Source organism: Salvia splendens, chromosome 18 (genome assembly GCF_004379255.2).
Source record: "Salvia splendens isolate huo1 chromosome 18, SspV2, whole genome shotgun sequence".
NCBI classification, from domain to species: domain Eukaryota; kingdom Viridiplantae; phylum Streptophyta; class Magnoliopsida; order Lamiales; family Lamiaceae; genus Salvia; species Salvia splendens.
Genome location: NC_056049.1, coordinates 6,475,600 through 6,544,822, shown reverse-complemented (window position 1 = coordinate 6,544,822; position 69,223 = coordinate 6,475,600). Strand labels below are relative to the sequence as shown.

General features: G+C 38.4%; 8 protein-coding genes across 14 annotated transcripts in view; 4 read left to right on the top strand and 4 right to left on the bottom strand.

Annotated features, from left to right (window-relative positions):
- Positions 1-2,426, bottom strand: part of LOC121775786 — a 2,943-nt gene extending 517 nt beyond the window's left edge. The window contains exons 1-8 of one of the 6 annotated variants that reach the window (XM_042172834.1): positions 2,205-2,423; positions 2,071-2,099; positions 1,249-1,487; positions 1,010-1,081; positions 878-945; positions 643-793; positions 485-565; positions 316-405 (exon numbers count right to left, since the gene is read on the bottom strand). In XM_042172834.1, coding sequence (XP_042028768.1) covers positions 316-405; positions 485-565; positions 643-793; positions 878-945; positions 1,010-1,081; positions 1,249-1,479 — 693 coding nt within the window. In that variant the 5' untranslated portion in view covers positions 1,480-1,487; positions 2,071-2,099; positions 2,205-2,423. Of the gene's footprint in view, positions 1-315; positions 406-484; positions 566-642; positions 794-877; positions 946-1,009; positions 1,082-1,248; positions 1,497-1,965; positions 1,983-2,070; positions 2,100-2,204 lie in introns of those variants that run through there. The other 5 variants (XM_042172837.1, XM_042172833.1, XM_042172832.1 and 2 more) reach the window with 5 other exon arrangements.
- Positions 2,427-24,111: 21,685 nt separating this feature from the next.
- LOC121777391 (protein PIN-LIKES 2-like) lies at positions 24,112-26,614 on the bottom strand. Of its 2 annotated transcripts, none has more exons than XM_042174639.1 (2): positions 24,970-26,614; positions 24,112-24,520 (listed from the first exon to the last, which is right to left on the bottom strand). In XM_042174639.1, the coding sequence occupies exon 1, from the start codon at positions 26,327-26,329 to the stop codon at positions 24,971-24,973; it is 1,359 nt and encodes a 452-aa protein (XP_042030573.1). In that variant the 5' UTR covers positions 26,330-26,614; the 3' UTR covers positions 24,112-24,520; position 24,970. The 2 variants fall into 2 exon arrangements, with proteins under 2 accessions (XP_042030573.1, XP_042030572.1); XM_042174638.1 differs by having other exon boundaries at positions 24,112-24,515.
- Positions 26,615-33,885: 7,271 nt separating this feature from the next.
- On the bottom strand, positions 33,886-37,163 carry LOC121777651 (ATP-dependent Clp protease proteolytic subunit 3, chloroplastic-like). Its single transcript, XM_042174970.1, has 5 exons — positions 36,775-37,163; positions 36,330-36,444; positions 35,387-35,562; positions 34,446-34,541; positions 33,886-34,364 (listed from the first exon to the last, which is right to left on the bottom strand). Exons 1-5 carry the CDS (start codon positions 37,093-37,095, stop codon positions 34,125-34,127), a joined length of 948 nt encoding a protein of 315 aa, XP_042030904.1. The 5' UTR covers positions 37,096-37,163; the 3' UTR covers positions 33,886-34,124.
- Positions 37,164-37,583: 420 nt separating this feature from the next.
- Positions 37,584-41,917, top strand: LOC121777804 (methionyl-tRNA formyltransferase-like). Its single transcript, XM_042175159.1, has 11 exons — positions 37,584-37,773; positions 37,855-37,917; positions 38,264-38,398; positions 39,129-39,231; positions 39,803-39,873; positions 39,951-40,055; positions 40,167-40,200; positions 40,820-40,920; positions 41,051-41,110; positions 41,170-41,373; positions 41,600-41,917. Exons 1-11 carry the CDS (start codon positions 37,663-37,665, stop codon positions 41,687-41,689), a joined length of 1,077 nt encoding a protein of 358 aa, XP_042031093.1. The 5' UTR covers positions 37,584-37,662; the 3' UTR covers positions 41,690-41,917.
- Positions 41,918-42,125: 208 nt separating this feature from the next.
- Positions 42,126-43,765, top strand: LOC121777805 (heavy metal-associated isoprenylated plant protein 21-like). Its single transcript, XM_042175160.1, has 3 exons — positions 42,126-43,128; positions 43,223-43,298; positions 43,388-43,765. Exons 1-3 carry the CDS (start codon positions 43,057-43,059, stop codon positions 43,675-43,677), a joined length of 438 nt encoding a protein of 145 aa, XP_042031094.1. The 5' UTR covers positions 42,126-43,056; the 3' UTR covers positions 43,678-43,765.
- Positions 43,766-44,549: 784 nt separating this feature from the next.
- LOC121777006 lies at positions 44,550-45,580 on the top strand. Its single transcript, XM_042174141.1, has 3 exons — positions 44,550-44,713; positions 44,798-44,873; positions 45,007-45,580. The coding sequence occupies exons 1-3, from the start codon at positions 44,663-44,665 to the stop codon at positions 45,474-45,476; spliced, it is 597 nt and encodes a 198-aa protein (XP_042030075.1). The 5' UTR covers positions 44,550-44,662; the 3' UTR covers positions 45,477-45,580.
- A 536-nt stretch (positions 45,581-46,116) lies between these two features.
- LOC121777475 (pyridoxal kinase-like) lies at positions 46,117-52,856 on the bottom strand. Its single transcript, XM_042174749.1, has 13 exons — positions 52,664-52,856; positions 52,350-52,446; positions 51,872-51,965; positions 51,616-51,720; positions 51,335-51,418; positions 51,005-51,078; positions 49,414-49,478; positions 48,341-48,404; positions 47,997-48,062; positions 47,785-47,841; positions 47,033-47,077; positions 46,880-46,933; positions 46,117-46,477 (listed from the first exon to the last, which is right to left on the bottom strand). The coding sequence occupies exons 2-13, from the start codon at positions 52,428-52,430 to the stop codon at positions 46,337-46,339; spliced, it is 930 nt and encodes a 309-aa protein (XP_042030683.1). The 5' UTR covers positions 52,431-52,446; positions 52,664-52,856; the 3' UTR covers positions 46,117-46,336.
- An 11,024-nt stretch (positions 52,857-63,880) lies between these two features.
- On the top strand, positions 63,881-64,375 carry LOC121776644 (uncharacterized protein At1g66480-like). Its single transcript, XM_042173833.1, has one exon. It carries the CDS (start codon positions 63,881-63,883, stop codon positions 64,373-64,375), a length of 495 nt encoding a protein of 164 aa, XP_042029767.1.
- The last annotated feature ends 4,848 nt before the right edge of the window (positions 64,376-69,223 follow it).

The following is a 69,223-nucleotide window of genomic DNA, read 5'->3' as shown; positions in this document are numbered from 1 at the left end:
AACTTGATATTATTAAGTAAATAACATAAACTCATAAACCTTACATTTCGACTAATTTTATATTTGGTGAAATCACTCCTCTTCAAAGTACTATAAATCAATAATGTTTTTTACTAGCAAACTATTATCATTATGGTGCATCTCACAGGAGCAATACTAGTAAAATAAATTTTTAAAAAAAGTGTGAAACATAATTAATACTATTACATGTTTATTATTTGTGGTATATATATATTTTGGGAAATGTCCAAAGAAGCAGGATAAGCAATATCATTGGCCTTAATGTAGCAATGAGGCTAGAATCTGGGAATATACCTGTCGATTTCGTCTGCGTTGTACGGTTGATAATGCTTTTACCATAATGTAGATAGGCAAGAAAACTCCGATTGTACGCAACATCAACAACTGCAAGAGAACAACTATGATGTCTACTACTGCTCATACTTATTCTAAGACAAAAACATTAGGCTGGGAAGTTTCTTACCATCGCCACAGAAATCGAATATTCACCCGGACCATAGACGATGAATGGTAGGGTATGCCGTAGCACCACAAGCACAACAAACTGAGATCACACATATTAACAGTTATAGCATAGATGGTGGCGAATGACGAAAAATGAAGACTATGATAGGGAAATACAATGATGGCAATTATATGGCAGTAAAGCACGCTTCTTGAAGTGGGGACTGGGAATTCATCCCCATCTGAATCCAAGAAGTTGTCACTGGCGGAGTCCGTTGATATGAATTGAAGATTTTGTAGGTCTCTTCTCGATATCTCCCAATTTCCCCTGCGATAGTCGATCGATAAGAAAATAAGTCTAAACATAACATCAACAGCAAAGCAGTATCTAAAACGACGAATGAAGTGATACCTAAAGTTCATCGGGATCCCACCATAAGTAAAGAGAGGGGGTGGTACCGTATAACCTGGCTTGAAAACCTGATTCCTTGTGTTAAACATACATACAATGATAGACATCGATTTTTTTAATAAAGAAGCAAACCTGTTGGCAAATCTCACAGGTAGTATCCCCTTTCTCGTTGCACCATCGCTGCACGCACTTACGATGAGCATACTACGACGGATGGAATAACGAATATTAGCTTAAAGTAATACTAATATGTTCATTCTGGCAGCTCACTAAAATATACACGATGATGTCCTGTATTTCTAGTTTTTAGGCGCAAGCAGACTGCAAATTCAATACTACTACTATCATATACTGAAAGACACGAGGCAAACCTTCAAGCTCCCGCGACAGAAGCAGGGCGCCTCCATGTTTGACTCCTCGTCTTCATCGTGACAAATCCTGCACTCTCCCAACTTGCTTGTTCTGGCATCCATCTTGTGGAAAGAAAAGCTTGTTTTCACGGATACAGGAGCAGCCGGCGAGGCTTGCTGCAAATGGATTCTGCTTTCGAGGCTAGATTCGGGGATAAGCTGATCCACAAGCATCACAATATGATCCCCCATCCTTGAAACTACACAAGCTCCATATGATCATAAACAATTTAGAATCAGCCACATTGAAGAAAAATGGCCAAACAGAAAGATCAATCCAATCACTAAAAGAGGGAAATTGATGCAAACTAAAGGAACAATAAATGGATTAATTGGACCTAGGTAACATGGAACTGCAAAAAGAAACAATAATTGAGGAATCAATCTCCTAGTGCAAAGAAGAATACCACAAATAATTTTCAAATGAGGCTGAAAATGGGCAAGCAATGCAAATACCTCATGGCCCACAAATCACAAAGCTATAGACATAAACTGGGAAAGGCAGAGCTGTAAACCACACCAACAAGAACATAAAGGTGGAGCAAGAAAATACAAATGCAAAATAACCAATTAAGGAAATACAACTCCACTAATAGCATCAAAGTAATCATATGTAACCCAAGATAGATGCTTTAGCTTAGAATGCTTCAAATGTTAACAAATGCATAAAACTCAAACCATGCCCGGAAAATTCTATGCCTGGCCCTCTTCAAGAAACCACAGGAAATAAGCAATGAAATCGTCAAAACATATATACAACAAAAAGAGAGCATAAAAAGCAACCTTTTCTGCAATTCAATGAAAAGATTCCACTTCGAAAAGGTGCAATTTATGAGGAGATCAGAATGAGGGGATTAGTAAAAAAAAAGAAGACAAGAAAGGTGAAGAGATTGCCTAGGGGAGGGGTGAAGGAAAACCTTGAAGAGAAATTTAATTTATCATTCCTTGCTTCGGTTGTGGTGGTTGAGTGGCGTAAGAACTGTTGAAAAATGAAAATCCATGGCAGCAAGATTCAACCTTTGTTGCACATTTTAAGCTTTTCTCTTCTCCCACTTTCTCCACATCGAAAGTGGAGCGAAGAGAGAGAGGGGGGGGGGGTAGCGGCGACGCACGATTGCTTTTTCGCGGTCTATTTTCAGGTTTTGTCGTCAAGAATTTATGCCAATATATAAAAAATAAATTAAAGAGGATAATTCAAATTCAACTCGATAAACTAAAATAAAGTAGTAGGAGTAGTAATAAATTCTTAATGTTAGATTTAAGCTTTTTTGTGTGGGAAAACTGGAAACTGGATTTCGAGAGAACCTTGTTATCTGGAAAAGAGAGAAAAATAATAAATAAAGAGATAAATATTAATTTAGGTGGACTAAAATACTTTTTAGGTAAAAAAAAGGTGAAAACCTGATAAAAAAAATAATTGAAAAAACAAAAGTATGAGATTATGTGTTTGTAGATATCTGGTGATTTTCTTTAAAGAATGTTATAGTATGACCATTTTAAATAAATTATTTACCAAAAAATTAATAGAAACATACTAGTATTTGAAATTATAATTAATGACATCAATCTATCTAAGAGCATCCACAATAGAGGACGAGCCGGCGGATGAGCGACCGGCGAACCGCTCGTCCGTCGCGCTCGTCCACTATTGAGACCGGCGTCCCGCTCCCGGACGAGCCAAACGTACGACCTCTCGTCCGTCGCGGTGTCCGTCGTCTCGTCCGCTATTGTGGGCGCCCGACGAACGACCGCATGGACGAGAGCAATTTTTTATTTTTTTTTAAAAAAACTCTATATATACGGCTCGTTTTTGGTTCATTTTCATTTACACCACTTGTATTAATTAGTTTCTATCTCTCTACTCTCATTTCTATTCAAGATAAATGGAGCACCAGACTTGTACTCCACTGGAGTCTCAGTACACTTCTGTTGAGACTTTCTCACTGGAGGAGTTGGGTCTATCTCCGGTTATGGTGCCTCCCACTAAGAGTCCACCGGCTGCAGGCCGTCAGGGTGGTTCGAAGAAAGGCAAGGGTAGAGGCAGGGGTCGCGGCAAGGGCAAGGGGGTGGCGGATGAGTCCTCGCAGTCGAGGGCCGGGGCGGAGGAGGCAGGGGCTGAGGCGGATGACGACTACGAGGAGACACGGCGGACCGTGTGGAGTAAGGAGGAGTGTGTGGCCTTGTCAAAAGCCTGGATCAATGTCTGCGATGATCCCATTCGCTCGAGCAACCAGAGGATCGACAACATGTGGAAACGCATCTCCCAAGCCTACTGTTCGTTTAAGCCGGCGGATGGAAGGTATCACACGGCTGAAGAGTGCCGAAAGATATGGGACCGACTGAAGACCATTGTCTCCCGATTTGCCGGCCTATACGAGAACAACGGTCGCATGCTTACCAACGACCAGACCATGGAGGATGCGAAGCGGATGGCGATGACGTAGTTCCCCGAGCGCGGCAAGCACGACACGTTTAACCACTGGGACTCCTATGTGGTGCTGATGGAGTCGGCAAAGTTTCGGGCGGCTGTCAGTGCTGGCTGGCCGAAGCGCTAGAAGATCAACTCCAGCGGTGACTACAGCAGCAGCGCCGGCTCCACCGACCTCCCCGACGATGCCGAAGATATCCCGAGTCCTCCCTCGTTTAACCGCCGTCGTCGCCGCCCGATTGGGCAAAAGACGGCGATGCGGGCGTCTAGGGGAGGCTCCAGCAGCGGGTCCCAGGAGGTCCAATCGGCAGCCCCTGCAGCATTCCAGCCGACCCCCGAGTTCTCCCGTATTGCCCATATCCAACATCATACGAACATGATAGAAACCATCAAGGAGTGGAGAGTGACCGATGACCCCGTACACAAGGAGATGCTGCAGGGGGTCATCGACTTGATGAGGCGTGATGCTGGGCTCCCACCCATCAGCGATGGGGGAGCGTCTGGGGACTCCGACGCTGCCGCGACTGGCCTAGGGGACGACGAGGAGTGAGAGGGGGGCCGCGTGGGTCAAAGCTTGGGGATGGTTTTTTTATTCTCTTTGAACTATGTATTTTTTTTATTTCACTATGTATATTTTTTTTAATTATGTATGTTTTTTTTGTTTATATAAAATGTTCGCATTTTCTCCGTATTCGTGTCGAAATTTTAATTCTGTATTTAAATTTTGTATATAAAATGTGAAATTATGTTGTTGGGATGTCCTAGTGCTAGTCTACTATTGTACAGTAGGAAGTCCTATTGATGTGACAGTGGAGTGAGAAGTCCTTATGACATGACATAAGATGTTTTTGGGAAGTGCTAGTACTAGTCCGTGGGGAAGTCCTTGCTAGTGTGAATACTCTAAAGACTAAAATCAATCAATCATAAATTTTCTTATGAAGCCATCAAGTTATCTTTACAGTAAATCACAGGCTGTTCACAAACTCAAACCGCTAATTATTTATCTTACTACCGTATTTTAAAAATTGAAATAAATGTAAGTTTTTGAAACTTAAAACTAAAATAAATTACTAGGAGTACATAATTATATTAAAAATATACAGTATATATTTACCCATTGAGAGAGTGTACCCAAATTTATTTTATATAATTAAACTTGAGTTGGTCGTGAACTCGTTCTATTTAAAGTGAAGCGTGTCGACATTGAAAATCTCAAAATTGTATGTAAACGCATAGGATTTTATTAGAATATTTATAAAATTACACTTAATATATTTTGTGAAAAATAATTGAAATTAAGGCAGTTTTGTAACATTTATAATTTTGAATTATTTTAGAGAAGACAATTTGATTTTTATAGTGATGGATTTGGGGATGTGGTTAATAAACAATGAATTACCAACATTAATTTTATTTAGGTTGTCGCGTGTCATTATTTATATCCATTATATTGTTATTTCATATGATGGTTATAACTTATTTAAGATGTGATTCTTTAAATGATCATAATTATAAGTAATCATTTTTTATAAAAAAAATCTTATCATTAAAAGTCTCTAGCTTTTGAACAAATTATGTATGGACTAAATATTCACGTTTTTGCATGAAAGGTAGTAGAAATAGTATTAGTAGATTGTGGTGTTCATATTATTAATGGTATTTAATATATTAAAATAAATTATATTTATACTTGATTTAATTTTAAGAGACGACCTAGAGTAATAAACCTAGTTTATTTTTTTAGAATGAATGAAGTAATATTAACAAAGTATGTGACATTAATATTTTAAAAAATGGAGTAATTATTTAGTCTAAAAATGGATCCTGGCCCTATGTATGGACTACATTGATTGGTTCCTAGACCCTAGTTAAATAAATGTGGTTTAAATTAGACCAACCTTGTCATTACTCCTAAGAGTCATGTTTTGCTATTTTGCTTAATCCCATAATAAAAGTGTTATTTCATTTTTATCATAAATGATAATTAGATATCATATTTCACAATCTTATTCCTGTCATATTTTATTAGTATAAAATTAATATATATAAGTAAGGCTCATATTTCACTAACTTATTCAACCCACTTTTTTATAGGAGTATTTCTTAAACCTGTGTCATAATAAAATAAGACTTTTATTACGGGGCAGAAAGAATATACTGTAGTACTAGTATTTGAGATAGTTTATATTTTATAAATAATTTTTTTTAGATACACAAAAGATACGTTACTCTTCATTGTTATTTGAGGAGACCCTGCGATTTTGGAAGTGTAGAGGAGATTTAAGGTAACAAAAAGAACTGAATCAAGCTAGCATAATTTGGTCTTAGATTGTGCATATTAGGCAATATTAGTATGTCACCCCCTATATTATTACTAATGGAGTGAGTAATTGTGTCACTGCATACATTTTCTTGTACAAATGCGTATTTTTCTCCAAACGGTAGCTGATGCCAAAGTTTAATTGCAATTAGTGAATAATTAGATAGTAGCCAATGAAATTGTGACAAGCATCCACGGATCGGCGTGTCATATTGTCATACATGTTTGAGCAAAATTGGCCTTTCAACATGTGTACTTTTGCCTGAAAGATGCGACAAGTCGAGCACTAATAATGATGAAAAAAAAATTCTATCAATCTTGCGAAAAAATGTTTCATTTTGTAATTTTGTGTTTTTGTAATTTTCGTGGTTTAAAATCTTACTACTTTTTTTCATTAGATTCACATTCTGCTAAATCATTAAATCTATTACTTTAAAAATCTATATAAAAAGAATCATATGTTCCACTAATTCATTTCTCAATTTTTCTTTACAAAATCAAATAATTTTTAAAAATTAATGGTGGAAACTATCTTTATTTGATAGCACAAGATTTTATGGAGTACTCCCTCCATCCTTTATTACGTGTCTCACTTTGAATTGACAAGGTAAATGGAATGTATTGTAGGTCCTATCTATATATACACATTTCCGTTCCACAAGAATGTACATTTTCCTTTTTAGTCCGTCTCACAAGAATATGCATTTTCTAAATTTGGAAACTCTTTTCACTCTAATAAGGTGAAACATATTCCCCACTAACAATACTTTAATTATTTTGTCTTCTACTTCTATCTTATTTTACCAATTTTGAATTAAACCTCGTGCCCAACCAAAAGTGCATATTATTGCGAGATGGATGAAGTATTAGTTTTATAATAAAATATGAGAGAAATAAGTTAGTGAAATGTGAACTAAAATGGCCAAAATTAATAAAAATAAAGTTAGATAACTAATAAGGGACATTCCAAATAAAATATTGAGGCACGTAAGAAGGGAAAGAGAGAGCATTATTTTATATTTTAAGGGCATCCGTAGTGGTGTAGATGTCCCGGCGGACATTCCCGTAGACTTTCCAAAAACACCTCCTGCCACGTCATAAGGACTTCCCATTGCACTGCTACGTCATAAGGACATCCCACTGCACAGTGACAGACGCCCCGACGGACTTCCCATAATAATAAAAATTCACAAATTCACCAAATTAAACAATTTACAGAATTAAAATTTCGACACAAATACGGAGAAATTGCAACCACTTTATTTAAAAAAACATACATAATTATTATAAAAAAATTACATAGTTTAAAAAAACCGCCGTCTCACTCCTCGGATTCCCCGCCGCCAGTATCCTCGTCGTCCCCGCCGGTAGTCCCCTCGTCGCCACTCTCCGCCATGTCTCCCAACCCCAAATCGCACTGCATACTGTTGATGATATCATTCAGCGACGACCTGTAATGGCGATCGGTCGATGTCCGCCATTCAACCATTGCACGTAACATGGTTTCATGTTGCGCGACGCGGGCGAGTGAGGGGAGCTCGTGATCGTTTTGGGTAGGAGCTGCCGATTGGGCCTCGGCGGACCCGCTGGCGCTTCCACTCGCCATCCGCGCCGGGGACTTTTGCCCCACCGGGCGACGGCAGCGGGTCGACGATGAAGGTGTCGGGAACTCTGCCTCAGTGGGGGAAGTTCGTGGGAACCAGCACTGCTACTGTACTCCCCGGAGGCGCTGATCTTCGTCCGCTTCGACCAACCAGATTCAACACCCGCAGTAAACTTGGCCGAAGTTTGCACCACAAGATAGACATCCCAATATTTGAATTCCCCGAAGCCCGCCGCAACGTCTTTGAACTGATGGTGAGACAGAAGCTTCACATCCTCAGCAGACATGCCGCTGGTTGCCGAGCGGAGATTGTTTGTGTAAAAGCTGGCGAATCGGCTGAGCTGCCTCTTTAGCCACTCCCACTGTTTCCGGCATTGCTCTCCGTTGTGAGGCATCCCCCCTGGCGGTTTGAATTGGAGGTAGCTTTCGCTAATGCGCCACCACATCCTGTCGATATGCTGGTTAGCCCCGATATATGGATCCTCCACTATACTGATCCACGCCTTCGCAAGAGCGATGCACTCCTCTGTGCTCCAGACGGTTCTCTTTTTCCCCCTGGATCCTTCCCCCCTCAGCGGCCCCCGCCTCACCATCGTACCCCACCGCAGGCGAGGTAGTGCCCCGTCCCATGCCCTCCCTCTCCTTGTCCTCCCCCTCATCCCTGTCGCCGTTGGTGCGTCTGTGGGAGAATCCCGGATTGGAGATAGCCCCAACTCCTCCATCGAGAACGTCTCGATGCCAGTGAACTGAGTCTCGAGAGGAGTACTCGGGGGGTTGTCCGTCGACAGTAAATCCATATAGGGGCGATAGACATTGTCCACCGGTGATTGGGGGACCCCCTGCATACTCCCCTTCCCCCCCGCAGAGACAGGCGAGCCCTGCATCATCCCGGGCATGAGGCATCTGGGGCGGTATCATCCACGGCATTCCGGACATCATCCCCGGCATTGGGGTCATTCCAGCACTCACCCCGGGCATTTGGGGCATCATCCCATACCAAGGCAGATACATGTTGTAGTACCTGGGCATCATCCCCGCCGTCATTTGGGGTTGGGGCATCATCCCTGCCATTCCGGACATCGTGGCAGACATTGGGTACTTCCGTCAAATGGAAAGATCGGTCTCTGTGACTCGCTCGTGGCGAGGGAATCACTATCGTGGTGCTCCATTTATCTTTGAAAGAAAAGTATTTAGAGAGAGATATACTTGTTAATACAAGTGGGGCGAATGAAATGAAATTCAACGAGCCGTATTTATAGAATTTTCGAAAAATAAATAAAATAATCGGGACGTCCGTGGGGTCAACGCAATGGCGGACGTTACGGGAACGCCGCGGAACTCCGGTGTCCGCATCGGACGTCCGTATCCGCTTCACCTTTGCACAATGGCGGACGTCCCGCGCGGATATCCGGTACGCCGGTCAAACGTCCGCCGGGACGGGCGCCATTGCGGATGCTCTAAATATATTAAATAAGGACATTTGCGGATGCTCTAAATATATTAAAATCACCCTAATATCAGCCACAACCATCTGTCCTTTGCCAAGTCACCTTTTTTAATCTTAGCCACAAAAGCCAGTCCTAGCTTATTTAACAATTTTTCATGTTCTTTTGTTTTTATTTTTTATTTTTTATTTATATAATAAATAACACATACGTATTAAAATCACTGCAATGATAATATTTTTATTTAAATAAATTCCTATATTAAACTTCAATTATTACGTATATGATAAACTGAAAAAGAACGGATGTATTTAGAGATAGAATGAATATTAAAAATAAACAAATAAATAAAATAAAAAATATAAAAATCCAAAAATTTGATTTCACTCGAAAAAATTGCAGTGAGGGCAGAAAACAACTGCAACGTTAGGCTCCTGCCCCAGCTACGTCTGTTTATTTTCGGTGGCCACATAATTTCAAAGTTTGTAATAAGGCCCCAAAATGCGCTTTACGAGGCAGTTGAATTTGGGGTCTTATTGTTGATGCCCTTAGTAATAAGTTATCTTATTAATAAGTTTTCTTAGTTGAAAAAGTTAAAAAAGAGTGGGTCATATTTGTCGAGATAGATTAAGTATATTTTTTTATGAATATTGGAGCAATCAGGTCTTAAACCTTTCTTGTATGGTAATTGATCAGTTCTTAATGTAGGAATATTTATTCCTATATGTGACCTATGTAGATAATTGGTTTAATAGTAAAGATCAAGTTCAAACATATCAGTTGGATTCTAATATGAAAGACGATACTGTGATGGATCAGTTTCGATTAAAGAATTAGAATCGGGTGTATTGATAACCCTCTTCTCTTGTCTTGCATAGATGGTATAAATATGTGTACATTAAAGTGTATAGAAGATGGAAAGCTGTAGAATAAAGTCTGCATAAAATCTGATGGGTTTTACATGAAATGGTATAAGTGAACGGATGCAACCTTTCGTGAAAGGTTGCGTATAACTTATATAAACAAATCAGATTTTCAGATTTGAAGGTTACCAAAATCTCTACAGAATTCTATATACAAGAAAGGAATACAGAAAAGTCATATTGTTATCAAATTCTTCTCCATCAAAAGAATCCGAAAAGTATAGGCCAAAGAGACGATAATATCAACCGCAACTTTTAGGGGAAACATCAACTCGTGGAATACACAACCCTACATCAAATATAAGCTATGGATGGAGATTGGTAAATCATTTCTTTGATGATGTATATGTAGTGGTTGAATTAATACAAATCTAGTATCAAATTTCGGTATAGAAATCGGTAAAATGGCTTACACTTAAATCTTTCTTGTGTGGTAATCGATTTTTTGTGCTTATGTATAGGCGTTGAATCCTACAATTTTGTTTGTGTTATTAGAAACCGAAGAAATAGAGACTAATCAAAGATGAAAGTGTAATAAAACTGTCGGGTGATGAGATACGAACTAAACAACTAAACAATAATTGCGAGCCCAATAGCAGTGACGGCCCATCAGCCCAAAACCCAAGAAAGAGTATCAGTTCGGCACAACCAAAGAGTTCGGTCACAGCCTATAGCTCGGTAAAAGCCGACCAATCGAGCTCAACTCTCAGATCGGCAAAAGCTGATCGGCAAAGTTCAGCAGTTCGGTCTCAGTATTCGACCGAACAAGGAGATAGTGGACCCATGCAGGATCTCCACGACCTCCATTACACCCACGATCTATTTAGTGGTATTAAGCAGTTATCAACCCCCCTACCAGGGCTGCAAACCACGATCTTAGTTCGAATGTATAAATAGAACTTAGATCAGATAGACCAGGGTTAAGTTCTCTAGATCCTGAATCTCATATAGCAAATCAGTATTGTAATCTGTAAGCTAGATCAAGCAATACAAATTTGCCCTCTATTCTTCCCGTGGACGTAGATTTACCTCAGTAAATCGAACCACGTAATTTTCAGTGTTGTGATCTTCATTTATTACTTGCATTTATTCCCATCAAAAATTCGCTAAATCATCACTGGCGCCGTCTGTGGGAAAACAGAAAACCAAAACTGTGATAAAAGCGAGTTTTTGATTCTCTTCCACCAAAAAATGCGTACCAGATCACATAATACCCATACTTCCGTCCGTGATGAACGTGAGGAAGCTAGTCCAGCCCGTAGGTCTGGAAAACAGCCTCGGGAGAAATCTGCCTCCAGTTCTCACGGTGAAAGAACAAACCACTCAAAAAGTCATCGCACCGAGCCTCCCCAGCAGCTCGAGTTGAATGAGGCTGTCAAGTTGTTCTTGGCCGAGAAGCAGGATGAGTTCTTAACATTCCTGCAAAAGAGCCAGAAGCCGGAGAAGAAAACGGCGGATTCTCCCTCCCCCTCCAGACATGAAAGTCACTACCGCAGTAGTGTCGTATCTTCCAGGAGAAAGAATCCTCACCACCGATATGTTCCTTCTCCTCCTTGTTACCGAAATCACAGGAGAACTCCATCTCCACCATACCGTAGAGATGTCGGATTCGCTATGTATGGAGCGCTGAAGACTCCATTTTCGGATGATATCACCAGAACTCCGTTGCCACAGAATTACCGAACCCCGTCAGTGACTTATGACGGGTTGGTGGATCCTCATGATTTCCTGGGACGCTATCAGTATAATATGGCGAACCAAGGTCTCAATGAGGTTCATATGTGTAAGCTGTTTCCCGAGCTGCTCATCGGGAACGCAAGAAGGTGGTTTGATAGCCTCCCTCAAGGCAGCATTAGATCTTACAGAGATCTAATGGATGCTTTTCATAGGAGGTTCTTCCAGAAAGCTGAAACCCGAATCACTTCGGCTCAGTTGCTTTCTATACGTCAAGGTCGCGATGAAAAGATTAGCGACTTCATGACAAGATTCCACAAGGAATGCCTACAAGTAGATGATCTCAATGATCTACTTGTCATTTCGGCATTCCAAAATGGAATTCTGCCAGGAGCTCTCTACAGAAAGCTCGTTGAATGCAGTCCGCAAACAGCTCAAGAGATGTGGGACATTGCGGACCAGTTTTCTCGTGCTGATGAGGCAGACCGTCGAAAACGGTCTTTAGACAGCTCTTCCAGAGGAGACAAGAGGAAGCCCGATCATAGCGATCAGGGACATCCTCGCCGAACTCCTTTTGAAAGAATTCAAAGGGCACCGGTACAAGACAGATTGGGACCACGTCTCAATCCTGAGAAACCACCCGCTCAGTTCGTACCATTGAACAAGTCGAGAGCGGAAATTTTCGAACTGCATTCTGATATGTTCGGAAAACCAAAGCCGATGACGAAATCGGCCACGCGCCGAAGTCAGGATAAATATTGCTCCTTCCATCAAGACCACGGTCATGATACCGAGGAGTGCCGAAATTTGGCAGCAGATATTGATGTTCTTGTGAAAGCAGGGACGTTAAAAAAATACCAAAGCAAGCCGCCGAAAAAGAATAAGAAACAGAGAAGTGCGAACTGCGCTCCTCAGGATCCTAAAAGGCAACAGGATCCCGAAGACGATGACGAGCCGCAATATGATGGAGTGATCCAGACTATTGACGCTCTCCCAGCCGGGAAGACTAAATCGTCTCTAAAATCAGAGCGCAGAGGCTTCAATCGAGAGGAGCCAACACATAAAAGGCTGAAGAAGGAGGAAGTAATTACATTTTCAGATGCAGATCCCGTCCCGGCCATTTCTCCTCATCAAGACGCTATTGTCATTCAAGCTGGAGTGGCAAACAAACTGATCCACAGAGTGTTTGTGGATACAGGAGCGTCGGTTAGCATTCTTTTTAAAGAATGTTTTGATAAACTGGAAGTGGATCCAGCTCGGCTCAGTCCGGCCCCACTTCCTCTGAAAAGTTTCGCCCAGGAGGACACCCGCCCTGAAGGTATTATCAGCCTTCCGATTACGGTAGGAAGAGCGCCTACTAGCTCCAGTACGGTGATCGAGTTTTTTGTGGTAAAAGCTCGATCCCCGTATAACATTATACTGGGAAGAGACTGGCTCAACACAGTTCGGGCTATTTGCTCTACTTATCACCTCACAATCAAGATCCCCACTAAAGGAGGGATAGCAGTCATCCGAGGTGATCAAAAAAGAGCAAAAGAATGTTTGCAGATTGCGCTTAAAAGTGCCGAACAATCAGATCGGCACCATCAAGCATAGCAATCACAGCAGCCGGAGTCAGAGGCAGGCGAAATGAACGAAGTCACACCGGAGCCGAACTCGATGAAAGTTCAGTTATACGAAGATGATCCATCCAGAACGGTCAAGATCGGTTTCGCGGGAACACCTCTACTCCGGGAAAAGACCATCCAGCTCCTCAAAGAGTACAAAGATGTCTTTGCGTGGTCTCCGTTGGACATGACTGGAGTGTCTCCCGAGGTAATTACACATCGGTTAAATATTGATCCTTCAGTCCGGCCTATAAAACAGAAGCAAAGACTCTTTGCGGCAGAAAGAAATCAAGTCATCCATGACGAAGTCCGCCAATTACTGAAAGCGGATGTATTATTTGAAGTAAAATATCCTTCTTGGGTGGCCAATCCTGTGATGATCAAGAAAAAAGAAGGAGGATGGCGGATATGCATAGATTTTACGGATCTAAATAAGCACTGTCCTAAAGATTGCTACCCCCTTCCCAACATAGATAAAAAGTAGAAGCTCTGATAGGCTTCGAAATTTTCTGTTTTCTTGATTTGTATAAAGGATACCACCAAGTTTTAATGGATGAGAATGATGCTTCAAAAACGGCTTTCATTACTGACTTCGGTATTTTTGCTTATAAAAAGATGCCATTTGGTTTAAAGAATGCCGGAGCCACATATCAAAGGATGGTAGATAAGCTATTTCGGCACCTGATCGGAAAAGAGGTTGAAGTATATGTTGACGACATAGTTGTTAAAAGCAGAAGCACTTCGGAGTACGAAAACAATCTCAAATCCACTCTCGACGTGCTCAAAAAAGCCAACCTCAAACTCAATCCCCAAAAATGTACCTTTTTGGTAGATTCGGGAAAATTTCTGGGTTGTTGGGTTTCAAAGGAATGACTCAAGGCAAATCCCCTAAAGGTTCAAGTTGTTCAGAACATGGCAATGCCGAAGTCCATACATGATGTGCAAAGGCTAACTAGATGTCTAGCCGCACTGAATAGATTCCTTTCCCAAGCAGCCGAAAAGCAAATGCCGTTCTTCAATGTTTTGAAGAAGGCACCAAAGTTTGAGTGGGGAGCCGAACAGAAAAAGGCTTTTGACGAACTCAAAAGTTATTTAACCGAACTTCCTACTCTCTCTGCTCCAACAGATGCCGAAGTGATATTCTTATATTTAGCAGCATCAGATCAAACCATTAGCGCGGTGCTTGTACGAGAAGAAGGCCTAAAACAGCGTCCTATCTACTTTACAAGCCGAGCATTAAGAGGTCCCGAAACAAGGTATCAACCTCTGGAAAAAATTGCTCTGGCATTAGTAAATGCAGCAAGGAGACTGCGGCCATATTTCTATGCTCACAAAGTATGCGTCTTAACCGATCTTCCACTTCGGCAAGTTTTGACTAAGCCAGAAGCATCGGGCAGAATTGCCAAGTGGGCCATAGAGTTGGGAGAACATTCAATAGAATATCTACCTCGGAAAGCCATCAAGGGACAAGCCTTGGCAGATTTTCTTGTAGAGGCAAAGTTCGATCAGGCAATCCCTATTGTTGCCGAACAGAAAAATCCTACCAATGATGAACTAACACAGCCCCAGAAACCCGAAGTAGAGCCGCCGGACTGTTGGATTGGATTCGTAGATGGAGCTTCGAATAAGACAGGAAGTGGAGCTGGTATTCTACTTATCGCTCCCGACGGACACGAAGTAACTTATTCACTTCGGTTCTTATTCCCAACCACTAATAACGAAGCCGAATACGAAGCCCTTCTTGCCGGACTTCAGTTAGCGCAACGTCTACTTGTCAAATCTCTCAAAATTCATTGTGATTCACAAGTCATAGTGAATCACATGCTGTGTACAAGTGAAGCCCGTGGTGAAAGGATGAAAAAATACTTGGACAAAGCGCAAAGTATTAGCCGAAATTTCTCTTATTTTCGGATAATCCACATTCCCAGAGCGGGAAATAGCCGAGCAGATACTTTAAGTAAGTTGGCCTCATATCCGAGCTCAAAGGTGGAGGAATTACCGCACAGAAGCATTGATGAAGCTGAAGTACACTCAGTAACCAGTTCACCAAACTGGATGACGCCAATATTAAAGTATCTAGATCAAGGACAACTGCCCGAGGATAAGAGAGAAGCAAGGAAAATCACATGCCGAGCACGTCGGTATGAACTTCATGAAGGAGTCCTATATAGAAAGTCCTACCTTCAACCGTTATTGCGATGTGTAGGACCAGAAGAGACGGATTACATCCTTAGAGAAGTTCATGAAGGATCTTGCGGTAGCCACATCGGAGCTAGAGCATTAGCTAAAAAAGTTCTGAGATGGGGATATTATTGGCCAACTTTGGTACAAGAAGCAGTACAGCTAGTTAAGAAATGTACGAAATGCCAAATCCATGCAAATATCCCAAGGACGCCGCAGACTGATCTATGTGCTATGCAAAGCCCTTGGCCTTTTATGCAATGGGGCATAGACATAGTAGGACCACTACCACAAGCTCCCCGGCAAATGAAATTCTTGATCGTTGCCGTGGATTACTTCACAAAGTGGGTGGAGGCTGAACCATTAGCTACGATAACAAGCTCAAAGGCATTAGATTTTGTCTGGAAGAACATAGTTTGCCGATTTGGCATACCCCATATCCTCGTTTCAGATAATGGGACTCAGTTTACTGACAAAACATTCAAGAATTGGTGCCAAGAGTTGAATATTCAACAGCGGTTCACTTCAGTCTCTCACCCACAAGCAAACGGACAAACGGAAGTAACAAACCGTACTTTGGTGAAAGGATTAAAAACTCGGTTAGAACAAGCCAAAGGACAATGGGTAGAAAATCTTCCTCAAGTCCTATGGTCTTACCGAACTACACCAAAAACCTCCAACGGTGAAACTCCGTACAGTCTAGTGTACGGCACTGAAGCCGTAATTCCGGTTGAGATCGGCATACCCAGCCCCCGAACCCTTAATTTCTCAACAGAACTGAATGACGACGGACTGAGAGCCGAACTAGATCTTGCCGAAGAAAGAAGAGAATTGGCCTTCATAAAAGAAGCCAAGTACAAGGAGCAAGTAACCCGGTATTATAACCAAACGGTGAAAAAGCTGCAGTTTCAAGTGGGAGATCTCGTATTGAGAAACAATGAAGTAAGCCGAGCAGAAAAGCTGGGCAAACTTGAACCCACATGGGAAGGTCCGTATCGGGTGTCAGAAGTCCTGGGAAAAGGGTCTTATAAATTAACTCACATGTCAGGAGAACAAGTACCCCGAACATGGCATATTTCCAACCTCAAGAAGTTCTATTTGTAAGAGACAAGGTCCGGTCAGTCTTGTGTCTAGTTCGGTCCTAGGGTTATGTGCTTTCATATTTTTATTGTGTCTAGTTCGGTCCTAGGGTTATTGTTCGTTTTTTAAAAGTTTAAAATCTTTTTCATCCTTTTTATTTGTCTCTCTATGTGCGTTTTGTCTCTTACAAATGTTACTGAGGTATATTGTTCCTTAAAGGCTGATCCCCTTTTTTTAGATCATGTATTAAAGACAATTGTGAGTCCAAGCTTATAAGGAAGATACAAGATTCCACAATTCAGCTTAAGAAACAAGCAATTCGTCTGAAACGAACTGCAATAAGCCGAAAACCACTCCGGTTAACTAGGGAAAGTCCAATCCAAGCGATAAAACTCGCCAAATAAGGACACTAACTAAGTCCGGTCAAAGAAGAGTTTACTTCATAAGACCGAGGACGAGTACAATAAATGAAATAAAAAATCGCTGAACTGTAAATACGCAGTGATAGAAGCGAAATGAAAAAATTTCATTTACTAAGTCTTGTTGGGCATACAATTCCGCTGCCCTACGAGAATGCGTTACACCATTACAAAGGACTATTCTACTGTCTACGATTGCTAAAGTTGAGCCACCTATCCGAAAAATCCTCATGATGCTGAGTTCGGGCGTTCCGAGCAGTTGAAGAATAAGTAGGTGGACGAGATGCTCTGATCGACCTACCGCCTCTTCCCTGAGTCCGGGAAGTTCTAGCACCTCGGCGGCGAAGAGTCTCTTCACGAAGCATTCGCTGATCTTGCTCACTCATATTCACAACTCCTCTACGAACTTCAGGGCGTTCTTGTCTTGACGTTTCCGGTTGCTCCTGAGTCCGTTGCTGATTTGGAGTAGAATTTTGAGTAAGTGGATTAGAGGTTTGAGTTGGAGTGTGAGCATCTATTAGCGGGAAACGGCTAAGGAATCTCTCGATTGAGGGACGCCGGGAAAGAATGATGTCGTACAGAGAAGCCAAGCGCCGCAATGATTTCACAACTTGTTGGCAAGCCGAGCTCTCCAGCACATTGTTCTTCCGGAGTACATGAAGCTTCTCCCACTGTTCATCAACTTGATTCTGAACTTCAGATATAGTCATTCCCCCGCGCCCGCAGATGAAATCTTCATATGCAGTCCTCTCAGCGATGACAGTATTCAGCTCGGCCTCCAGATCTTTCTTTATGGACTCTAAGTCCTTATTGTTGGACTCCAGCTCCACTAAACGAGCCAAGAGTTCATCATACTTCATCTGGTCATCTATAGCTTTTTTCTCAGCTTCATTTAAAGCCAAAGAGTATAGCCGCTTCCAGTGAAGTACCTCCAGCTCCTTAGAGTTAAGAATACGAAGCAGCTATGTCAGTTCGGCATTTCAGTTTACCGAGCAGGCAGTAAACCACAATAGGAGTAAAAGAGATTAAGAAAAGCTATAAGGAAGACACGAGTGTAGAAAGAAGAATTTTTTTTCATTCACAAGAAAAAATTTACACAAGGAGGGCTTCAAGGCCATTTTACAAATAGAAAGAAGGAAACTAAACTAAGAGAAGGGAGACGAAATCATACTCCGCCAGTTTCGTCTCCGGCTTCCCTGTGGGTTTCAGCTTCTTTCTCCTTGTCGACCTCGGTCTCAGCCTCGGCCTCCCTCCTGCTCGGCGCCCCCATCGCCGATCTGCTGCACCTCTTGCTCGGCGTGCCCGTCGCCGGTCTGCTGATCCTTCTGCTCGGTCTCCTTGCCGGCCTCATTTTCCTGCTCACCCTCTTCTTTGAAAATTGAAGCGGGTGAAACAGGCCCCAAGGAGGCAAAGATGGCCTCCATGTTCTCGTCACGGTCAGCACGGCAATTACGGACTCGCTCAGCAGAAAGCAGGACCGATGAAGACGCAAGCTCCTCAAGGAGCGGCAGACTCTGGAGACGCGCTGCAATCTCTCGGCCATACAGCGGCAAGACGACTTCGGGTTCCTGCTCAACATTATCGGTCATCAATTTCAGCAGATCACCGATAAGGGCCGAAAATTGATTGCTCAAAAAGAGTTTCTCCGTGTAAACACGGAGAGCCTCCCCCTGAGCAACCACGGCAGCCGCCTCCCTCTGTTTCGACCGCTCTCTCTGGATGATGAGCTGGTCTTTGGCACGCTGGGCTTCATCCTGAGCCGAGATCATAGCGGCCCTTGCCCTCTCAAAGTCTGCCCGAGCCTGTTCGGCCTGGTGACGAGCAGCATTCAAATTCCTCTGCATCTCATCATAATCGTTGGACGCTTTAGAGAGTTCAACTGTGACGAGTTTGCAGAGCATATTGTTCCTCTGAAAATGGAAAAAGGAGAAAGTCAACAGAGGGGCCACAAAAAAAATATAGGAAAGAAGCAAAGCCAGAAAATCAAGAAGAAAATTCACCTCTACAAAGTCCTTTGGCCATAAAAAGGGCTCAGAGATATGTTCCGAAGTGGCCGTAACCACTCCTGATCCATAACCCCCCTGGACAATGTCTCTCTCTGGCGCTTTTGGGGGTTTCTGAGTCTTCGCCTTCCCCCTTGCCGAGGTCGATCCCGGCTTTTTTGGATCCGAAGACTGACTCGAAGAGGTCTTCTGCCTCTTCGGATTCTTCTCGGCATCAGACGCCGAGCTGGTGGTTTTCTGTTTCTCCGGCTCCTTTGATTCGGAGGATTTGCGACCAAGCTTGGTTAGCATGTTCACTGCCAAAAAGCAAGAAAACAAAGTTAGTTTTCGCCGCTAAAGCAGTAAAGCATAAAAAAGAAATCCTCACCCTCAGTCTCTTCGTCCGAAGACGAGGAGTCGAACACGAAGTCACCCTTGACGAGCTCAGATTCCAAATACTGTTTCCTAATCATGGGAATCTTATTGAGCCCGCCCTCGAGCTCGTCCAACGGTTCTACCCGAGGATGAGGAATTACGGACTTCGGCCCTCTCCAGGAAAAGTCCGGAGCCGCTGTCCTATTGTAAAAAAAGAAGCGATTTTGCCACATCGGCCATTTGGTTTTACAGAAGGCTCTAAAGGGCTGTAAAGGGATCAAGTAAAACCAGGATCCCTTTCTCTTAAACTGAAAGAAATTAAGGATTGCCCTCAGAGACAGATCCTTTTCTAGTCTACGCAGCTCGGCAGCAAAGGCCGATAAGTGCCTCCAAGAATTTGGAGTCACCTGACCTAAAGGAAGTTGGAAAAAATCAAGAAGCTCTACAAAGGCGGGGGGAAGAGGGAAACGAAGCCCGCATTCTAAGCAGGCTTCGTAAACGGTGGCATAACCCTCCGGCGGCGAGTTAGCCCTATGAGTGTCGTCGGGAATCACCACTAACCCCCCAGGAAGAAAATATTTTCTGTGTAAAGATATCACAGTATCCTTACTCAAAATGCTGTGAAAATATTCTACCGTCTTCTCCCCGGACTTTTTCCGGCCAGAAGATCCCTTACCCCCCTTCCTACCACTACCTGATTCAGAAACAGTTTCAGAAGAAGAAGACATGATTCTTACTCTTTGATGGTCGAAAGTCTCTGAAGAAATTCTTGAAGAAGCGGAAGAAAATTTTACGAAAAAGAGAGAGAATGCAGAAGAAATAATCGCAAAAGTGTTCCAATGATGAAGAAAGGAAATATTTTTCAAATTCGTCGCACCGTTTCAAATCCCACTTTTTCTGGATTCTCTGGCTGGATTTGCTGTCACATTTAATGCAGACACGTGCAGAGCACGTCCCCTGAAGTCAGCCTCCCCCTTACACTTATCCAAAATGCCGAAGTGATTCACTTCGCTTTTCGGGGGGGGGTGGTGATGGGATACGAACTAAACAACTAAACAATAATTGCGAGACCAATAGCAGTGACGGCCCATCAGCCCAAAACCCAAGAAAGAGTATCAGTTCGGCACAACCAAAGAGTTCGGTCACAGCCTATAGCTCGGTAAAAGCCGACCAATCGAGCTCAACTCTCAGATCGGCAAAAGCTGATCGGCAAAGTTCAGCAGTTCGGTCTCAGTATTCGACCGAACAAGGAGATAGTGGACCCATGCAGGATCTCCACGACCTCCATTACACCCACGATCTATTTAGTGGTATTAAGCAGTTATCAACCCCCCTACCAGGGCTGCAAACCACGATCTTAGTTCGAATGTATAAATAGAACTTAGATCAGATAGACCAGGGTTAAGTTCTCTAGATCCTGAATCTCATATAGCAAATCAGTATTGTAATCTGTAAGCTAGATCAAGCAATACAAATTTGCCCTCTATTCTTCCCGTGGACGTAGATTTACCTCAGTAAATCGAACCACGTAATTTTCAGTGTTGTGATCTTCATTTATTACTTGCATTTATTCCCATCAAAAATTCGCTAAATCATCATCGGGCATCCGAATTTAAGACGATGAAAGGAAGAATACGTATATTAGGTTTAGGTGTAGAAATTTTTGATAAAGCGAAATAATATGAATGGGTCGGGGCGACGAAAAATACGATTATCGGATTAATGATTTTTGAAAGCAAAGCTTGAAACTTCAAACATTAATTTATCGTTATTTTTTAAAATTCATTAACTTACAAAAGTTCCAATGCTACTTTGCATTTTTATTTCCATCTATGATCTTAGTCTTTTTCAATCATAGAGGCTGTCACCAATTCGTAATTACTACTATGACATGATCAATTCCGAATGATAACAGTACAATTAAATGCACATATATCTAAGGGCACCCACAGTGGGTGGACGATAGGCCGCCCGATGCCTCGGGTGCGCCATTCTCCATCTCACATTTCTCCATCTCTCACAAACCTCGTTTTGTCTATTTATTAAACCTCGTTTCTCATTCTATTTTTCATACGAACATTTCTCGCATGTCTCACATTTCTCCATCTCTCACAAACCAAAATGAACCACGACGACGAGCGAAGTTCCTCGGAGGGCGGTAGTCCGACCTTGACTCAAGCCTTAAATGCAGCCGTTCAAGACGCAATGGCAGAATGCTTAGCCGAAATGCAGCGCGAGGAGGCGGAGGTGGAGGCGGCGGAGCAGATCCCCATGCCTATTCGACGTCGGACGTTTGTCCTCCGCGAACATGCCGCAACTCACGAACGTCTAGTTGCAGACTATTTTGCCGAGCAACCACGGTGGGGCCCGACTGTTTTTCGCCGCCGGTTTAGAATGCCTCGTTACCTTTTTCTCAGCATTGTCCAGACGTTGGAGTCACGTGATGAATACTTCCAGTATCGGGAAGATGGCATCGGCAGAACCGGACTTACGCCGTTGCAGAAGTGCACAGTTGCACTCCGTCAGTTGGCCTACGACACCACGGCTGACATGTTTGACGAGTACCTCCACGTCGGAGAGACAACAGGCCGCGAGTGCCTGAAGAGATTTTGTAGGGGAGTTGTGAAGGCTTACAACGACACATATTTGCGAAAGCCAGCTGTTGTAGATTGCCAAGGCTTGATGAAGATGCACGAGACGACGTACGGCTTTCCTGGGATGCTAGGGAGCATCGACTGTATGCAGTGGGAGTGGAAGAATTGACCGACGTCGTGGAGAGGCCAATTTACTAGTGGATACAATGGCAGCCACCCGACGATGATCCTCGAAGCCGTCGCTGACCATCGGCTCTAGATCTGGCATGCGTACTTCGGTGTAGCCGGGTCGAACAACGACATCAACGTCCTCAACTCATCCACCCTCTTCACCGAGCAATGCAATGGCAACGGCCCGGCCATCGAGTTCACTGCCAATAGGCGCCAATACCACATGGGGTACTACTTGGCCGATGGCATATACCCAAGGTGGCCTGTTTTCCTGAAGGCTATCAGCTGCCCAATCGGTGAGAAGAGAGTTTTATATGCGCAAAAGCAGGAGGCGGCGCGGAAGGATGTGGAACGGGCATTTGGTGTGCTCCGATCACGGTGGGCAATAGTGAAAGGACCGGCGCTTCTCTGGTTCAAGGAAGTCCTCTCCGATGTCATGTATGCGTGCATTATCTTGCACAACATGATAGTCGAACATGAAGGTAGGAGCATCACCGATTGGACCGATGATGAAGGTGCATCTAGCTCCTCCAGCACGGCGACCGCGCCCCCGCTCGAGGATTACCGACGGGCTTCAATGAGGTTCTATCTAGACATGCCTCAATGCGCAACCAACAAGACCATGCTCAGCTCATTAATGACATGATTGAAGAAGTGTGAGCCCGTAACCGTCGTCGCTGAGTTTGCGTATTTTTTTTAATTCGTATTGTAATGTATTAATTTTATAAATGAAATGAAGGTTTTTCCCAATTTTTGTATTTATTTAAATATTCAAATAAAAGAAAATGCTTAGGGTGCCTCTTAGGGCGGCTTATAGAGCGCCCCACTGCAGGTGAAAGGGTAGGAAGATAAAATGCTGATATGGCGGTGCATAGAGCGGGCTTTAGGGCGCGCCTTAGGGCGCCCCATCGCGAATGCCCTAACTTAGCTTTTCATGCTGTGAATGATCATTTTTATTTGTGACGGGGCAATCAGAGAAGTGACACAATTTTGTAGTATAAGATTACGCTGAGTTATGATTTCAAAGAAGATTTCTCTTCTAAATTTATTTACTGCTACATCTGACCACGATTAATTAGCATAAATTGACTTGTCTCTGACTTAATAAAATGGGTTGACAAAGTTAACAAAATGGGAGGGAGATGAGATAGTGGAACGTGAACTTTATTACCAAAATTAATACTAATAAATGTCAATCTATCATGGATGGACGAAAAAGAAAAATTATGCTCAATTAATCGCTGATGAATGAAGCATTTTCTTTAGTAGTAGGTCTTTACATTAAATTTGGTTGACCTGCGCTAATATCTACATATGCTTCGACGAACTTCGTGGTTTTCCTCCACAAAGTCTGAGACATCTATATCGCGGCAATTGTCTATTCATCAAAAGTTAGATGAAGTCGATATACTGGGAAGACGACGAAGCAAGACATGAAGGGATATTCTGTCTGCTGAGAAGTCATTCCAAATTAGGGCATATTATTTGACTTGATTCAATATGATATACTCCTATATGGAAAAAAATGTTGGAATTGGCCGAGAAGATTGATAGTGGAATTTGGGAGGAAATGAAGAAATTATTAGAGATTTGAAAGATAAAACGAGAGGAAATTAAATGAAAAGATGATTAAAGGGGTAAATGAATTGGCAAAGAAGTAGTAGCATATTTATAGGAGACAGATGAAAATATAATAAAAATAATAAAGTAGCCATTGAATTCAATGATAAAAAGGTGAAAAACAAATTGTAGTCTTGGAATTGGAATTATAATTCAATTTCAAATCCTAATATTTGCGATACCAAACATTGGATTTGGAATTGAAGGCTTCAATTCAAATTCCGCAATACCCAATTCCATGATATCGAATGAAGCTAAAATCTAAAAGGAAACCTTTACTGCACCTTCAGTCTCACAATGTAGCAAGCTTTGAAACTCCAAACATATAGAAAGTGGTAACTTCAAACTTAACTACGAAACTGTGAAACGAGAGAAAGTAGGAACCAAAGAGAAAGACAACAGTTACTGGAACTGGCAAATCACACCAATCTTCTTTCATAAATTTCCTTATTTAGGCTGTATACACAATTTTGAACACTTAGTACTTAAATAGTAGTAAAACACAACAGCGAGCACCATATAAAAATAAATAATAAAATACCAAAAATTCCGTGTTTCCGTCATGGTGTGTGAATCAGTGAATGCGTTACCGACAAGGTTGAGGAAGCCCAACTGGGAACATGCGTAGAATTCTCATGCCAACTCACAACCTTCATTCTCGATAGCTCGCTAGCACTAAGTTGGCTAGGGGTTCATCAAAGATTCAGAGCCATGCTCAGTGGTATCGATAAATCAACTTCATTATGTGCAGTGCTCAGTCCATCAGAGCTAACCTCGAAACCATTAAGATAAAATGGGTTTTGCGTCTGCACTAAGAAGTTCATATCGTTAAAGACCCGGACAGCTTGGTACATAGCTACATAGTGCTGGGGCATTTAGTCTGAGTGATAGAGTTTATTTACAACAGATATGATTGAATATTTGAAGGATTAGATAACCAAACAAGCTCTAATTAGACCAATCCATCAAAGAACTACATACACGCTACTATAAGTTTATAACCAATAATAAAAAAACGAGATTTTTCTAACACGTCTCTGGCATAAACACCAGCAAGCAGAATATATGATTAGCACACACCAAAAATCTCAGAAATCAGATACTGAAATGCATAATTTAAGATATGAGAATGAATCAATAAAGCAAAGAGAAAGTGTCCTCTGTCAAGATACATTTTGGAGGGGTGCTATTGATTTAAGTTAATTTCGCCACAGATGGTTCACGAATGCAATGAAAAAGAGTCAAGAGGTTAGAACGGACCTCAAACGTAGTAGAGCAGAACCTTGAAGTATAGTATGACATATATTGCCAAAGAGAAGACAGCAAAGATATGTTGCCAAAAGAGGAGAGCTGAAGCTTCACTAACTGCATAACCCCTCAAGCTAGCAACTGCTCCCAACAGAATGGCACTTGGCATTGCATACTGCAACAGAAGCACGAACCGGAACATTTGGTCTCCAGGGATCAGAAAATTCAACTTATCTGCCACGAAAATAACCCCTATACCAATAAAGGGGAGTATCAACAGCCTTGCAACCATAACACCAATAGTAGTTCGTAGCCCAAGTTTAGATTCATTAGGCCCCTCAGCAAGCATTCCTCCAAGAACAAGCATCACCGATGGCACCATTGCCCCAGCCATGATTTCCAGACTATCTGTTATGAATGCAAGGGGTGCATCATCGCCATAGACAACAGCTTTGATCGGAGGCACCATACCGATAAAGAAAGCTAACAGCGTAGCAAACGTTGGTGGCTGAAGGATGTGATAGATAGGAGTCTTCTCAGCAACGATCCTTATTCTCCTCACCACCTGAGGCTCTGCCAGACAACGAAGTGCTTTCGGACTTCTCGGCCCAGCCCCACTACCACCTTCCTCCAACGAATCAGGCTCCGGGATAGACTGGTTCGACTCATTCGTGAAAACATTCGCTATCAAGGGTGTCTTGCAATGCTCAGTTTCCCCATCTTGCATCCCGGGCCACTCAGCTTCCACGAGAAGCGGCCTACTGAGATCGTTCGAGGCCACTTCTTCCTGAATCTCCGCACCATCTTCAACAACATCGTAATACTCCACTGGAGGCTCCATCATGTGATAAACAAGAGTATAAACGAGAAGCACCGCAACCCACTGCGCAAACGACACATAAGCCGTCCCAGTGGTGTGGCATTCGGGGCCAAACGTATTATCCTTACTATGACAAACCGATGCAACGATAGCAAGAGGGAGGTTCCCGGTGTTGCCAAACGCAGTCATGATAATGGTAAACCTAAAGTATTCTTGAGGGGGGCGGCATATTTTAGCAACTAACAGCCCTAGAATACAGCCGATGAGAGTGCTGAGAATCACATTAACAGGAATGAACCACCAACTAACGAAATTCTTCACAGTTATAGTCTCTCCTAGATGAGAGAAGATGACGCACGGTAAGAACAAACCGAAGACGAGCTTGCTGAGAAGCTTGAAGGTGGATTTGGGGACGAGCTTCGTCTCCGGGCGGGCGAGAATCAATCCGATGACGGTGAGAGTTATGAGCTTCAGCAATGGAATAATCGCGTTGAATAGATCTTCTGCTGTGGAATTGAGATTCGCTTGAGTCTGAATCGAAATAGACTCCATTGAAAAACCTCTACCGAGTTAGTGATTTCTCAGAGACGAGCCCTAATAAAAAAATTGGAGCTTGAATATCTAAATTATTGCAATTCCAACGATTTAAACTCAAATTCTGGAAGCGGAATTTGATTACAGCACCGAAATCAGATTTCCGGCAATAAAGAGCAGAGATTGGAATATATAAAGACGTAGAGAAATAGTAGAGATTAACTATTGAATTCCAGCAGATTCTGGAAGTTGAGAGAACATCATAGATACAGATACACCAATCCAATCTTTACCTATGCAAACATTGATTCTATTCACGATAAAACAGAGAGATGTGGATTCTATTCACCACACGTAGACCGTCACATCTTTTAACTATTCATCTTTTAACTATTCATGGGTCCACTATACTTTTCACTCCATCTATTAACTAAGAGATATCATCTCTTATCCATCTCATATTTTAACTATTCATTCAATTTCATTTTTTATTTTTATTTCCAACAAATTCAATTAATAAAAACACACTTCTTTAAATAAAATAAAATAAAATTACAACTTCAAATTCTAAAAAAATTTAAAAACACATAATTAAAATCCTAAAAAAATATTAAAAATACATAATTTAATTTCTTCCGCGCACTCTACTAGTTGCCAAAGTTTGTCCAAATGTGCTCCATTAGATCATCTTGGAGTTGGGCGTGGGCAGTAGAATCACGTGTCCTTGCCTGAATAGACAATCAATCTTGCATAGACGGATGCACTCCACTGCGAGGTGGACTACTTGCGGTAGAGCTTCCCGGGGTTTCAGGGTCGAACCATGTTCCCGCCTCAGGTCCTTCGTCGGAGACAATCATGCTGTGCAAGATTATGCACGTATACATGATGTCGACCATATTCTCCATAAACCACGTACGAGCCGTGACTCTGATAATGTTGAAGCGAGCTTTTTTTGGTGGATTAATTTGTGGGAATGGTTTGATATTTATAGAAGTGATTGAGGGCTTAAAAAATAATTCAAAAAAAATAAAAAAAATTGTAAAATACGGCTATAAACGGCTAGTATAATTTTGGGTTTTTTTTTTTATTTTTTGAATTTTTTCTGAATTAAAAAAAAATAAAAAATACATTTTCAACGGAAATAAACGACGTCCACTCGAGGGCCGATGAGTGGGCGTCACGGATGAACTGCAACTCGCCACGTCGCCAACGCGCGTGACGAGACAACTCACCGAGTGTCTCTCCGAGATGAGTTACGGGACGGGATGAGGACGGGCTGAGGACGAGATGGAGCCCGCAACGTTGTCTCGCTGCCATCTCGTCTCTCCGAGATGAGATAGGGACCTCAACGAGACGCGTTGCGGATGCCCTTAGAGGTGGAAAGTGGAAACAGAATCAATCTGAGGCCGGGCTACAAGAAATAATTCGATAGCGACAAACAAAAATCATACTCCTATTATTATTTTGTATAATTAATAATTTAATCTTGTTGCAAGTAATAAATATCGCTGTCAAAATGGAATCTTAAATTGTTTATTAGACGAATCTTAATTTGTTTTTTGTAGTTTAAACTCTTAAGTTTCAACTTTCATGCTTTCACATCTCGTCAAGCTTCGTATGAATCTTAAACAGTAGTATTATCCTGCAAAATTTACATATTCATTATAAATTATCTTAATTTAAAAATAGTAAATTTAAATTTAATCCATATCATAACAACTTTTATCCCGTATATCTAGTAAATGTAATGATACAGTAAATTAAGAATTTAGGATAGTCAAGTTCATAATTAAATTACAAACGATCAAAGGAAGACTTGCTTTTCCAATTAAATTCAAAAATATCAATGAAGTTATTAGATTAAACTTTGATCTTTGATAATTAATTTGTAAAAGTTACGTGAGTAATGCTGATCATCATGGGTGTTCACAAAAATTCGAACAACAATTTAATGCAGAAATAAGATCAATGTTAGATTTGGAAATTACACTGTGATTAACGATACACGACAACAGTTTATTATAACTAATGATAATTTCGTTAATTAATTCAAGATTCATTCCGGAAATAGCATTACTCACGTGAAATATGATGTTGCGTTATAATGATGTACATTCAATTTTATATTAATGTACATTTATTGTTACGTTTATAAATTTAACGTTATGTTTATAAAAATTGTAAAGTTTATAATCACACATTTTTTTAACACCCATTTTTCCTCTTCTAAAATATTGCAAAATTTGTTATATACTGTCTAGATTTAAAATATTTTTTTTCACAAACTATATATCTGATTAAAAGTAATTTTAAAAGGATTCGATGAATTTTTAATTGCATATGTTCACATGAAAAATTTTGCATAAAAAGGGAATATAAAAGTACATTAGCGTACATGCGTTACGATGAAGTAAATTGGATATAATTTGTCGAATTATTGATGGTATCAATAGCACCTGGCACAATTACCATCAATTATAGTAGTAGGATTAATATATTTATGTTATGCTAAATAAATTCAATATCATGCTAGTGCAAATTCATAGATTGTGTTGAGATATATACCTTCAATGTAATATCTAAATATATTTCGATTTTAATTTGTTAATAGCGTTAATGATAGGAGTAATTGGAAACTACCATGAATGATCGTAGTATATTTTTTTTACAATTTTATCCTTATAATGAATCTCTTATATATTTGAATTCAATGAATAAAATTTAATCTTAGTTCTGCATTCAAGGATGTGGTTCCACAATCCACCCTTGTATTTTCCCCTTATACATTGCATAATATAATTCCTATTTTGATTTAGTATTTCTGGCTTAGTTTTCCTAAATAGCATAGACAAAACGTATTTTAGAGTATAATCCACATAATTTAAGGTGCACCAATAAAAGATCAAATTTTCCAAAAGCTATTTTTCTTCGTCTATCAATAGTTATCTCATATATTTATTTTTACACCTGTCAATAAATAATAACATTTTACTATTTTGAGTAAATAATCTCAAATTAATCCTACTAACTCATTTTACTGATCATATTTTATTATAAAGCTAATAAAATAGAATTTACAACCTAATCTTTTTCATCTATTTGAAGCAAGATATATAAAAGTATATTTTAAAGGAAGATAAAAGTTGAGAGTATTTTAAATATTAAAGGAAGATAAAGATTTCCAAATAGATTTATCTAAAATTAACGTTAAAGACCCCACTAGCTACTTTGCTGTAAGAACCAAGATTAAACCCACCTAACCCAAATTCTCTCATCAACAAGAAACTCAGAATATTTTATAAATTTGAATTAAATCTTCGTCTGAGAAAGATAGATTATCAACTTCCTATTAAAATTTGTATCATCTCAAAAGTTTATATTTTAAGATTATGAAGTATAATATACATAACGACGTTCAATGAAACATGAAATGGTGAGACCAAATCGGAATACTATTTGGTACCAAAAGAGCATTAAAACAATAAATTCAATAAAGAAATACACAACAAAAATTGGGCAAACCGAATTCAGATTTCTACGTAGACCAAATGCCATCCTATTATGACAAACATTAATTGTTAGACGAAAAAAATAAGCAAAACATATCATCCACATTAATCAATACCAATATAGTACTACTCTTTAATTCTTACAATCTCATTTGTGTTGAAAGCAAATCATATTCCAAACTTGAATCAAAATACACATCATTACTAATAAAACACAATCTATCTACCTATCTATATATATATAATCTCAATATTTATATATATACACACAAATAGTATAAAATGACCCTAAAAATCAATATCTATACAAACATGGCTTCCGGCGAGCAGCCCTTTAGCCACCTTGAGCGCATTAGAGACGACGACGGACGTCGAGAAAGGAACCGTCATCGCGATCAGCGCCAGCATCCCCAACGCCACGCTCGGCCGCGTATTCATGAGATAAGACTGCAGCAATCCCACCGTGTCCAAAACCCCCTCGTGGTAGTGCGTGAAAACCCTCTTCTCCCACTCCTTCCATTCCGGCGCCGCCACCACTCCTTCTTCTCCTTCTCCTTCTCCGCCACCAACGCTCTCGATTACCTTCATCTTCTTGATCCTCATTCTCAGCACGATCATGTTCTCGTCGACCGAATTCCCCTCTCCTCCGCCTTGCTGCGCCTTGATCGCAAACCTTTTTAATACGACACCGTTTCTCACCGTGGAAATTCGCTTTTGGGGTAATTTAGGGTTTGCCGGTAAGAAAGTTGTTGCTGTTGCCATTTTTGAGAAACTATAGTGCAAATTAATTTGAGAGGGTTTGAGGTTTTTTTATGTATATATGATAGATAGAGAGAGAGGTGTGTGCATGAGATGATACATGCCACGTGGAAAACCCTAATTGATTTTCTTGTAGGATTAAAGATGAAACACTATTTGTAATAGAGGAATTGGTGTGTAGACATGAGAAATCTAGATGATGGCGTATGAGATTTAAGTTATTTTTGAACAGAAATTAGATGTATCGAGTGGGCCATGTGTTAATTTGCTTTCAAGGATTTGTATGAAGTTGCTTTGAAGTGAGATATTGCATAATCACACCCTAATTCACAGCAACGAATTCATTTGCGTGAGCAAGTCATAAAATAGTCAATTTTGTCAAGGAATTTAATTTAATTTTATTTTATTAATCGTTTGTACCTTTAAAATGAACAACTATCTAAATAAGTTAAATTTTCATCAAATTTAGACTTTCTAGAGTGTTCTTACATTAATGGTGGGTTGTTTTAGTTTGAGATGAATTGTTAAAGTGTTTGAGTAGAACAAGATATGTATAATATTGATGCTACGATTCCAACTTATTAATTAAAGAAACTGATAGTTTTCATGAAAACGACGTCGTATATGTACAATTAGAGTAGCAATCTTTTCCAGTAATGTCTATCGTTTTACAAAATATTAATGCATAGGAGAAATATACATGTTTCAATTAATTTATGAGGTCTAACTTCATAGGGAAGTGTATAAATTAATGATTAGTATCTTCCAATAAAGTAATTGATGATATTAATGATAATGAATGCCAGCCCTCAAAGAAATATTCTTCATAAAATGGCAAATGTAACTGAAAATGCATGTGGCGTGATGTAAGTATCGATTGATGAAATGGCATGTATTGTCTTGCTCTACTCCTTAAACAAAAAGCAACTCATTACAATTCACACATACCATGCATATGTACTATACAATTTTTGCAAGTTTAATTTTTCCACAATAAAGAGAATTCATTACATAAAGATCAATATATTATCATTAATGTTAGATTCATAATTTAGTCACAGAAAGTGTTCTCAATTTGATCTATCTCGACAGGATAAGAGGAGGTTAAAATGAAAACTCTTATTTAAATTGAAAACTGAGAACCAATTTAACTTTCGATTGAGAAGATCTAATGATAAATTAATACTACATTGCTTGAGAGTTTGAATCTCATAAGTGACAAAAAGTTTATTTTTATGCAACCCTGATTAATTTTATGATGAATGACTGGATGTATTAACTTTACATGTAAAGTATAAATGTATAATGACACGTTCTCATGAAAAATTCAATTCTCACGAGAAACCAACCCTTTATCCCATACACACATGTATCTATAATTCTATATAACAATATTCAAGACTGATTTATATAATTTGTTTTACCTTTGGTGTGGCATCATGAGATGTATGATTAAGTAATGGACGATCAATTAGGTTTAGATTGAATATGTATTGTTTTTATTAAAAAAAAAATCCTAATTTAAGGATCCTGCAACTGATATTTTAATAGAAAATATTGTCTCTTCTTCGACTATGTCATTGTAACGTGTAGCATGTAGGCTATAAATTGTAATTATGGTCGACTGTGAGAGGATAATTAATATCATCGTGACAAAACCTAAAAAAGCTTAGTTACGTGCATGGTTTTAATATCAATTATTTTTTCCTCAGGTGCGTTAAATAGGAGTATATAATCTCGATAGGAAATTGATCTATAATATTTGTATATATGCCAAAAATAAGTTTATATAGCAATTAATTAGCGGACAGGGGGAGAGTAATTATACCTCCATTTTGTTATTTTCAGAATTTTTTTACTAGAAATGATATTGTTAGGTAGTATTATAGGTTCATATTTAGAAAATATATAACTTGAAACAATGGGTTGTGTGGTGCGTGAGGTGAAGGACACTTGGGAGAAAAGAGAATAGAATCGTGAAGACTTCAACTTGTGTCATAAATCTATAGCGTAAACCCCTGTTTATGCCTCCAAACAGAATATTTGTTGCCTTCACTTCCTTTCTTATTCTTGTCAACAACACTAGATTTGGGTAAAATAAAATATTGCTACTTCATTATTATACGAAGCTAATGTTAGAAACATATATCTGAATTAATGTTGGTATTTCTAACATCAAACGTCACGTCTCATGGTTTGAAATCCACTATTTTTTTTATTGTTGAGAGTCTGTCCTATTTGACTTTTTAATTATTGTTTGCATAATAACAAGAATCATAATTTTAAAGCTGGTTTTCAAGTGTGATTTACCATTTTGTGTAGTTTGTAGGTTTGTTTTAAAATATAGTATAGTACTGTATATGCCAAGAATTGAGTAAGAATAGATTCTACTTAGCTTATCCACAACCAATGTCCCAATATCAATATCAATATCCTATAACATTAGGTTATTTTATTTTATCCAAGTTGGAGAATACATAATTAGTCAGCTACGCATTCTAGTAACTAACTAGTTATGCATTCTCCGAATACATAACACACATTTGTGTAACCGGCTGGTTATGCATTCTCCAAATACGTAGCCCATTTTTAAAATGGCAAATTGCCTATAAAGTCAAGAACTTTAAACTATAACATAGTTTGATTTTTTCCGTGTACTTTAAATGTTGTATGAAAAGTCATGAAATTTATCAAACAGTGTAAATTTCTCATCCGACCCGACCCGATAGACTTCTGACACCAATTACTTATCCTACGTGGCGCGCCGAAGGCGTGAATTAACAAAACTCCACTAATTCTGATTATTTCTCTTCTATCTTTGCAATCTCTGACCTTGGACTATCACAGACATACAAGTAGAACAAATGAAATCATACAAATCGAATTTAGCATACAAATCGACATAAACATACAAATCGAATTCCACAAATCGAACTCAGCATAAAAGTAGCATTAATTCCCCAATTCAAATTGAACCCTGAATTTGTCATTTGCCAAGTCACGCTTCCAGTGTGTCACGTAGGATAAGTTTGTGTCAAAAATCTATTGGATCAGGTCGGATGAGAAATTTACACAATTGGATAAAGTTCATGACTTTTAATGCAACATTTAAAATTTATGTGAAAAACAAAACTATGTTGAAAGTTCATAACTTTTAAGGCAATTTGCCCTTTTTAAAATTACTAAAAAATAACCTTCATTTATAGAATTTGGTTGCTAGATTAACCCCATTCTTAGAAATGTGCCAATAAAATGGACACACAAAATTTTATACCTATGGACTGTTGAAGAAGATGCAACATTATATAACTAGGCAAATCATCAAAATCCATGGGATCAGAATTGAACGTACTGTCTAACTCAGTTTCCATGTTACAATCTTCACCAATTTCTGATAAATTTGTCTAATTACAAACAGTAAAAATGTGATATTTCTATTTGATTCACCATACGTTGCAATCCATAACATGAGACAAGTACTGACGTGAAGAGCATCTAAACTCTCTTTCAGGCCATCGATCCTTTGTCACTGAATTATTGGTACTTCATTCACCAACAGCGAGCCCATTTTGCAGCATCCTTTCCTCAGAGGGTAGATTCTTCTTGGCTTTTTTACTGCCTTCGACTTTCCATTGATCCCAAACTCGGGTTTTGGGAGGGGGCGAAGTATCTCCAGTTGGTGCCACAAGACCAGGCTTGCCATCATCCACGACTTCATCCACCAGCCCGTATTCCTTTGCCTCCCAGGCGCTCATAAAGTTATCACGGTCTGTATCTATCTCAATCTACAAAAGCACACAACCACATGAGCACGGGTAAAAAACATGAAAGGCAGGGCTAGGTTTCCTGGGAGCTTAATAGCCAACCTGTGATTCGGGCTTCCCTGTGACTCGTGATAATATCTTGTTCAGCTTCACTTTGTGATAAGACATTTCTCTGATGCGTATGCTCATCTCCGTAGCCTAGAAGGAAGACATGCAACATGGTATGGTTAGCCCAGATTAATATGAATGGAGGACAAGCAACAAGATACTGTGATCCTACAATGAGCACAATAATCAGTCCCTCGATAACTGTAGAGCAGTGCTTTAATCCATTTACAAAGCTACTAAATGCATTATGGCATTGAAGTATCTTAGAGACGCATGACCACCCTGGTATCAATCTTATATGAATGATTCGTGCATATACATGTAAAAGGGATATGTTTATTATGCTACAAAAAGCAAGTTACTGAGGTGTGTAAGCTTTAACACTGTGTTCTTCTACAGAACAAGTAGATTCTACGACCTAACCGATACTTCATTTGTCATGAGTAGAGTCATCCTATGACAAGAAGAGGAAAAGAGGGTTAAGCCATTGAAGCAGATGTGTCTTGCATGCCCTCTAAGGCTCTAACAACCTTTTTAGACACATTGCAGTATGAAACTGGTTTCCTACTTCCTAAGCATTTAAACTGCAATATGCAAACTACTTTTTTTTACTGGAGGCTGAGGAATGTCCCTGCTTTATATGCAAATTATTTCATGGTAGCACTTTGAGTTCGAATATAGTGTGTTATCAAAAGTTAAAACAAACAATAAGGAACATGGTTGTTAGGGTAATGTTAAACTATTGATGCCTCTAATCATACCAAAACATCCATAGCTAAGTCATCAAAATATATAAAGAAATGTTGTCATCTTATAACATTGGCCACAATGGCATGCTCCTCATCAACATTATCAGCACTTCATCGCGCTTATTACTGATATAAATAAGATTAGAACAAAGCCGAGCACAAAAAGTAATACAGATGTGAACATACTTTTCCACCAGATGTTCCAAGAGGCTGATGGATCATCACTCTAGCATTTGGCATGCAGAACCTCTTTCCTTTAGTACCAGAGGCCAGGAGGAAAGCCCCCATGGATGCGGCAAGACCCATGCAAATGGTAGATACATCTGCCTTGCACAATTTCATGGCATCGTATATACCCATTCCTACACAAAACAATTGAAAAAAGGGAACTCACTATTTAAAACATAATTCAAGGAAGTGTTGTCATTTTACACATTGAAAAGCTGATGGATTTCATTATGCATTTAGAAAGTATGTGAAAATGCAATATAGCCTAGCAACTTAGGTTGATAAAAAAAAATTATAAAGGGAGTACACATCCAAGAAAATGAACTCTCCACAAAAGTTCATTTCTGTTTTCCTGGAAACAATCATAATTGCTTAATTGCATATAGTCCTCATGTCACCCATAAACTGTAATAGGTATCATTACAGAATCTACTGGCAAGATATAGATCATATAACATGTATCATGTTTCATGAACAAATAGCACGAGTTGAATGACGACGATAACATTCCTACCAAAGCATAATCACCAAACACACTAAATGTAAATTCCACAAAAGGATCTGCATATATGAAAGAAGCTGGGGATATGTTCAACTGGAAATGGTTCGTGCTGTTTTCAGCTGTTTTGATCAAGGATTGCCAGATGTTAATGTTGTTTCCCATTCTAAACTGCCAAACCAATCCTAAAAATGCCATACAAAAATCCAGGCAGTCACAGATTGTTAATATTGTTGGCTTTCTCAAGTTACCATACGGTTAAGCTTTGTCAAATATAAGCAAAAACCATAAAATACTATCCTCTTCCAAAACCCAATCTTGGGCCAAACGTTGTTAGTCATCTAAATTATTCCATGAAAAGGAAAATCTTCAAGGAAAGGAACTCCATATGTCGGAACTCACCAGCAGTAACAGAGCCACCAGGTGAATTAATAAACATTCTGATGTCTTTCTTCTGATCTTCAGAATCTAGCAACAACAGCTGACTTATGACGAAGTCTGCTGTCACATCATCTATCTGTTCGTCGACAAACAGTTTCCAAGGGGAGGATCAGATGAAGTCCATTACAAATCAATTGGAATTACTTAACTAAACAACACAAAACAAAAATTAGCTTGATTTAGGACAGCATAACAATCTATATCAAATCATCTGTTATTGCGCAGGTATACACCCTTTTGCTTATCCATATTTAAGCTAAATAATTGAAATTAACAATGTCATTATGCGAAGAAAGAGGTGCAAAGCTCATTTTTGCAAGCATAAAGGGCTGGGCAGAATAATCAACACACAAACCCCCATCTCAAAATTTAAATTCAGGGCATGGGAAGATGAAATAGGGCAAACCTGGGAGCCTAGGAAGATAATTCGCTGGCGCAGGAGCATGTTGGTGGTGTCAAGCTCTTCGAATCTCGGCAGCCATGACGGAGCTGCATAATTAGACACGTCCCACTGGCTCGATATGCTCTGTTTCGACACTTTGGCGGAGAGATTTCCTCTGCTGCTATCGGTATTTTGGCTACTGCTACTAACGTTGGCGGCGCTTCGGCGAAGTAAGTGGTGGCATCTATCGTGAGGTTGCAGGAAAGTTGGAGGCTGGCGGCGCAGGAAGGAGGCTGAGGTAGGAGTGGATGAGGCTGCGGCGAATGTTAGACAACCCAGCTCCATATCTCTCTGTGTGTAGCTTTTTCCGCTCAAATTCTTCGGCAGAGAAAATGAGATTGGGTTTTTTCTGCTTCAATTGAATAGGTGCGACGACGTCGTTACAGAGATTTATGTTAATTCGGAAATGGTCCCTAGGGATTCGAAAATGGCCCTCAAGTCCTTTTAGTTTTCCCAGCGATTGGTTTGCCAATTTCTAAACTATTCAATTTAACTAACCTAATAAATACGCTATTAATGTTTAGTTTTAATGCAAAAATCCAATAAAACATGATAATAAATTAGTAAGACACATTTTTGGTGTATTGTTTTATCACATTCTTATATTGACTTCTCTAAGTATATTTATTTATGTTTAATTTTAAGAGGTCCTTATACAACTAAATTGGATTTCAATTGATTTCTACACCTTATTATTTTTACTTTATTGAATGAGTTTTTTTAAGAAGAAATTACAGATTTTAAATACTACTAATTGTGAGCTATACATGAATCCACAATTCCATTAAAAAAAGTTAATAAGACATGGGGAAAAAACAAATTGGGCATCACTGAAAATAGAGTTGGAGCAAAATGTTATCGTCTTCAGTTATGCTCCGCCGCTTCTACTGCGTCGGCACCGCTGCTTCTTCTCCCGCCACTTCTTCTCACAAGAAGCGCCTCGTCTACTTGGGCTCTCCTCAAGTCTGTCTCTCTGTGACAATGCCCAATTAATTACTAATACACACATTACATTACTAATTCATTACTAACTCTCCATTCCAGGTTTCCGCTTCCGTTCTTGATACCCTTTTCACTGCCTCCTCCGCACCAGATTCCTTATTTGAGGTGCTTACCTGTTCAACACTCTTTATTCTCTGCATTTCTTTTTCCCTTTTTTGCGCATAAACTAGTCTCTATTTATTTTTCCGGTGTTCAATATTTCATAGGGTTAGTCGTGTAATTTGGATGGGAATATCGATGTAGTATGTTCTAACGCTGACAGCTTGTGCAAAGTGAACAAAAGTTACCATCTTTAGTTGAAATAAGTGATAAAAAGCAGCAAACTCGGAATCGGTATATGTAGTTGATTTGAATTTTGAGAGAACAATGCTTGTAAAAGACATTGCCACTGTGATTTATTCAGTTTACTATGATGAGGAACATTTATTGACTGCATTTTGGTATAATTCAGATTACGGCAATTGTCACCCAACCACCATCTGCTAGAGACAGGGGTAGAAAGGTGATGCCTTCTCCAGTTGCACAACATGCTCTCGACAGAGGTTTCTCCTCTGATTTGATCTTCTCTCCGACAAAAGCTGGTGAGGTAATTATGTACTCATTCTGTCATATCTTCCACTGTGTTTGGGCATGTTCACTTATAGTCTGAGTTTTCTTGATGGCCCTTTTTGTTTACATGAATCCGTTTTCTACATGTCTTCCATAGTTTAACACCTTAGAGAGGCAGGTGATATGATTTATCAGCCTTTAAATTGGTAGATCATTGCTTGAAAAATTAATAGCAGTGTACTGTCACTTTCCATTAATACCTTTGCGGAAACCATTTCGCACTTTTGGCTCTTTAACTAGATATCCTAACGATCATCTGAATTCATTACCCTGATTTTAATTGAAATGGAGTTTATTATATTTAAAAATGAGGTATTGGACACACTTATAGTACTTCGTAAGGGGAGATTGGGGGATATTGACTGAAGTCACATCCTCACTTCAACAGATAGTTCTCAGAAAGAAGATTGTTGCGTTATGAAACAGGAACTATTGGGTAAATTTCCCGAGAAGGAACCATGAGCATCCCTTTGGAAGAGAGAATTTGTCTTTTGATTCTTGCATCTCTTATGTAACACTGATTAGTTGGCTCGGAACTATGGATGGGATATATATATTTGTGTAGAATTCTCTTTCCGATAAATAACTTGGCGAAATATAATAATCGAGTTGATACTGCTGGAAGTTCAAAATATGTGTACAAGAACCTTTAATTCTATTACCTCTATGAAGGAACAGATTAATATATTTATAGCGCCTCCTTGCAGGAATCATTTCTTAGCAGCTTTAAGGCTTTGGAACCTGAACTTTGCATCACTGCCGCATATGGGAATATCTTGCCCACCAAATTCCTTAATATTCCGTCTATGGGTTAGTCTGAAGACTCCAAATATTCTGTCTATTAATGGTTGTTATTCTTCTATATGATGTGTTATGTACTTATGTTTCTGCACTCGTATTCATAATATTAACTGGAATGCTGTGTGTGTGAGTTGGCCAAGCGGTAGAGAGGTAATGCTTGAGAGCAGAGGTCTCAGGTTCGAGTCCTCTGTGGCACGGCCTTTAAATTTAAATTCATTTTCCAACCAAGAATAAAAATTGGAATGTTATGTTTATGCATAAACATAAGGAAGCGATAGGCTTATAGAAATTCAGATTCACTGGGTATTGTAATTTACAAGGTGTGTACATCTAATGCATAAGTTCACGTCTTGATTTCTCGATGTGTTCTCGTACCTGACTTTTTGCGAGCCCTATAATTTCACTTGTAGTGAAGACTCTCAGCAGAAACACCTTTTTTTTTCATGCCATCTATAGATTATTTCCATCATTATTTTCCATTCTGTTGTGATTAATTTATATGATTGGCATTGTTATGGTGAATACATTGTGTCTCAAAAGCTGACATCTAGCTGTCTCAGATTTGAATGCAATCTTGTAGGGACTGTCAACATACACCCTAGCTTGCTTCCTCTATATCGTGGAGCAGCACCTGTTCAGAGGGCTTTACAGGTCTAAACTATGTGCTTCTTTTTCTTGCTAGACCCATTTTGACTTAAGGGCATGACTGAATAAATGAAATCCGACAGGATGGTGTGCGAGAAACAGGGGTTTCATTAGCATACACAGTGCGCCAACTTGACGCTGGTCCTGTTATTGCTTGTGAAAAAATGGAAATTGATGATAAAATAAAGGTATGCAGAGCATGTCGATACTGTTAGCTAAAACCCTCAAGTTTTTTACCAGAAGAAACCATGTACCATTCAATTTGCTTTCATAATAAGCTTACTGAAATATTTTTGCAGGCACCAGAGCTGTTGGAGTTTCTGTTTTCTCAAGGTTTGTCATTATTTTTGTCAGATACTCCTGTTAATATTTATCCGCAAACTTCTCACCTTTGGAGCTTTGTCAAACTTGAGTAATCAATTTGTTTTTAGTGTAATAGATGTCTTGAGCGCTCCCTGATTCATGACATAATCTTTTGATAGCAACCGTTCTAGAAGTATAACATTGCATGCATTTCATTGCAAATGATCTCAAATTAATGGGCTTATTTATTGCTAAGCACTTCCTATGCTGGACGGGTTACTTGAAGTTGTGGTTCATTATTTACAGTATAAAAGTGGAGCTGACTGGCATCGCTCACCCAAATATATCTCATACAGATCTTGTTAACTTGTCACACCTCTGTCTATTCATTCCCATTTTTGTTATGTTGTCGGATGAATCATTTCAACATGTATGTTTTATCTTCTATTAGTAAGTGGATAATATATTTCTCATTCTCTGGGATCTTACGCGCTGCCTATGGTTATATAAATCGTGAGTTTCTCTGGGATCTTATTGCTTCATTATTACAAGCATGCGGCAACAAGAAGTTAACTGTTGCCACATGGTTTGTTGGTTGTATATAGCAATTCACTATTCATATTTGGATGTACAACGCACTTAAATGTAGGATCCAAACTTCTGATCAGTGAACTTCCGTCAATACTCGATGGTTCTGCAAAAACTAAAGCTATCCCACAAGATGAATCTAAAGCTACATTGGCTCCAAAGGTATTCTATGTTTTTGGTTTGTCCTGAACTGTTTCATTGATGTCAATGATGCTGAACACATGCTATCAACATATCATGCTATTGCGAGTTACACAATCCATAATCAAGGCTATCTTGATTTTTCACGCAGATAACTCAAGAAGAATCATATCTATCTTTTGATCAAATAGCTAAAGTCCTTCATAACAAGGTATCTTTTGTTTCTCAATTTGATTAGTAGACATGGATTTATTGCATGTAAGTTTTTAGGTTCGTGCATTTTCAGGTTGGCCAGGGACTCGAGCCAAAGTTTTGGTGATTGATCCAAAAAATGATCAACAGAACACCATAGACCTTAAGATCATCACTACAAGAGTTCATGACAATAATGAGATTCGGAATGGTGAAAAAGATGATATCGTCTTTGTAAAAGGCTCGTTGATATTCCCATGTGGTGATGGAACAGCACTTGAGGTATTTTGATATTCTATGTGCTGTAGTTAGCCGTCTATGGGTTATGGTTACATATTGTGATGCAATTTATATACCAACAAAATTGAAGATTAATAGTTCTGCAACCGCTTTTATTACGGATTCCTGCACTATATTCCAGTCTTTTCATGACAAGATAATGAGTCGACATTCATGGTCACATTGTGCTGCAAAATTTGTTTCGATAATCTTGTGTAACCACTTGCAGGTGTTGGAGGTACAGCTGCCTGGTAAGAAAGTCGTAAATGCAGCCGCATTTTGGAATGGTTTGAGAGGCCAAAAACTGAAAAAGTTATGATCACTGTCAAGTCATTAAAGGTACACCGTGACAAGTCTCTACTACTTCACATTCTTTCCATCTTCTTTATCCCTTCTTTCCAATTTAGTTGAGAATGCTAATGCTTATAAGAAGTAGTTTTGAAACTGAGTTACAGAAACTATCGATTTAGTTTGATCGAACCGTCCTTGTTTCTCGAGCTTTACTTTGTTTGTATGATTAAAAATAAGCTAGAATTGAAACTGTTAATCATTTACTGCTTAATTTTGCTCTTGGTGGTATATACTATATACACGGTGTTGTGTAAACGACTTCTTTCGTTACACTCTCATTGATAGAACTCGAGGAATCTCGGAAGAATGCTTATGATTGTCTAGATTTTGAGATCAGTACATTTTTAGGTTGAGACAATAATGGACATTTATCCTTTTAATAATATTAGGAGAGTTGGGAGTAAATAATCGTTGCATATGTAGAATCTTTGCATATACTACTATTCAAGAGGTGCCTTCTACGGCCGAGGGCATTTTGGGTAGTTCGGTCTGATTTTCAAGAAAAGAAAATGGGAAATATGAGAAGCAGAGAAGTTGCTGATATAAATCAGAGATGAAATTCGTCACCTCTAAATATATGCATATCGAAATCAATCTTCGTTGAAACAATATCTTCCCAAAAAAGAAAACTTGATACTAAACAAATGAGATCGATTTGTTATCTTGATTTTGTTGCACGCTATATACTACAAGGCTCCAAAAGCAAACAATTCTTATTTGTTTACTATTTTATAAGAAATAGTGATTAAATTAATGAAGCAAAGGAGCAAAATGGGCCATGATTTAAGTTTGTAAAAGAAAAGAAAAATAACCTCACCACTTTTTATTATAGTCCCTATTTGATATGCCTTTTATCGCTCAACTTTCCTCAAACAAGATAGAAAAAACAGTATTAAGATCAAATTTGGGTACTGTAAAATCAATTATTGCGGCAATTAATCCAATTAAAAATATTGAAAAAGCAGTTGAATGAAAATGAAAGCAAACAGTAAAGCACTTTTAGAGCAATTTCATGATTAAACAATCACCATAAACAAATCATCAAATCCAAAAGCATTGTTACCTGCTCATCATGATTTCAGGGCATAATCACCCTACTTTCTGCTCATTTTAACCCTCTTTTTTAAAATAATCAAACATCACAAATTTCAAAATAAACTTTACAAAGAATAAGTTTACATTTGTACCCTCAATTAAAATCTTAGCTCTTTGGATTCACAATGGTAGAATTGGACATACAGCTTGTTATTACTCATCACCCTCTCCCACACTATAAATATCAACAAATCCATTCTTCTTTGGTTTGTGTATAACATCACAAGCTCAAAAGGAGAAATGGGAGCTCTTGATTATCTCTCAAACTTTTGCACTGTCACCACAACAAGAGGCAAAAGGAAACCTATGCAGGTACTCATTGCCTTCACATTTTTTCACACATACTATTTTATTTGCTTAATTAATTTTTACTACTATATAAGGAATTTGTTTGTTGATGATGCAGACAGTTGAGATCAAAGTGAAATTGGACTGTGATGGATGTGAGAGAAGAGTCAAGAATGCTGTCAAAAACATGAAAGGTAATGCATGTTTATAAATTATAGTTATACATATTGTAGTTGTAGATGAATATAGTCTTGGAATGAATGATATGTGATGGAAAGTGTAGGAGTGAGAAGTGTAGAAGTGAATAGGAAGCAACACCGTGTAACGGTGAGTGGCTTCATCGATGCAAGCAAGGTGCTCAAGAGAGTGAAGAGAACCGGGAAAAGAGCTGAATTGTGGCCTTATGTACCTCACAATCTGGTTCAGTATCCCTACGCGCCTCAGGCCTATGACAAAAGGGCCCCATCCGGCTTTGTCAGAAACGTCGCTCAGGCCGTTCCAGCAGCGCCTCATGAGGAAGGGATCACGCATCTCTTCAGCGACGATAACCCCCACGCTTGTTCTATTATGTGAAAATTTAATGTTACTACTACTTAATATAACACTGTGTCTTGTTTCTATTTAATTTTCAGATTATGTAAGGAGATGAGAGAATTGATCATGTAGCATTCGCCATGCTGACCTTCCATTTGGATATTGGCAATCTTCTATTCCTGAAATGCAACAGTTGGAAAAAATATAATCACAAAATGAAATAATAATATATTTGGAAATAAATGTGGATGTCATGGTCGATTCACGCATGCTACAATAATATAATGGCTGATTTGAAATTGGTGCCTCTTTGTAGAATGTATATTTATTATATGTACACAAAGCAGTTGCAAAAGGCATGGGTAAAAAAGATAAAAAAAAATACTTCCAAAAAGTAGCAAGGACTAAGGTCCTTTTTTTTTGAAATTTTATTTTTAGTTTTTATCCCTCTCTGGTTAAATAGGTTAATCAAACAACTTTAAGCGGCGGTGTAGCCATAATTTTGTAAATGATTAATGAAAAGTTGATTATATAATATAAAGCAAGAATGAAGATATTAATATTTCCATTAATTGTTTATTGTTGTCTTATATGTTGATGAGAATGATAATTTTGACAATCAATCCCAATTATCTTCTATAAGGAAGCACTCCTAGTAATGTTTATTCAGACCACTGATTTATTATATTTAAAAATACGAGACAAAGATAAATATACATCATTAATCACCCCAAAAGATTAATAAATATGAAGAATTTTTAAAATTGATCAAGTGTTAAATGCAAGGAATCAAAATCATCCAAACTGAGTAGTGCAGTACCATTGCAACACATTTTTCATGTTCTGTTTTACAAATATATATAGCTAATATCTGTCTGCATATACACACATTGTATACTCTACTATTCGGAAATATCAAGATAACAGAATAATGTACGAATGATAAATTGTAGAAAATTGGAGAAGCAGTGAGAAAGGTATAAGGAAGCACACCTTAATCTTGTAAGGAAGCTACCATCTAAGAATGATGAAAATGTTTGAGGAAGACGCCGGCTTTGATTTTGTGAAGATGAAGGTCGGAACGCTTTAATGTTACTTTCAGTTAACGTTGAATTCCTACATGCATTAAAGTTTTAACTTACTGTAATGTTTTTTACAGACACATGTTCTTAAGGTCCACATTCACTGTCAAGGTTGCATGCGTAAAGTGAAGAAAGTGCTTCGAAAAATCCAAGGTAAATAGTCGTAGATATAATTTTTCCTAATACAAAAGATCGAATGTCGAATGAGATAAGGATAATGTTTTACCTTGCTACAAACTGTTCAACCTTGCTTTCTACATTCTATCTGATTGGATTGGTGGTGTAGGCGTCTACGAAGTGAATATCGATGCTGATGAAGCACACAAGGTGACGGTGTTGGGAAATGTTGATGGCGAAAAATTGATCAAGAAACTAGTTCAATCTGGTAAACATGCTGAGTTTTGGCCAGTTGGCTCGACTGAGTGGCTAGAACTAGAAGATGAAGCCTATCCGAGCAATGATGTCCCGGGATTAGAGAGTTACATGAAGAGCAACAATCAAATGGCAATACCAGACATGTACAATGAGCTTACTGGTTGGAGTGGGGGCAGCATTGATCGCGGACTGATGTTCAGAACTGATTTCCCGGGTAGCAATGATAATGATCCCGGAGAATTATACAGGTCTGGAAACTTGTGTGCAGGGTTACCAGCATACAGTAGTTATCAGTTTCAACACCCTGCAACGATGAATACCAGAGGATGGTATGGAAATCCGTATCCCCAATGGTGTGGAAATCTGTATCCCCTGATGTAGAGCAACACCGAGCAGACATGTATTTTTCCCTTGCTTTCGTATCTTAGAGATCGGTTATTTGACAGTGTGTTTGAGACTCCTATATGATAGACCGTTACATATAATTACTTGCGTATTTCTAGCTATTTGCATACCCTTATAAATGTTGCTAGCTTGGTATTGAGATGCACATGTTTTCTTGTTTAAAAGGTGTTCACTATAAAACATTTAGACCTGATCATCTCTAAGTATATGACCTCCCACGCATTAGTGTGTATCGCCCATCGTGACCCTTCTTTAGCTTCCGAGCTAGCGTGCCAGGGGATAACTCCTCCGGCTCCCTTCCTCTTTCAACGCACTTAGGTTTCTCGTTACTCTCACTGAGGAACTTCTGTATTTGCAGTTCCTATTCTTGTAAAGTTTTGGGTAAAACAATAGCCATTTTTCGTTGCGTTCAAAACAATATCTCAATTATTTTCAGCTACATTATACTATTAATTATCCTACCATTAATAAATTTACTCAACTCTCGAATGGATATTTAAAATTTTCTTGTAATGCAGCTATAATTTGTCATATGGTAATACTCTTATTAGCAAAAGAAAGTGTTTAAGAGTTGAGACAAATCTTCAATTTTAAGCAGTTTCCCTAGGCAGTAAAATATTAAAAGTAGTTATTAAAGATTAACACTAATTGATGCTCACTACCTTTCGAGTTAATTACACCAATATGAAAAGGGAAAAAGTGAAATTTTGTAGTACAACATAAGATCATTTATTTAACTTTTGAGAGAAACTAAAGTCTGCAATTTCCTCTTCTTCATATTTGCCCCAACATAATGTAATGTGGCTGTTTGGTTGTATGGATTTGGTCACAGCTTCTTAGTTGTACATCTCAGCCCTGTATTTGATTTCAGGGTTTCGGATATTATCTTGACTCTGGATCAAACGAATCTCTAAGCTGCTCGACTGGCAGTCATGCCCAGCCCTCGTATAGTCTTCTACTGTCCTAACCAGAAGCGCCTGCAGCAAACTCAGAAGTCATGCATAACTACAACGGGCAAGGGGAACATATGCTTTTGGTGAACGATTAGATCAACAATGCATAGGATTTTAGGATTACATGATCAAACAAGCTCAAACTGTTACTATGCACGATAAGATGGAGATGGGGCGTGATTTTACTGCAATCACTTCGGACATTTAATCTACTGTTTATGTGGAAATCCCGGTGAAGTAAATACTAAAGAAAACGAGGTAGAATACTCGCCCGAGGTGAAGTAAATACTAAAGAAAACGAGGTAGAATCCTCGCCCGAGAAGAAAATAAGAACAATTCAAACTTTTGAAAGGAAAGCAAGTTCAGCTCCTTTACGAAGTTCATGACTCCGATATTCAATAAGAATAACCAAATCAACAGACTTACCTGCACACTTGATACAGAAAGTTCTGCAGCTTTGCCGAGGTTGTCAGGGTATTTCTATATGATAAGAATCAGATAAATGAATAAGAAACGATGCACAATAATAACATCAATGAGATGGCTTATGAACTTAAAATAAGGATTATCAATCATTACATTGCTCCATCCAAGCAAAAGTGCAGTCATGAGATCTCCTGTTCCCTGTAGTAAAAGAAGATGCAATGTTAGAAGTAGCAATCTATTACAAGATAATTGTTTGGTTTTGATGAAAAATTGTATGAGAAGAATGAAGCACTCTACAAATTCTTGTCTCATAATTTCCACAAATTTAATCTTTTTTGGCAGTTTTCTTCTTGTGAGTAAATAAAAGAGGCTCTGCAGCTAACTGGCAAGCTTATTTAATGAGCTGTAAAAGAATTGGGCAAGCAGAACGCAAACCACATAGAACATTCTAGACAAACATAAGTCACGACAAATATGAGTCCAATAAGAATCACTCGATTATGTAACTCCACATGCAAAATCATAAAGCTGAGAGAAGACTGAAAGAAATGGTTCAGTTACTTTTCATTTTACGATGGGAAGGGGTGACTTGGAGATACTCTAGGGTCTGCTCACTCTTGATTGTACGGTGCAAACACTTAGATACCTTCAATTTTGCCATGTTTCAGGGGAAATGCATAAGATAAGTCCCCTAAGAGTGTCGAATGTGGAAAGCATGTCCACTGGTAGAATTAGCCAAAATAGTACTCCATGTAGTTTAAAGCATTTTACTGAACTTTTGAACTTATTCAAGGAAAGTGAGGTGAGAAGAGTATATGATGTTCTCAGATCATGAAAACCATTTATGCAATCGGAGATATACTATCTTAGAAAAGGTAATATTCACAAATGAAACAGCTTCTTACTGTGAAATAAGCCGGAATTTTGGGAATTGGAATCCGAAACTGCTCAGGTGGTTGCCCCTGTAATAGCCGAAGTTGCTCAGTAAGAATGTGGATATTAGGGAATAACAAACTTAAAGTACTATTAAGGAAAAAAATACACGAGAATCAGTAGAAAATATGCATTTATAGTGGAAATAACAGATGCCCCGTACAAGTATGAGTGCTTCAATTACCTTCTCTTTCTGATGACTGCCAATTAGGAGAAGCTCTCCATCTACATTTATGCTCGTTATGACAACCTGACATAATATAACTTTAATAGCATAACATGATTATTGTATATATAATTGTAATAGCATAGTATAATTCTAGGGCTTTTAGTGCAATTACCAGTAGCATTACATGATCAAAAAAGTGGTAATAAATTGATGGTTTAAGAAAACAATTTCTTTTATTAGTAATGCCTTTAGAGATCATTCTCAGCATCTGGAACTCATTAGGTCAAAGAGTGAAGACAAAAAGAAGTCTACAAAATAAATAATTGAGATACTATTAAGACTGAAGCATTAGAAAACACCTTTGATGGTCCAGCAGCATGAATAATGTTGCATGCCTCCCTGCCATCTTGCTCAGATACAATCCTTAAAAAATGGAGCAATGCATGGAACTGACAAAATTACTCCAAGGAAAATGATGACAAGGAGGGATAGACAATACATAAAAAAAACTGATAGAGTTAAGGGTGCTCATACTAATTAATAACACGAACGGATACAGATTATATTCCAAATGATGCTTGAACCAGAATAATATGAAGAAAAACTAGAACCAAGAAAGTCGCCATAGGGATATTATTCCTATCCTACCATAATGATTGACGACTGCAATCATATTTAAAGACTACCTAATTCACTAAGGGGGTGTTCGATTTGCAAGATTTTATCTCAGGACTAAATATGTAGTGTGTTTGGTTCATGAGATTCAAACCCACAACTCAATCCTAGAGGGATAATCATGGGATAATTAGTCATAGCTAACCCCCTATGACTAAAATAATCTCACAACTCAATCCTAGATTATATCTTGGTATTATTTTATCTAGGAAACCGAACACCACCTAAGGGCATAGGGATAGTCCAAAGACTTGACTGGCTGAAAGTTAACCAGATAACACCTCAAATATAAAATAAATAAAATAAAATAAAATAAAGATAAAAATGATAGCAAAAAAGCTCGATAGCATGTGGCTGACTACACTATTAAAACAAGTTTTGGCTAAATCCAAGAGTTTATCAGTTGAGACACGTGTAGAAATAAATCAAAACTCTATCATTGAAGTCTAAAACTTTCCATTGCAATAAGTATTCTAGGTAACTGGCATTATGTAAGTAGAAGTTTTTATTGTGAATTTGGCATAACAAACTCTTTCAAGTGCTTTGGCTGTATCCAAAAAACAGGAGTTCCCTTTCCCTTGTCTGGTATGAACTGAAAATCAATGGAAATGGGTGACTGAGATTAAACCCACCTCCTCATAAGGCCAACTTTATTGAGTAGCGAATTAGTAAGATTCATAACATATGATCAGGCTGATATAGATATGCTTTGTCAGCTTTTGGAAGTATTTAATATACAAGTTAAGCAGGAAAATACCTGGATTTTGTCAACAATTCAGCCTCGAATTGATTTGGAGTCAACATGGAAGCAACAGGGACAACCTATTCAGAAAAAGTAATAACCAATTTTGCCATCAGAGCGAGTCTGATATATAAGTGCATTTTTTGTAGTTTTGCTAATGCTCTACAAATCCATCCCTTCCCTATTTCTTTTTCTTTTTCCTTTATTATATATCGTTGTGTATGAAATTATGAATGTTGTCCACTTTGAACAAGATCAAGCCAATTCCTTTGCCAACATAAAACAAAAAAAACATGTAATATGATGGAGGGACGAAAAATGTAGGACACACTGATAATCTTTGACATTTTACATACAAGCCAATCAACACTTGACAAGTCAAACCAGTAAAATATCTAAAAACTAATACTCCTTCCGTCCTACAAAATAGTGCACATTTTGCCATTTAGGGATGTCCCACAAATTAATGCACACTTATTTCTTTGACATTTTGGACATAAATACCTTATCTTTTATCCACACTTTCTCAACTTACAAATTTACCACACAAGGTCCACCATTTCTCCACTCGCTCAATTTATTTACAAATTTATTGCATGTTCCACCATTTCTCTACTCACAACACACTTTACCTAGTAAAGTGGGGCCCCTTCTCTACTCAAACTACAATCTAACTAACATTTAATACAGGGCAAGTTTCCGGAAAAACCATGAAGTTTGGTCAAATACAGGCATGTCCGCAACTTAAAAATCAGCCATAAAAATCATGAAGTTTGGATTTGTTCGCAATTATCCCACGACGAAAAAATCTGGCGCAAATGTTTAATATATTGTTGATGTTTTCAACCAAACAACATTGTCTTCTGTATGAATAGTGAATAGACTTTAACTCATTGGGGGTAAACAGTACGATTTTCCGGCTACCAGATACAATTTCACTAAATTTTTGTCATGATAATTGCAAAAAAATTCTTCGTGGTTTTTTCGGGTGATTTTTAAAGTTGTGGCATGGACCAGAATTTAACCAAACTTCATGTTTTTCCATTGATTTACCCTTTTTTAAAAAATTCAAAAATGTGCCACAACCTATTATTCACTATTTTGTGGGATGGAGGGAGTATGATATTATTTTATATATTCTTTACTAGTACAACTCATCAAAACCTTCTATAAGATCAAGTTAACAAGCTAACAATTGCCATAATAAAATGCCAAAGCATCACAAGTAAAGCTATAGGCCGCCCGCTCTTAGGCTAGCATAAAGACAAAATTTCTTCTAGAAAAAATGTAATAATTTATGCTCTCAATTGAATTATAAATTATGCAGTTCAGATTTGATATGTGTATATTTATATGTACACGCTGACGCAATAGCAATTTTTAAATGGTTGCTTTGGCAGAACCAGAATAAAGGCCAAAAGATTGAATAGTTCATTAACTATGACTCTTCATAATTAAAAATCTACATTTCAGAACATCCAAAATTTAATCTGGGGCCTGTGGGTACTGCAACAAACTGAATGAGCACTTACACTAGTCCCTTTAACTACAATAAATATCATAATAATTTTCACTACAGAAAAACCATATTCAACATTTAATGTACCTTTTCTCGATATACAGATACCAATTCCTCGGCGACGTACAGTTTTCCTTCATCACCTAAAACTGGATCACACACTGAAAACAAAGATTCCATTACAAACTATAGCAAGTTAGCAACGGAATAGGAAAACAATGTCAAGGCTGCAGTATATTTCACCTATCCAAAAATTAGTTTTAAAGACCCAAGCCTTTACTCAACCAAGATCTTAGACAAATACTATGCACACTAATTTGTACTTCCAAGTTCCAAGGAAACTACAAGAAGCACATTCTCAATTTAAGAGAGAATATTAGAATCAAAATTTATGTGCATATTAGTGGATCTACTCACCATATGTAAGTCCGGGGTTGACAGACCTAAGCTTATTCACAACTCGTAGAACAGTATTCAAGAAGGAGACTGAACCAATATAACCTACAATATGTGGCCAACTGTTAACATGTAGAACGAAAGACAAAAACTATAAATATGATTAAGATGAAATCATATAAGTATAACAAATTTGCAGTGCAGTTGAAAAAGGCATAAAAAGCTCAGACTTCAGAACCATTGAGCAGAATATTAGAAAAGTTATTTCGACCGCAACACTAAACTAGTTGAATCAATGATACCTGTAAGTAGATGTGTGTAGTACAATAAATTATTAGCTCCAAGGCCCTCGATTAAATCCCAAAGTTGGTCTCCATTCAAGACCTGGCCCTTAAAAGTAGGATATCCTGCAAAATTCATGGAATAGTCATGCTAAGAAATACAACCAATATGTTTCTTAGGAAACATGCCTGGACATGTAAAGATACTCGGGTGTCCTCACATCAGGTTTTATGCCTCAGAAAGAATGAATACTATGAAGTCAATTAAGCAGCTTGCCTGTGTGGTTTGAAAACTGAACTGAATTTATTGGATCTACATCATATCCAAGTAATTGTAGAGGAAAGACAGCTGATTTGTTGCCGACATATCCCTAAAGTCAAAGAGAACTTAGCAATGGCTATAACATGAAGCTAAATATCTATCACTACGAATGATACGCCACCAACTACAACGAAATGTAACACTAGCAAAACAATGTTTTTTATGCAATACGCAAACTGGCAGAGATTAGTCTATTACTCTATTAATTATGGTACAAGAAAGATTTCATGATATCGAAATCTCACACAAACCTAAACAGCTGCATGTCCTCCCATTAATGGAACATGATTCTTATTAGTACAAAAACATCTATGGAGGTTGAGAGCTCAAATTTGCAGCAATTATATCTCCCTCACACAGTTGTTTCAGTCAATAAAACATGAGGTTACACAGAAAGAGCAAAATGGTTTTAAATTGGATTGAGGAGAGCGACCTGAACAGTGTGCGACTGAATACTGAGAACCCGACCCGTTTCCGAGGGCAGCGCCAGAGCCAAAACCGGTGGAGGCGCCATGACCTATTTCTTTAACCTAAAAATTGGGTTCAAAATCCATGATTTAGTAAACAAATGCAGGTTATTGAGCTCAGTTCCACCTAAAAGTAGAAAGCAATTGAGGATTGAATGTGCTGCGATTAATTTAGACGTTAGCATAATAGAATGAAGGCGCAATCTGATGCATAGTAGGTGATGATTTCTTAAAGAGGAAAATAAATTGTGAGAATCGAAGAAATATAATTGGGATTTACTTGTTGCGTGATGATTGAGTGGTGATTACTGATTGGAATTGCTGAGTGAAAAATGCAGAATGCAAGCCTAATTATAGAACCATTTGATTCACCGAACCAAGCCAACAATCGCTACTTGCCCTCGCAAATCGCCCATTTGCTTCCAGAATTCCACCACCGACAACACACAGTTGAGCAAATTTCTTATTTGTAATTAATACTTTCACTTCGATTCTTTTAATTTTGTTTGCTTTATTTTGTCTCTACTATCTCATTTATTTATTGTTCATACTTCGGGTCATGTAAGGTTGAGATTTTTTAGCTTAATTGAGGTGCATTTTCAGCCACTCATTCACAACATTTTTGAAATGTCAAATGTAAGTAGATTATGTCAACTCGGAGGTATTATCGTCAATAACCCGCACATCAAAAGTCAACAACTTATAGTTGACATTATATGTGTGTAGTTGACATGAATTGCATATGTAGTTGACATTATATGTGTGTAGTTGACATGAATTGTATATATAGTTGATATGGATTGTACACATAGTTGACATTATATGTGTGTAGTTGACATGAATTGTATATATAGTTGACATTATATGTGTGTAGTTGACATAAATTGTATATGTAGATGATAAAAAAAAATTTTAAAAAAATTTAAAAAAAAAGAAAAAAAATTAAAATTTTAAAAAGTATTTATTGAATAAAATGTACCATGAAATTACCATTCTGCCCTTTCATAATTAATTAATTTAAAAATATTTTTCCTGTGGCAAATTCTGGACCACTCATTTAATAAAAATAAGTGGCTGATAATGCATCTCAATTCTCAATTAGGCTAAAAAATCTCAATTGATCACAACCCTGTTTAAATAATTATATTACTTTCTCTTTCGCATTCAAAATATTCACCTTTCATTTTTACTTTAGTTTGTCCCAATGTCCACTTTCTATATTTAGAAATAAATCTCTCTCTTCTTTTTAAATTATTCAACTACTTACTTCACTTAACAACTCCTCCTAAAATTCTGTGTCACTCATGAATGTGGACATCTTAAGTGAGACGAAGAAAGTATTTACTTTATGGTTGTGATCAATTGCTAATTAATTAGCAATCTCAAATTAAGACCAATGTGTAGTCATTAGATTAAGAGATCTAGTGGTTAAAACAAGTCATTTTCTCTTTCTCATCAAGATCATCTTAATGCTTGAAACTTACGCAACTCTCTCGATTTAAATTATTTTTTCGTAAAAAATATATCAAATTAAAGGTAATTTTATAAGGATTCTAGCGAGGTCTTTTTATCAATTGCCTATGTTTAGACAATGATCGGATGATGAAATTTATAATTTTTATTTCCATTGGTTAAAGTTCATAAGGGTCACCGGAGTTTCTATCCGCGGCGGAACCCTAGATGGTCTAGGCGCCAATTTGTGGGCCTGCAAAACTTCTGGCAAGAAGTGTCCACAAGGAGCAATGGTAAAACTCTTGTTTTTAACTTGGTATATTGCTAGACATGAATGAAATAAATGATTACTTCGTCTTTGTTATGTTGCGGATTCTGATGTCCCATCGACTACTGATGAGAGTTCTTTCTTCTAGTAGGCTAGTCCCGTCCATCCATTACTAAATGAAGTGCTCGAGGGCTTGAAACCCTACTAAGCTTACTTTTTCAAATATAAGTAGTACTATAAATTATTATAAAAGTATCTTTTGATATGAAGCATATGAAAAATATATTTTGGAATTTGAAAATATATTTTACTAATTTTTTTTTATCGTGTGTTCTATCATGATCAGTCACCTGCATTCCTCAATTCGAACAAAATAAGCATCAACGGATTAACCTCCATAAACAGCCAAATGTTCCACATCGTCGTCCATGGCTGTTTTAAACATTAAATTTTGTTATATGCAGCATTGGAAGTCTAGGATGGGGTATTGAATGAAGCAGGAGTGGAAAATGTGATAGTGAAATCGTGTGTTTTTAGTGGAACACAAAATGGTGTGAGAATAAAGACATGGTCAAGGCCTAGCAATGGATTTGTTATAAAGGTTCGTTTTGAGGATCTCACTATGGTTAATTCTTTAAATCCTATCATCATTGACCAGAATTATTGCCCCAACAATCAAAATTGTCCCAATCAGGTACACATATATCATTGATTAGGGCTTTGTCGAACCTATTTTCTTATAGTCAAATTGGTATGTACTATATTAATACTCCCTCTGTCCCACCTAAAAAGATATGTTTTCCTTTTTAGTTTGCCTCAACTAAGATGACACGTTTTCATTTTTTGGAAACTTTCTCTCTTTAATTAATACACCCAACCATTTTTTCCCAATCCTATTACTGTATTCATCTCTCTTTCTCTCTCTATTTTAATACTTACACTAATCAATAACTCCTAAAATCTCGTGTCGATCAAGGAATGTGTCATCTTAGCCGGGATGGAGAGAGTATTTACAATGGAATGGGTATATACATATAGCATCTAAAGTCATACTAATAACATATTTTAGTATTTTTGTTTGTTCAGTTCAGTCCCTCCTAAGTCTTAAGTAATCAAGTGGAGTGAACTTTGAGTGCAGTAATCAAGCCATTGAGATGCCTTTCTTAAGTAAAAAAATAAAGCAGTTTTGCGGGAACGCTGTTCAGAATATGGATGGGGTAATCAAGCCATTGAGATGCCTTTCTTAAGTAGTAATGTCATATTTCCGAGAGATTAGCTAGAATTATGAATGAAATCACTCGTGCTTATGTATTTTTTTTTCATAAGAGCATCTCCAGTGGGCGGATGTCCCACTCGGACATCCACTAGGACATCCCGAAAACACCTCCCGCCACGTCACTAGGACTTCCCATCCCACTGCCACGTCACTAGAACATCCCCTTCACAATCCGCCCTTCCCATCGCCCTTCCCACTAGCCTGCTGCCGCCGCTGCGCCCTCTGCTGTAGCAGCCTATCAATCGCATCTTCCACAGCGACCTCCAATTCATTCTCGCTATCACTGTCACTAGACATTCTAGATATACTTGAAATTAGAGATGTAGAGAGATAAACTTGTTAACACAAGTGGTGCGAATGAAATAAAATTCAACGAGCCGTACATATAGAGTTTTTAAAAAATAAAAAAAAATTAAAAATCGGACGTCCGACCCACGCCACAATGGCGGACGTCCGCCCGCCCGTCGCGCCGACGTCTGAGGACACCCGACGTCCTCACGGGACGTCCGTATCCGACCTTCCATGTCACAATGGCGGACGTCCCGGTCGCCCGTCGTGCACGTCCGATCGGACGTCCGCCATTGGAGATGCTCTAAGCCCAAAAAAAAGGCGGTTGACATCCGCAATTGTGAACCCGATAACATAGTACTCCCTCCGTCCCGCACTACTCGCACGTTTCATTTTCGGCACGAAGATTAAGGAATGAGTGTATAGCAAAGTCAAATATTACGGCTGTAGGTGAAAATTTTTACTAAAAATGGAAATAGTGCAAATAACTTTGGACGCCCAGAAAAGAAATAAGTGCAAGTAGTCCGGGACGGAGGGAGTACTTACTACTAGTAGTATTTAAGGATAGCAGGAAAAGTAGAGATTCTTCGCTAGAATAGCGTTACTTAGGCCTGGACGAGACGGCGGCGTGACGCGTTGCAGCGCCCCGTCTCGTCCCCAGCCAGCCGAGCGTTCCGTCCTGTCGAGACGGATGGCGAGAGCGCCACGCGCCAGCGCGACGTGGCGTGCTCCGGCGCCATGCGTGACACCCACTCGCCGGCCCGCGATTGGGCATCGTCATGCTGAAGCAAGAAATCATTTTTTAAAATAAATCGAATTAAAAAAAATAAAAAATAAAAAAATGAAAAACGGTAATATTACCGTTAATATTACAGTTTTTTATTTTTATTTATTTTTTATTTTTTTACTCTATAAATACTCCTAATCCATCCTCATTTCACACACAAATACACATCTATTCTTCCCAAACCATCTTCATTTCCTCTCCAATTTTCATCTAACCCCTCATCACAAAATGTCCGGCGACAGAAACTCTGGTGGTGGCGGCTCCGGCGGGTTCGACATCAACGCGTTCGGCGACAGGGGGGCATGTACAATGTCTTGGGTGGTGGTTTCGGTTCGTCGACGCTGGGCACCCAGGGTTCGTCGACGCCGGGGGGTACCAACCACCCCATTTTGATGTGGATGCATATGCCCGTCCCTCAGCCCCGAGGTATTCGCAGGGATTATCCCAGATTCAGGAGGGATTATTCCATTGAACCCACTCCGGAAGAAGGCCGAGGCGGTGGAGGAGGCCGAGGAAGTGGTGGAGGCCGAGGCAGTGGAAGCCCCCGGGCGGAGGCAGACGAGGAGGAGGATCTAGGCTGTCATTCGTACAGCCCCAAAGTAACGCTGGCGGTGTACAATGCCTGGGTCAGCGTCTTGTACGATCCCGTCGTCGGGAATCAACAATCCCGGAAGTGCTTCTGGGAAAAGGTCACCGAGGCCTACCACGAGATTAAGCCGAAGGGGTCCCGCCGCCGCACATATAAGATGCTCCGCGCTCACTTTGACCGAGTCGACAGAGAGGTCAAAAAATTCAGCGCCATCTACAAGAGTGAAGCGGCTCATTACCAAAGCGGAGCCACGGGAGCCGACATTCTGAGGTTGGCTTTGCGAGTCTACTTCGACGACACCGCCAAACAATTCAAACATGTCGATGTTTGGGAGGTCGTCAAAGACGAGGAAAGGTGGGCCGGCGATGTCCGGTCCAGTCTGGGCTCGACCTCGAAGCGCACGAAGCACACGGCCTGTGGCCAATACTCGTCTAGTGAGGGCGGTTCGGGCAGCGCCGCACAAGAGTTTGCCTCGCAGGAGGTTGAGGGCACGACCGACGATGCCGGGGGGTCCTCCCGTGGGCGCCGTCGGCCGCAAGGGAGAAATGCGGCGCAGGCGGCTGGCTAGAGGGAGAAGGGGCAGAGCCGAATCAAGCCAGGCGGGCTCGGGCTCTGGGGCACCCTCGAACTCCCTAATGTCCATGTACATGACCGCCACAATGGCGGACACTTCCTGCATGACGCCTCCCCAATACCAAGCCTATCTTGCCGGAATTGAGTTTAATTATGTGTTTTTTTATTTTTTTGAATTTTAAGTAGTATTTTTGTTTTATGTTGTAATTTTATTTTATTTAATGAAGTGTGGTTTTATTAATTGAATTTGGTTGGAAATAAAAATAAAAAATGAAATTGGATGAATAGTAATTTAAGGAACGGATAAGAGATGGAGAGTTGCAGGTTCCATCCCTTAGTTAAGAGATGTAGTAAAAAAGTACAATGAGACCCCTGAATAGTAATTTAAATGACGGTTAAGGAACGGATAAGAGACAACTTTGCAGATGGCCTTATAGTCATCTAGTCATCCAATATTTTATTTTTAGATACACAAATGAATAGAAATTTTTAAAAGATTCGATAGTTAAATCTTTCACTTGTAATCCTCATACTTAAATATATATCATTACACGTCTTTAAACTTGAGGTAATATTTGTTGAAAGACTTTTGCACATTTTTTCTCTTTTTCTTTATTTATTTATTTGATATTTTGAAAATATGTCGTACATTTTTTAGTTTTAATGATATTAAAAAAAATATTCTGAATTATAGATTTTTATTATATTTTAATGAAATTATAAATTTTTATGTCATGTATAAATATTTCAACCTAACTGTCCAAAAACGAAGAAAAGAAAAGGAAAAAACAGGACAAAATAAAACCCAATTATTACCGTGTCGGAACTTGTATATTTTCCGATCAAGATCAGCGGAATCCCTAGAAAATGAAGCGGAAGAAGTGGTCGGAGGTGGAGGAGCAAACGCTGCTATCGAAATACTCGGAGCTTTTGAACACGGGGACGCTGGCGAAGCTGAAGACGCGGGAGAAGAAGTTCAAGCCCATCGCCGACCACGTTAACTCCCTCCACCACCACCACGATCCGATCACCTTCCCCTTCAAGTGGTCGTGGCGCGACGTCTCCATCAAGGTGCAGAACATGCGCCACCAGTACCTCGGCGTGAAGCTGAAGATCCGAATCTCCACCAACGAGTTCAATTGGGACGACGGCGAGATCCACTGGGAGAATTTCCTCAAATACAAGGAGGTTTTCGGGGATATTGAGCTGGTCGACGGCGGAGCTAGGAAATTTGGGGAGGAGGGCATTTCCGGTATTTTGGGGGATGATTTAGGGTATGGGATTGAGAGTGAGGATGATGATGAGGAAATGGATGATTTAGGGGAAGGGGATGGTGGTGATTTGGGGGTGAGTGATGTGGAGAGGGAAAGGGGGAAGGAGGATTCTGATTTTGATGGGAGGGATAAGAGGAGGAAGGGATTGAGAGGTGCTGGTGCTAAATTGTTGGAATTGAGGGATGTGGTTGTGAGGAGGGAGGAGAAGAGGAGGGAGAGGGAATGGAGGGGAGAGGTGGGAGCAATGGAGGATGAGATTGGGAGGAAAGAGAGGGAATTGAGGATGAAGAAGCAGTTGATGGAGAGGGAGGAAGGTGTTTATGACAAGGAGATGGAGTTGCTAGAGCTGCAGATGGCTAGGGAGAAGAGGGATTATGAGAAGCGGATTCGGTTGGAGAAGGAGCATGACCAGGAGAGGAGGCAGAGGATGAAGCTGGAGGAGAAGTGGGAGGAGGAGGAGTTGGAGTGGAGGGAGAGGCTGGTTGAGCTGCAGATTGAGCATGAGAAGCAGATGATGCAAATGCATGCTGATGCTTGCCAGAACCAGCTCCAGATTCTTGGGGTGCTGGCTCGGCTTGTCTGCCAGTTTTTCGGGTCCGCTGGTGATGGTTTGAGCGGCAACATGGGGACTCTCCCTCCTCAGGTTTTGCAGAATTTGCAGCACCCGGGAGGCTTGGGTGATGGCGGCAAGCCTGAGGCTAACTTGCCATCTGAATTCTTATAGACTGTGCTTGCTTTGCTCAAGGTTAAATACTTTTTTTTTCTATCTACCATATTTTTGTATATACTACTATTTGACTTTGGCATCTGATGAATTCTCTTTAATAAACCTTCACTCCAGTGGTCTTTCTCATAGTTGACTGTGTATTAGTTTTAGAGGATGTTTGTACCTGACTACATCTGTGTTATCTCTAGTAGTATAAGATAAGCTTTGAGTTAATAGGAGATCCTTGTTTCTGTTATAGTTTTTGCTTATGGAAGAGGAAGAAATGTCGTTTCGAATGGGTTAAGCAACTTTCCTACATAATATCACCATTGTTATTGAGATAGACTGTGAAAGAGTCTTATCATATATATATATATATATGCTACGGTACCAACTCGATACATGTATTTGAAGAGGTTTGACTGATGGACACTGCAAGTAATGTTACAGATTACTGGAATATAGGGTTGTTGTTAGAGCTTCACAGGCTGTGTCTCGGGCAGGATGTAGTTAGGGTCTTAGTCTCTTGGGAGACGATTGAGTGCTGATGCAGGAAATTTGGTGGGATGGTATCAGCATATCTGTAGATGAGGAGGTATCTGTGACTGAGTTCTTTATTATTTTGTGTTTTGTGGTGATTTGGAGTTGTTTTATTAGGATCTTGAATTTAGTGAAAATAATTGCAGTGGTAAATGACTATATTGTGTTAATGATGCCGTTTGCTTTTCCTTGTGGAATGAATGTATGTTAGGGTGTTTCTTCATATATTTGCTACCCATTTATCTTATCTTTGATACTTTGTTACATAATTCTTCCTGCAGTTTTCGAATGAGAATAGATAACATGTTGAACTCTTCCTACAATCATCAAAGCCTCTAGATATATGAATTCATGACTAAGTTTCTCTTGAAGCAAGTGCTTTGTTACTTTGCTCATTTTCCCCTGTTGAATCTAATGCTTAACGTAGTAATTATTGGAGAGCTTGTCATTGGCAATTTGCATATTTAGTTGGCATTTCTTAATTAGATTCCCAAATCTTTCATTTTTTTTTTATATTCATAGCTTTGGGCCATTATACTCCCCCCGTCCTATTAAATGGGAAACATTTGCTTTTCGACTCGAGATTTTATGTAGTGATGTTTTGTGAATTAATGAAAAGAGAATAAGGTAGATAGAAGAAAATGTAGAGAGAGTGTTGTTTCTATCTTAGGAAACGTTCCATTTTTAATGATACATCCCATAAAGGAAAATGTTTCATTTTTAATGAGATAGAGAGAATATTTATTTTATTTACATCTTATTATACTAAAATTTAGTACTCCCTCCGTACCACTTTAGGAGTTTCATTTAAGTTCGGCACGGATTTTTAAGTAGTAAATAAAAGTTGGTGAAAAAATATAGTGAAATATGAGTCATACTTTTATATAGTACTAGTTCTATAATAAAATGTGAGTGGGAAAATGTTATTGGAATGTGAGGTCCATTACTATTTATAAAATATTTCAATCGGGATTCCTAAAGTGGGACGCCTAAATATGATCAACAAAGACTCCTAAAGTGGGACGGAGGGAGTAGTGTTTTCTTATTTGAATTTTGTCGGTAGACAATGAACTGAAATTAATAAAAAGGCGTTTGTTTCAATAACTAATCCCTTTGTAAGCACACAGAAGGTTGAAATAACTGGCCCAGAAATTTAAGACATCAAGGATCAAACATGTGAGCTTAGTTAAGACAAAGTTGAGTTTGTAACTAGGCCATTTAATCATTAATTCGATTTTTTGTTTTTGCAAAACAGAGCATGATAACATCAAGTTATCATTTCACTACAATTTCCATAATTCTCTATACTGAAATTGCCGATATTTGGCGGTCAATTTGTTGACAATTCTGAAAGCCATTTATAAAATTGATTTTAACGTAGATAATAGATAGGGTATTAATCCCTAAAATCACAAACTTTGTACAAAATTTGGTACTGTATTTTTTACGAAGATCTTAGGCCACAAAATTTGGTATTTTCATGAGTTTGAGAAACAATTGATTTCAAGAAAAATTCACCATAAAGCATAAACTGATATTTTTTTGTGACCAGCTTTAAAGTTTGTAGAAATATACTAAATATAGGCCAAAGTCTGTGCTTTTAGAATTTAACTAGTATCACACCTGTGCAATGCATGATCCAATTGATTTTCTATTCGCACAATTTCAAATCTGTGAATTCACATGTGTGAAATGAGAAACAATATCATTGTATCAAATTCTAAAATTACATATACATGCAATAACAATTTACTATTATATTAAGAAACAATATCATTGTATCAAATTCTAAAATTACAAATACATGCAATAACAATTTACTATTATACCAATATAAACTCATATAATTGAATAAGTTTTGAAACTAAATATTGCACACAAAACACAATTAAAGCACTTTTCTCTCTAGTACAAAAGAATCAACCACACACACATGTTGATAAAATAATGTATAAATATACATTGAAAGATACCAAAAAAAAATTAAAATTCAACAAATACAGTAAAATAATAATAATAATAATAATAATAATAAGTGCATAAAGTGATGGACAATTTGAGGTGAAGAGTGAATTTGGGGTAGCAAAAATACATACTAACATATCAAAGAAAAAATGAACAATCCACAATCACAAAACCGAATTGAAGGGATAAAACAATATTAATACACAAATACAAAAAAATAATTATATCAAAATAAATCTAAAAGTGAATCAAATTTCTACCGAAATATTTATGTGGCAAGTTCAACGAAAAATGTAATGGAAAACAATAGGAAATTCACTACTAGAAAAATTGCTTCTCATTACACTTTTTTTATCACACTTTATAAAAAGTGTCAGCATAGATGTACTATCTACACACTAGCTTTTCACTGCATTTTATATTATATTGTTACTGCACTTCAACATAAAAAGTGCCATCATAGATGTACTATCTACACACTACCTCTTACTACAGGTACCCGGTGCTGCACTTGCATAAGTGCCATTATAGATGAAGTGTCAGCACAGTAATTTTCTAGTGACAATTTTAAGTATCATTACAAGCCAAATTTCTAGTAGTGACTGTGGATGATAAGTTAACAAATGTCATATATTTATAGTAGTAATAAAATAATTATATGACTCTTCCAAAGCTTTTCACTTTCTCCACTTAAAATAGGAATAAAATCACTATAAGGTGGCGTCCGATTTTCAAGATAAAATAATATCAAAATATAATATAGGATTGAATTGTGAAATTATTTTAGTTATAAAGGATTAGAGCTATGACTAATTATCCCATGATTATCTATCTAAGATTGAGTTGCACCCATATTACGTTATGTTTTCTATTTACCGGACAATTAATCATGTAATAAATGAAGGGTCATACTAATATTTACTTTGTTGTATTATTTGATATTTATAATTTATAATATTAGAAATTTTGTTATATTTCGAATGGCATTTATGTTATTCTCCAAAACTCTCCATTTATATATGTATAGATAGACATCCTTATTAATATTCCATTCGAGCATAAAAACTATTATCACTTGTGGATGTCTGGATGACACGTGTTTTAATGAGAAATTGATAAAATAAAAAAGAGGTTGAAAAAAAGTAGATAAAGTAAGAGAGGGGGTGAAAAAGTGGATAAAGTATAAGAGATAGAAGAAAAAGTACGTAAAGTATGAGATCTAAACGTTCCACTTTTAGAAATGAGACTATTCTTTGTGAACATTCTAAAATGATAAAATGAGACTATTTATCGTGGATGGAAGGATTGCATAAAAAAAATTAAATTGTGGTCTACAATAATTAAAATAACCAAACAATCTGATTCATTCCGGAATTTTGCAACCATCAGCGAGTTCACATCAACTAGGAAATCAACATGGCATGAAATCACGAACTAATTGCTTTCATATTAAATTTTACGGCATGCATTATACTTTATTTGCCCAAACTATCTAAAATAAATAACAGTAATAATATTATAATTCAGATAAACTTATTTACAAAATGTGACATATGAAGAATAAAATAGAAGCAATTGGTATGAGGTGGCAACAATATTGATATTATCCAATGCAAAATTGGAATTGGATTCTGCACGAAACGTGACAAAATATTAATGCCATCATCCCACTTTCGAATCCTGCAAATTGCTTTCACTCATCTTAATTTTTTCTACTTTCTTAATACTAATCCAACTCCACCCATTTCACAATCCACACTCTCTCTCTCATCGATCAACATGGGAAACTCCATAGGAGGATTAATATTGAAGAAGAAACGGGCCGTGGTTATGACAATCGACGGCCAAACATTCAAGGTGAATCCGCCGGCGACGGCGGCGGACGTGCTCCGAGATTATTCCTCGGCCCACGTCTTGCTGGAGTCGGAGCAAGTGAAGAAGCACGGAATTCGGGCCCAGCACCTCCGGCCCGAACAGGGGCTAAAGCCCGGGAAGATTTATTTCCTTGTGGAAATGCCTAAGTTTCCCGAGGCCCGGACTACTAGACGGGCCAAGTCTCTGCCGCATACAAGCAGTGCTATAGAAAGGCTCGAGGGCCTGATGCTTAGACAGAAATCAGCTGTTTATGTGGGCCCGGACTCGGGCTCGGGGCCCGTGAGAGTGAAAATGACGCTTCCGCTGGCCGAGATTGAGAAGTTTATGAGAGAGAGTAATGATGAAGCGGAGGTGGGCCAGAGGGTACTTGAATTTTGTTTGCAAAATAAGCCCGTGTGAGGGCCCTTCATTAAAGGTATAAATAATTGAATACACCTACATTTTTTTGTGATTAAATGTTTTTTTTATTATTTTCTTTGTTTTTTTTATTGTTATAAAAATAGTTGTTGGTATAGGTAGCTCTGAAAATTGTACAGGAATTTGTAGAGTAGTTTCCATTTCACAATCTATGAGATGGGAGAAAAGGATTTGTGTGTGTTTGTTTGAAACTGTATTTGGTTTGTGGATATTTTGTATCTATGTAACTATGTCATTTGCATGATACGACAAATCGAGCATTTAAGCAACCGTGTAGTGTGTATTATCAATCTAAAAAAATAAATTCGAGTGTCGTAATAATGATATCATGACATTTTCCAATATATTCATCTATTAGAAATTGTATAATAGTTGACCCAAAATGTTGAATTACAATATACTCCCTCCGTCCCCAATGAATATGCACTTTGGATTCGGCACGAGTTTTAATGCAAAATTGGTAAAATAAGAGAGAGGTAGAGAGAAAATGTAATTAAAGTATTGTTAGTGGAGAAGGAAAAGAATTTTCAAAATTGAAAAGTGCATATTCCTGTAGGAAAGTCTAAAATGGAAAGAGTCTGTATATTTTTGTGAGACGGAGGGACTACTATATAAGTATAACTATTTTGGTTTGGCAACTCAAAGTTGTATGTTGTACGTAGGTAGGTAAGGTGGTTGGGAATCTTGAGATATATGTAGTCTTCGCCTCACGAAATAGCAAATAAATAAATTTAGTATTTCATTATTATTTGGAATATGGTTGAGTAAATTCGAGTCATGAATAGAATTACCAAAAATAACTAAGTAAAAAGTAAAACTTTGTTATCACCTGTTATAAATTCGTAAAACTGTGGGCTTGTCGCTTACGAGAGTGTGTGATAAAATTATTTTGGGCTTCTCTCTCAAGCCCAATAAAATTAAAATGAAAAATAAACGTAAAATAAAAAGAACCCCTTTTGAAATGCAAGGAACAAGCCTAGACTTTGAACTATTAAAAATCAAAATGCAGAATTCTTTACGTCTTTTGGGAGTTTGGTTGCAATTTCTTACGAGGAAAATAATTTCCATCAATGGGAGAAATCACGATGAAGAAAAGAACATGAAACTTTAAAATGTGTTTGTTGGGAATTCCGAAATTCCCAAGTGTGGCTCAGTTGTGAACATGGAATTTTATGACTGCTCCCATGAGCCGATGGTGGGGCCGGGCTACCTTGCCTGACTCCTCCTTGTCATTGAAATGATATACTCTATTCGTACATGCACACTAAGAGCATCCGCAGAGGTTGAAGGACGACGTCCGTTCGTCTGTGCCAGCGGCACGACATCCACTGTCCGCCGCTGCGCTCTCGCCGCAGCTCGATGCATCGAGTACGTCCGTTCCAGCGAGCAGCTGACGTGTCCTACTCTGATTGGCCAACGGCAATACCGTTGGCAATTTTCTTTTTTTTTAAAAAAAAATCAGATTTTAATAAAAAAAAATCCGATTAAAAATAAAAAAAATATTTTCCCACTTCCCAAAAAATTATATCCATTTTCTCCCCACTTGTAATTTATTTTTCAACTTTTTTTCCCAAAAATTTACATTTTCATCTATAAATACCTCCACTTCCACACAAAAAAGTTCACACCACACTACACAATTCTCATCTAAATTCTCTATTTCCATTCTTACAATTCTCAATCTTTCTTTCACTCTTACAACAAAAAAATGTCCAACTACGGCGATCACTCATCCGACTCCCGCGGTTGGAACCACGAATGGTTCGGCTCGCAACCATTTCCTAGTCCGGAAACAGAATTTTCGGCCCCTCCTCAAACCCAAAGTTCGCAAGCTCCGGGTGGCTATCGGCCTTACCCGGTGGACGACCAAGATACCCCCGAGGGGCAATACGGGTGGGCACCCGAACCACCCGTACCTAGAGCGGGAGGGAGCGGAGGCTCTCAAACTCCTCCTGCTCCTACTCGTGGTGTCCGCACCCCATACACTCCGGGGGAGATGGATCAATTATTCAAAGCGTTTTTGTCTATCTCCGAAGATCCGGAGATTGACACGAACCAATCCGGGGACCATTTTTTACGGCGCATCTGTAGCCGGTACAATCAAAACCGGCCGGCTGGAACAATCGAGCGCAACGAGAGTATGGTGAGCAATGCCATATACAGAGCCAACGAAGAAATCCAAAAGTTTCAGGGGTATTACCTCCAGGAAGAGCGGTCGGCGAGGAGCGGCAGAAGCGAGGTCGGCATCATCAGTGCCGCGTTGGCGACCTACCACTCCCAACACTACAAACCGTTCAAGTACCTCAATGTTTGGCAGGAAGTGTGTGTGCATCCGAAGTATAGGGGAGGCGTATTATCCTCCTCTAGCTCCTCCGGAAAACGGTCGAGGTCGGTATCCCTATCCGACGCCGGCTCCGATGAGGTGTCCACCCAGCTCGTCGGAGCTAACTTGGGTAGCCCCGACGCGGCCCGAGTAGTTCCCAACGTCGGCCGCAAGGAAGGAAGAAGTCGACGGCCAACCGTCGTCGCGCCGCGACTCCATCCGCCCCCGATCCCGCTCCCGCTCTCTTTGTGCCACCTCAACCCCCCACCAACTCATTGTGGGGGGTTTTGGCCCAACTCAATTTAGCCGATAGGTCAACTATGACCCCCGAGCAACTTCGATCGCATGTGGCAATGACACGGGGTCTCCAAAGAACATTGGGGGTAGAGCCGGATGAATAGTCTTCCACGGAGGTATTTTTAGCCTTTAATTATGTAATTTTTATTTTTTAGGATTTTAATTATGTAATTTTTATTTTTTAGGAGTTTAATTATGAATTTTTAATTTTTATGATTTTAATTATGTAATTTTTAATTTTTAGAATTTTAATTATGTAATTTTTATTTTTATAATTTGTAATAGTATTCCAGGTAATTTTAATGCATTGTAATATTATGGAAATATTTTTATTTAATCTACATCCTCAATACTTTAATCTTGTTTGCTCTCATAATTTACATGTGTAGTCTACAAAGTTTTTTTTCCTATTTGTCATGCATTAAATATTTTAAAGTATTTTTTACTTCTTTTTAATTTATTTATTTTTATCATTTATCAATTATTATCATTTTTTGATTGGGGAATCTTCCTACCTAAAAAATAGTAATAACATACTAAAGTGAAGATAAAAGATCAATTCTGAAGTGCCGCATCGATATAATATTACCGTACCCCCATAACGAAAATCCTGGATCTGCAATACTGTGATACGTATATGTTAAAAATCACGATTTAAATTTACGATATGTGAATACGTGACCGGTAAATAATAACTCTCTTAAAAAAAATGTTCCACAGTCCACTACTCCAGCAATAGCTTACCATCGGAATCATACAAAATACTGCCCGAAAAATCCAACGGTCCACATTTCTCTCCTTTGATAATCCTCTTCTTCCAAATGGCTTCGTCTTCATCGTCATCGGTTTCTCCTTCGTCCTGCACCCGTTTACACAAGACCATCTTCACCATCATCTTTGCCTTTAAGCGCAACGCCTTGCTTTTTTTACAACTCATACTCACCGCCTTCTGCTCTTTACCGCATAGAAAAGTTACCACAGAGAAAACCGACAAAACCACGGCCACCACTATGAGGAAAGCGAATAATGAGGGTAAAAAATGGGGTTTTAGAATGGGAAGAACTCTTGCCATGGGTGAAAAGGAATGAGTTATGGAAAAGAGAAGAGAATGTTTGTGATTATAAGCGGGAACAAACATTTTTATTTAGAATTGGAATGAATATGTCAAATAATTCACAATACACATTCACATAATATGATATTTTCTACTATATATTTTCTTTTTCCAATTGACGCGTTGAATACTGAAGCTTTGAAACGACTTATTACTTATGGAGTACGTTTTAAAGGGTTTGAATATGTTAAGAAAGAAAAGAAAATAATTTTTATAGCAAATAAAATTTTAAATAGCTTATAAGATCTAATGTAAGCTCCATCATTATAAGTTATCAACTGCATGAATTTAATTAAAAATTTAATTTATTTGTTCGTGATATAACAAACAACGATAGTTTATAAAAATAGTTCTGTCGTGTTTTTTTATTTTTAATATACTCTTCCCTTTTGATGTCTTATAGTAATTATTTTTTGTCTGAGTACGATTTTCTCTTTCTAACTCAGAATTATATCCGTCCCATAATAATTGTCACTCTTATTGTGGGCAAGAGTTTTAAAAAATGTAAAGAAAAATTAGTTGGAAAAGTTAGAGGAATGTGAGACTACTTTTTAAGAAAAATGGGTTGGGTCGGGTCGTGTTTGGGTCGGGTTTGGGTTACACGTTAAGAAAAAATAATATTTTCTTAAAATCTAAGCATAATATTTTCGTTAAAATCTAAGCATAATATTCTTAAAAAATTAATTAATATTTTTTAATTAATAAAATTAAAGTATAGTATTTTTTAATTAATTTTTTCATGAATTTGAAGAAAATATTATGCTTAGATTTTATTAAAAATAAATTTTTAATTATTTAATTTTATTATATAGATTTAATATTAGTATACTTTAATTTTATTATTTTGATTAAAAAATGATTATTTTAATTTGGTAATTTTTTATTTTATCGTGTAATATCTTGTTTAAATCGTATAATAACATCATGTTTTAGTCGTTATAATATTTTTAATCAACAAAAATAACTAAAAATTAAAGTTTTATAATTTTTTAATTAATAAAAAATAAATTTTTTTTTCTTAACGTGTAACCCAAACCCGACCCAAACACGACCCGACCCAACCCATTGTTTTAGTCAAAAATCGGCCGTTGACCGT

Bases quoted from the DNA above. Each gene is read 5' to 3' on its own strand.
- LOC121777391 (XM_042174639.1), bottom strand. From the start codon at position 26,329: ATGGAGTCTATTTCGATTCAGACTCAAGCGAATCTCAATTCCACAGCA.
- LOC121777651 (XM_042174970.1), bottom strand. From the start codon at position 37,095: ATGGAGCTGGGTTGTCTAACATTCGCCGCAGCCTCATCCACTCCTACC. The intron at 36,445-36,774 runs GTTTGCCCTATT...GTCGACGAACAG, and splicing joins TTATCTTCCTAGGCTCCCAG to ATAGATGATGTGACAGCAGA. The intron at 34,365-34,445 runs GTTGGCTATTAA...GTGCTTTTGTAG, and splicing joins CAGGGAAGCCCGAATCACAG to ATTGAGATAGATACAGACCG.
- LOC121777804 (XM_042175159.1), top strand. From the start codon at position 37,663: ATGTTATCGTCTTCAGTTATGCTCCGCCGCTTCTACTGCGTCGGCACC. The intron at 37,774-37,854 runs GTCTGTCTCTCT...TCTCCATTCCAG, and splicing joins TCTACTTGGGCTCTCCTCAA to GTTTCCGCTTCCGTTCTTGA. The intron at 41,111-41,169 runs GTATCTTTTGTT...GTAAGTTTTTAG, and splicing joins CTAAAGTCCTTCATAACAAG to GTTCGTGCATTTTCAGGTTG.
- LOC121777805 (XM_042175160.1), top strand. From the start codon at position 43,057: ATGGGAGCTCTTGATTATCTCTCAAACTTTTGCACTGTCACCACAACA. The intron at 43,129-43,222 runs GTACTCATTGCC...TTGATGATGCAG, and splicing joins GCAAAAGGAAACCTATGCAG to ACAGTTGAGATCAAAGTGAA. The intron at 43,299-43,387 runs GTAATGCATGTT...TGGAAAGTGTAG, and splicing joins TGCTGTCAAAAACATGAAAG to GAGTGAGAAGTGTAGAAGTG.
- LOC121777006 (XM_042174141.1), top strand. From the start codon at position 44,663: ATGATGAAAATGTTTGAGGAAGACGCCGGCTTTGATTTTGTGAAGATG. The intron at 44,714-44,797 runs GTCGGAACGCTT...TGTTTTTTACAG, and splicing joins TTGATTTTGTGAAGATGAAG to ACACATGTTCTTAAGGTCCA. The intron at 44,874-45,006 runs GTAAATAGTCGT...TTGGTGGTGTAG, and splicing joins AGTGCTTCGAAAAATCCAAG to GCGTCTACGAAGTGAATATC.
- LOC121777475 (XM_042174749.1), bottom strand. From the start codon at position 52,430: ATGGCGCCTCCACCGGTTTTGGCTCTGGCGCTGCCCTCGGAAACGGGT. The intron at 51,079-51,334 runs GTGAGTAGATCC...CTTTGTTTTCAG, and splicing joins CAACCCCGGACTTACATATG to TGTGTGATCCAGTTTTAGGT. The intron at 47,078-47,784 runs GTAAGAAGCTGT...CTTTTACTACAG, and splicing joins AAATTCCGGCTTATTTCACA to GGAACAGGAGATCTCATGAC.
- LOC121776644 (XM_042173833.1), top strand. From the start codon at position 63,881: ATGGGAAACTCCATAGGAGGATTAATATTGAAGAAGAAACGGGCCGTG.